Raw genomic sequence first — 72,089 nt, 5'->3', positions numbered from 1 at the left:
AATCCCTAAGGTTATGGGGCTGTCTCTACTCCTGCTAATGTACTACTATTCCTACGGCAGATAGTACTTCATTTAAGGATCCTTTAGATAGGAAAATTGATTCCTTTCTAAGAAAAGCTTACTTATGTTCAGGTAATCTTCTTAGACCTGCTATATTTTTAGCGGATGTTGCTGCAGCTTCAACTTTTTGGTTAGAAGCTTTAGCGCAACAAGTAACAGATCATAATTTTATAGCATTATTTTTATTCTATAACATGCTAATAATTTTATTGGTGATACCATCTTTTGATATCATTAGAGTTGATGTCAGGTATATGTCTCTAGCTATTTTAGCTAGAATAGCTTTATGGATTAAACTTGGAATGCTGACATGTCTTCTAAGTCAACTTTGCTTTCCCTTTCTTTCCAGGGTAAATAATCATTTTCGTTCCTTTCCTCACAAGGAACAAAAGCCTGATCCTTCATCCTCAGGAGCGGTATCAGTTTGGAAACTATTTCCAGTTTGGAATATATCCAAGCCTTATAGAAACCTATAGCCAGCTCCTAAGTACCTATGAAGGTGCGGCCCTTATTCCAGCTCAGCTGGTATGGGGCAGATTACGTTTTCTTCAAAGAAATTTGGATCAATTCCGTTCTTAATCTCTGGTTTCAGAAACATTGTTTCAGAAAGGTACAGAATTGGCTTCAAGTTAAGGCCTCCTGCTAAGAGATTCTTTTCTTTCCCGTGTCCCAGTTAACACAGCAAAGGCTCAGCATTTCTGAAATGTGTTTCAGATCTAGAGTTGGCTGGAGTATTTATGCCAGTTCCAGTTCTGGAACAGGGGCTGGGGTCTTATTTTATCTCTTCATTGTACCAAAGAAGGTCAATTCCTTCAGACCAGTTCCGGATCTATCATTATTGAATCATTATGTTAGGATACCAACATTCAAGATGGTTACTGTAGGACTATCCTGCCTTTTGTTTAGCAAGGGCATTATATGTCTACAATAGATTTACAGGATGTGTATCTGCATATTCCGATTCATCCAGATCACTTTTAGTGTCTGAGATTCTCTTTTTAGACAAGCATTACCAGTTTTGTGGCTCTACCATTTGGCTTAGCCTCAGTTCCAAGAATTTTTTTCAAAGGTTCTCGGTGCCCTTCTTTCTGTAATCAGAGAATAGGGTTTTGGTATTTCCTTATTTGGACGATATCTTGGTATTTGCTCAGTCTTCTCATTTTCGAAGAATCTCATACGAATCGACTTGTGTTGTTTCTTCAAGTTCATGGTTGGAGGATCAATTTACCAATCAGTTCATTGATTCCTCAGACAAGGGTAACCTTTTTAGGTTTCTAGATAAATTCAGTGTCTATGACTCTGTCCTTGTCAGACAAGAGAAGTTTAACATTGATATCAGCTTGTCAAAACCTTCAGTCACAATCATTCCCTTTGGTAGCCTTATGCATGGAAATGTTGGGTCTTAGGACTGCCGCATCAGATGCGATCTCCTTTGCTCGTTTTCACATGCGACCTCTTCAGCTCTGTATGCTGAACCAATGGTGCAGGGATTACTCAAAGATATCTCAATTAATATCTTTAAACCGATTTTACAACACTCTCTGACATGGTGGACAGATCACCATCGTTTAGTTCAGGGGGCTTCTTTGTTCTTGCGACCTGGACTATAATCTCAACAGATGCAAGTCTTACAGGTTGGGGAGCTGTGTGGGGGTATCTGACGGCACAAGGGGTTTGGGAATCTCAGGAGGTGAGATTTCCGATCAATATTTTTGAACTCCGTGCAATTTTCAGAGCTCTTCAGTCTTGGCCTCTTCTGAAGAGAGAGTTGTTCATTTGTTTTCAGATAGACAATGTCACAACTGTGGCATACATCAATCATCAAGGAGGGACTCACAGTCCTCTGGCTATGAAAGAAGTATCTCGAATTTTGGTTTGGGCGGAATCCAGCTCCTGTCTAATCTCTGCGGTTCATATCCCAGGTATGGACAATTGGAAAGCGGATTATCTCAGTCGTCAAACGTTGCATCCGGGCGAATGGTCTCTTCACCCAGAGGTATTTCTTCAGATTGTTCAAATGTAGGAACTTCCAGAAATAGATCTGATGGCTTCTCATCTAAACAAGAAACTTCCCAGGTATCTGTCCAGATCCCGGGATCCTCAGGCGGAGGCAGTGGATGCATTATCACTTCCTTGGAAGTATCATCCTCCCTATATCTTTCCGCCTCTAGTTCTTCTTCCAAGAGTAACCTCCAAGATTCTGAAGGAATGCTCGTTTGTTCTGCTGGTAGCTCCGGCATGGCCTTACAGGTTTTGGTATGCGGATCTTGTCCGGATGGCCTCTTGCCAACCGTGGACTCTTCCGTTAAGACCAGACCTTTTGTCTCAAGGTCCTTTTTTTCCATCAGGATCTGAAATCCTTAAATTTAAAGGTATGGCGATTGAACGCTTGATTCTTGGTCAAAGAGGTTTCTCTGACTCTGTGATTAATACTATGTTACAGGCTCGTACATCTGTATCCAGAGAGATATATTATAGAGTCTGGAAGACTTATATTTCTTGGTGTCTTTCTCATCATTTTTCTTGGCATTCTTTTAGAATACCGAGAATATTACAGTATTCTTCAGGATGGTTTAGATAAGGGTTTGTCCGCAAGTTCCTTGAAAGGTCAAATCTCTGCTCTTTCTGTTCTTTTTCACAGAAAGATTGCTATTCTTCCTGATATTCATTGTTTTGTACAAGCTTTGGTTCGTATAAAGCCTGTCATTAAGTCAATTTCTCCTCCTTGGAGTTTGAATTTGGTTCTGGGGGCTCTTCAAGCTCCTCCATTTGAACCTATGCATTCATTGGATATTAAATTACTTTCTTGGAAAGTTTTTTGTTCCTTTTGGCCATCTCTTCTGCCAGAAGAGTTTCTGAATTATCTGCTCTTTCTTGTGAGTCTCCTTTTCTGATTTTTCATCAGGATAAGGCGGTGTTGCGAACTTCTTTTGAATTTTTACCTAAAGTTGTGAATTCCAACAACATTAGTAGAGAAATTGTGGTTCCTTCATTATGTCCTAATCCTAAGAATTCTAAGGAGAAATCGTTGCATTCTTTGGATGTTGTTAGAGCTTTGAAATATTATGTTGAAGCTACGAAATCTTTTCGTAAGACTTCTAGTCTATTTGTTATTTTTTCCGGTTCTAGAAAAGGCCAGAAAGCTTCTGCCATTTCTTTGGCATCTTGGTTGAAATCTTTAATTCATCTTGCCTATGTTGAGTCGGGTAAAACTCCGCCTCAGAGAATTACAGCTCATTCTACTAGGTCAGTTTCTACTTCCTGGGCGTTTAGGAATGAAGCTTCGGTTGACCAGATCTGCAAAGCAGCGACTTGGTCCTCTTTGCATACTTTTACTAAATTCTACCATTTTGATGTATTTTCTTCTTCTGAAGCAGTTTTTGGTAGAAAAGTACTTCAGGCAGCGGTTTCAGTTTGAATCTTCTGCTTATGTTTTTCATTAAACTTTATTTTGGGTGTGGATTATTTTCAGCAGGAATTGGCTGTCTTTATTTTATCCCTCCCTCTCTAGTGACTCTTGTGTGGAAAGATCCACTTCTTGGGTAGTCATTATCCCATACGTCACTAGCTCATGGACTCTTGCTAATTACATGAAAGAAAACATAATTTATGTAAGAACTTACCTGATAAATTCATTTCTTTCATATTAGCAAGAGTCCATGAGGCCCGCCCTTTTTTTGTGGTGGTTATGATTTTGTATAAAGCACAATTATTCCAATTCCTTATTTTATATGCTTTCGCACTTTTTTCTTATCACCCCACTTCTTGGCTATTCGTTAAACTGAATTGTGGGTGTGGTGAGGGGTGTATTTATAGGCATTTTAAGGTTTGGGAAACTTTGCCCCTCCTGGTAGGAATGTATATCCCATACGTCACTAGCTCATGGACTCTTGCTAATATGAAAGAAATGAATTTATCAGGTAAGTTCTTACATAAATTATGTTTTTTTAAGCAGAACAGGTTTGTTCTGTTTTTTTTTTCTGGGGTCTAGCCGTAGTCCATGTCAGTCTCTTCAGTAGAGCAGTGGTGGCTTTTATAATCCCCACTGTGCCTCCCAAGTAATTGTTGCTGTCCTTCCTTGAAAGCCTGAGTAGGTTTACTCAGTCTTCTCTTTTTTCCACAGGTCCATGTGAGGGATGACACCTTTCAAACCTGAAGGTAAGTGCTATTTTTATTTCTGAAGGCAGAAAGTTTGGGGCTTGTGTGCAGGCTTTTGCATGGCAGTTTTGTGGGGCACTGTTAGAGGATTGAGGATATGTTTATTTCTCCTGTTAAGTGTGGTCAGTCCACGGGTCATCATTACTTCTGGGATATTAACTCCTCCCCAACAGGAAGTGCAAGAGGATCACCCAGCAGAGCTGCTATATAGCTCCTCCCCTCTACGTCACACCCAGTCATTCTCTTGCACCCAACTAATAGATAGGATGTGTGAGAGGACTGTGGTGATTATACTTAGTTTTATACCTTCAATCAAAAGTTTGTTATTTTAAAACAGCACCGGAGTGTGTTGTTCCTTCTCAGGTAGAATTTGAAGAAGAATCTACCTGAGTTTTTTGTATGATTTTAACCGGCGTAGTTAAGATCATCTTGCTGTTCTCGGCCATCTGAGGAGTGAGGTAAACTTCAGATCAGGGGACAGCGGGCAGGTTAACCTGCAAAGAGGTATGTAGCAGCATATTAGGAATTGACTGAGAAAATACTGCCATACCGATATAATGTAAACTCAGCCTTAAATGCAGTAGTAGCAACTGGTATCAGGCTGTCATGTATGTATATTTACACTTCAGCATTCTGGGGAATGGCACTTCACTGGGATAATACTGTATGCATAAGACTTTAGCCTAACTTGCAGTGGGAACGACTAGCAACAGGCTTTCTAATGACATTTCATTTATTGATGTTAAACGTTTTTGCTGGCATGTTAAATCGTTTAATTATCTGAGGTACTGGGTGAAAAATTGTTTGGGCACTGTTTTTTTCCACTTGGCGGTTGTTTTATTTAATTTAAGACAGTTTACTGATCTCCCTCACTGTTGTGTGTGAGGGGGAGGGGCCTATTTTGGCGCTTTTGCACGCATCAGAAAATTCAGTCACAAGTCTGTTTTCTTCCCTGTATGATCCGGTTCGTCTCTACAGAGCTCAGGGGTCTTCAAAAGTTAGTTTGAGGGAGGTAATCACTCACAGCAGACCTGTGAGATTGTGCTTTGACTGTGATAAAAAACGCTTATATTTTGTACATTTTTTCTGCTATTCAGGGTTAGTTATCCATTGCTAATGGGGGCAATCCTTTGCTAAAATTGTGTTTTACCGGAAAGAATTTGATGTTATAGTTTCTCCGGTTTATTATTACTCAACTGTCATAACTTTTTTTCTGTGCTTCTTAAAGGCACAGTACGTTTTTCATATTATTTGTAAATTGCTTTGAAAAGTATTTCCAAGTTGCTAGTTTAATTGCTAGTGTGTTAAACATGTCTGACTCAGAGGAATATCTCTGTGCTATATGTGCTAAAGCCAAAGTGGAGCCCAATAGAAATTTATGTACTAATTGCATTGATGCTACTTTAAATAAAAGTCAATCTGTACAAATTGAACATCATTCACCAAACAACGAGGGGAGAGTTATGTCGACTAACTCGCCTCACGTGTCAGTACCTGAATCTCCCGCTCGGGAGGTGCGTGATATTGTGGCGCCGAGTACATCAGGGCGGCCATTACAAATCACATTACAGGATATGGCTAATGTTATGACTGAAGTTTTGTCTAAATTACCAGAACTTAGAGGTAAGCGTGATCACTCTGGGGTGAGAACAGAGTGCGCTGTTAATAATAGGGCCATGTCTGATACTGCGTCACAGTATGCAGAACATGAGGACGGAGAGCTTCAATCTGCAGGTGACGGTTCTGATCCCAATAGAATGGACTCAGACCTTTCTAATTTTAAGTTTAAACTCGAAAACCTCCGTGTACTGTTAGGGGAGGTATTAGCAGCTCTGAATGATTGTAACACCGTTGCAATCCCAGAGAAATTATGTAGGCTGGATAGATACTATGCGGTACCGGCGAGTACTGACGTATTTCCTATACCTAAGAGGCTTACAGAGATAATTACTAAGGAGTGGGATAGGCCCGGTGTACCCTTTTCCCCCCCTCCTGTGTTTAGAAAAATGTTTCCAATAGACGCCACCACACGGGACTTATGGCAGACGGTCCCTAAGGTGGAGGGAGCGGTTTCTACTCTGGCTAAGCGTACCACTATCCCGGTGGAGGATAGCTGTGCCTTTTCAGATCCAATGGATAAAAAATTAGAGGGTTACCTTAAGAAAATGTTTGTTCAACAAGGTTTTATATTGCAACCCCTTGCATGTATTGCGTCTGTCTCGGCCGCGGCCGCTTTTTGGTCCGAGTCCCTGGAAGAGACTCTTGACTCAATAACTATAGATGAGATTTCAAGCAAGCTTAAAACACTTAAGCTGGCTAATTCATTTGTTTCAGATGCCGTAGTACATTTAACAAAACTTACGGCTAAGAATTCCGGATTCGCCATTCAGGCACGCAGAGCACTGTGGCTAAAATCCTGGTCAGCTGACGTTACTTCTAAATCTAAATTACTTAACATACCTTTCAAAGGGCAGACCTTATTTGGGCCCGGTTTGAAAGAAATTATCGCTGACATTACAGGAGGTAAAGGCCATGCCCTGCCTCAAGACAGAGCCAAACCTAAGGCTAGACAGTCTAATTTTCGTTCCTTTCGTAATTTCAAGGCAGGAGCAGCATCAACTTCCTCTGCTCCAAAACAGGAAGGAGCTGTTGCTCGCTACAGACAAGGCTGGAGACCTAACCAGTCCTGGAACAAGGGCAAGCAGGCCAGAAAACCTGCTGCTGCCCCTAAGACAGCATGAATCAAGGGCCCCCGATCCGGGAACGGATCTAGTGGGGGGCAGACTTTCTCTCTTCGCCCAGGCTTGGGCAAGAGATGTCCAGGATCCCTGGGCGTTAGAGATCATATCTCAGGGATATCTTCTGGACTTCAAATCCTCTCCCCCAAAAGGGAGATTTCATCTGTCAAGGTTGTCAACAAACCAAATAAAGAAAGAGGCGTTTCTACGCTGTGTACAAGATCTTTTACTAATGGGAGTGATCCATCCGGTTCCGCGGTCGGAACATGGACAGGGGTTTTACTCAAATCTGTTTGTGGTTCCCAAAAAAGAGGGAACCTTCAGGCCAATCTTGGATTTAAAGATCCTAAACAAATTCCTAAGAGTTCCATCGTTCAAAATGGAAACTATTCGGACAATCCTACCCATGATCCAAAGGGGTCAGTACATGACCACAGTGGATTTAAAGGATGCCTACCTTCATATACCGATTCACAAAGATCATTACCGGTATCTAAGGTTTGCCTTCCTAGACAGGCATTACCAGTTTGTAGCTCTTCCATTCGGATTGGCTACGGCTCCAAGAATCTTCACAAAGGTTCTGGGTGCTCTTCTGGCGGTACTAAGACCGCGAGGAATTTCGGTAGCTCCGTACCTAGACGACATTCTGATACAAGCTTCAAGCTTTCAAACTGCCAAGTCTCATACAGAGTTAGTACTGGCATTTCTAAGGTCGCATGGATGGAAGGTGAACGAAAAGAAGAGTTCTCTCTTTCCACTCACAAGAGTTCCCTTCTTAGGGACTCTTATAGATTCTGTAGAAATGAAGATCTTCCTGACAGAAGACAGGTTAACAAAGCTTCAAAATGCATGCCGTGTCCTTCATTCCATTCAACACCCGTCAGTAGCTCAATGCATGGAGGTGATCGGCTTAATGGTAGCGGCAATGGACATAGTACCCTTTGCACGCCTACATCTCAGACCGCTGCAATTGTGCATGCTAAGTCAGTGGAATGGGGATTACTCAGATTTGTCCCCTACTCTGAATCTGGATCAAGAGACCAGAAATTCTCTTCTATGGTGGCTTTCTCGGCCACATCTGTCCAGGGGGATGCCTTTCAGCAGGCCAGATTGGACAATTGTAACAACAGACGCCAGCCTACTAGGTTGGGGCGCTGTCTGGAATTCTCTGAAGGCTCAGGGATCATGGACTCAGGAGGAGAGTCTCCTGCCAATAAACATTCTGGAATTGAGAGCAGTTCTCAATGCCCTTCTGGCTTGGCCCCAGTTAACAACTCGGGGGTTCATCAGGTTTCAGTCGGACAACATCACGACTGTAGCTTACATCAACCATCAAGGAGGAACAAGAAGCTCCCTAGCGATGATGGAAGTATCAAAGATAATTCGCTGGGCAGAGTCTCACTCTTGCCACCTGTCAGCAATCCACATCCCGGGAGTGGAGAACTGGGAGGCGGATTTCCTAAGTCGTCAGACTTTTCATCCGGGGGAGTGGGAACTTCATCCGGAGGTCTTTGCCCAAATACTTCGACGTTGGGGCAAACCAGAGATAGATCTCATGGCGTCTCGACAGAACGCCAAGCTTCCTTGTTACGGGTCCAGATCCAGGGATCCGGGAGCAGTCCTGATAGATGCCTTGACAGCACCTTGGACCTTCGGGATGGCTTATGTGTTTCCGCCCTTCCCGATGCTTCCTCGATTGATTGCCAGGATCAAACAGGAGAGAGCATCAGTGATTCTAATAGCGCCTGCGTGGCCACGCAGGACTTGGTATGCAGATCTAGTGGACATGTCATCCTGTCCACCTTGGTCTCTGCCTCTGAGACAGGACCTTCTGGTCCAGGGTCCCTTCAAACATCAGAATCTAATTTCTCTGAAGCTGACTGCTTGGAAATTGAACGCTTGAACAGTAATTGATACCTTAATACAGGCTAGGAAGCCTGTTACCAGAAAGATTTACCATAAAATATGGCGTAAATACTCATATTGGTGCGAATCCAAAAGTTACTCATGGAGTAAGGTTAGGATTCCTAGGATATTGTCTTTTCTACAAGAAGGTTTAGAAAAGGGTTTATCCGCTAGTTCCTTAAAGGGACAGATTTCAGCTCTGTCCATTCTTTTACACAAACGTCTGTCAGAGGTTCCAGACGTTCAGGCTTTTTGTCAGGCTTTGGCCAGGATTAAGCCTGTGTTTAAAACTGTTGCTCCACCTTGGAGTTTGAACTTAGTTCTTAATGTTTTACAGGGTGTTCCATTTGAACCCCTTCATTCCATTTATATAAAATTGTTATCTTGGAAAGTTCTGTTTTTAATGGCTATTTCCTCGGCTCGAAGAGTCTCTGAGTTATCTGCCTTACATTGTGATTCTCCTTATCTGATTTTTCATTCAGACAAGGTAGTTCTGCGTACTATACCTGGGTTCTTACCTAAGGTGGTCACTAACAGGAATATCAATCAAGAGATTGTTGTTCCATCTTTGTGTCCTAATCCTTCTTCGAAGAAGGAAGTCTTCTACACAATCTAGATGTAGTCCGTGCCCTGAAATTTTATCTACAGGCAACTAAGGATTTTCGACAAACGTCTTCCCTGTTTGTCATTTATTCTGGTCAGAGGAGAGGTCAAAAAGCTTCTGCTACCTCTCTCTCTTTTTGGCTTCGTAGCATAATACGTTTAGCTTATGAGACTGCTGGACAGCAGCCTCCTGAAAGAATTACAGCTCATTCTACTAGAGCTGTGGCTTCCACTTGGGCCTTTAAGAATGAGGCTTCTGTTGAACAGATTTGCAAGGCTGCAACTTAGTCTTCTCTTCATACTTTTTCCAAATTTTACAAATTTGACACTTTTGCTTCTTCGGAGGCTGTTTTTGGGAGAAAGGTTCTTCAGGCAGTGGTTCCTTCCGTATAAAGAGCCTGCCTGTCCCTCCCGTCATCCGTGTACTTTAGCTTTGGTATTGGTATCCCAGAAGTAATGATGACCCGTGGACTGACCACACTTAACAGGAGAAAACAAAATTTATGCTTACCTGATAAATTCCTTTCTCCTGTAGTGTGGTCAGTCCACGGCCCGCCCTGTTTTTATGGCAGGTCTAAATTTTTAAATTATACTCCAGTCACCACTGCACCCTTTGGCTTCTCCTTTCTCGTTGGTTCTCGGTCGAATGACTGGGTGTGACGTAGAGGGGAGGAGCTATATAGCAGCTCTGCTGGGTGATCCTCTTGCACTTCCTGTTGGGGAGGAGTTAATATCCCAGAAGTAATGATGACCCGTGGACTGACCACACTACAGGAGAAAGGAATTTATCAGGTAAGCATAAATTTTGTTTTTTGGCTCATGTTTTATATTTAGACCAGATAAACATGTTAGTGTGCTGTTTCTCAGTAGGGTTCTTGTATTTGTCATTTGTGTGTTAATGACATGGAATCCTTTGCTGCAGTTTATTTTCTCTCCCGGCGGCTATTTGCTGCGTCAGCAGATGTGTATCTTGCCGGCCAGGAGGTTGTGTGTACGCCCGTGATGGGCGGGGTTTGTTTGGCGCGACTTTGTATTGCGCGCCTTTCTTTTTAGTTGCTTCCTAGTACCGGAAGTGTAAGATTGTCGGCTCTTTCTCTGGTGTGCTGTGAGAGACTGTGAGGTTGAATCCAGATTCATTTGCTGCAGTTTCCTCTGACTTCTGGAGGGCAGGTAGGCACCTCAGCAAGGCTTGCTGAGGTGTAGAGGTGCTAGTTAAGGGTTCAGGGTACTTTTTGAAATTTTTATTGCCTTAACGTTATGTTTTTAAAGAGACAGTGAGTTGTTTTATTTTTGGGATATTTTTTCTTGATATTTATTTGAATAAGGTTGTTTTTCCTTATTTTATTCATTGTGAAGAAAGATGGACCAAGAGGCCCTGCAGTCTCTTACTTGTTCAAAGGTGTATTTATCAGCGCTTGGATAGGCAACCAATAGCTCCTAAACGCAAAAAGGGTCCCAGCTGACCCTCAGGAAAAGCAAGTAGAGAATAAGAAATTGCCAAGGAGCGCCTAAGTGAATGTCTAGGCAAAGGTTGAAATTTAATATAACAATAATCAAACAATATAACAATAATATAGTGGATAAAATATACAGAATGGTAGTATTTCAATTAAAACATGGATCCATGTAGCAAATACAATCTCATAAAATAAAATAAAAGACTGCAATATTATAAAAAATACAGTAAAATCGTTAAGTCAGATATTTATGGTAAAATCGTTAAGTCAGATACTCATGGATATGTACAAAGGACGTGGTAATAAAAAATAATAATAGATAACCAATAATGTGATAGTTATAAGATCACATAAGAGTTCACAATCAAAATTGTAGTTCTATTAGATACTCTCTCTGATATTATGCAATAACCACTTTTGATTGCCTTACTTTCTGAACCACAGAGCATATATAATACTCCATTCTTAAAGGGACACTGTACCCAAATTTTTTCTTTCATGATTCAGATAGAGCATGCAAATTTAAGCAACTTTCTAATTTACTCCTATTATCAATTTTTCTTCGTTCTCTTGCTATCTTTATATAAAAAGATGGCATCTAAGCTTTTTTCTAGGTTCAGAACTCTGGACAGCAGTTTATGATTGGTGGATGCATTTATCCACCAATCAGCAAGGATAACCTAGGTTATTCACCAAAAATGGGCCGGCATCTAAACTTACATTCTTGCATTTCAAATGAAGATACCAAGAGAATAAAGAACATTTGAAAATAGGAATAAATTAGAAAGTTGCTTAAAATTGCATGCTCTATCTGAATCACAAAAGAAAAAATTTGGGTATAGTGTCCCTTTAAGTGACACTTCTAGAGTTAACAGACAGCATGTATCTTCATACTAGCTAGATTAGGTTAACATTAGTAGACACTTTATACTGAGTATTATCTGGGACTTATCACACAGTGCTCTTCACATCTATATCCCTGAGATTTGTATTGCAATTGAGATATTATGGCCTAGATTTGGAGTTTGGCGTTAGCCGTGAAAACCAGCGTTAGAGGCTCCTAACGCTGGTTTTAGGCTACCTCCGGTATTTGGAGTCACTCAAAAAAGGGTCTAACGCCCACTTTTCAGCCGCGACTTTTCCATACCGCAGATCCCCTTACGTCAATTGCGTATCCTATCTTTTCAATGGGATCTTTCTAACTCCGGTATTTAGAGTCGTGTCTGAAGTGAGCGTTAGAAATCTAACGACAAAACTCCAGCCGCAGGAAAAAGGTCAGTAGTTAAGAGCTTTCTGGGCTAACGCCGGTTTATAAAGCTCTTAACTACTGTACTCTAAAGTACACTAACACCCATAAACTACATATTTACCCCTAAACCGAGGTCCCCCCACATCGCCGCAACTCGATTAAAATTTTTTAACCCCTAATCTGCCGACCGCCAACTACGTTATCCTTATGTACCCCTAATCTGCTGCCCCTAACACCGCCGACACCTATATTATATTTATTAACCCCTAATCTGCCCCCCACAACGTCGCCGCCAGCTACCTACACTTATTAACCCCTAATCTGCCGACCGCAAAGCGCCGCCACCTACGTTATCCTTATGTACCCCTAATCTGCTGCCCCTAACACCGCCGACCCCTATATTATATTTATTAACCCCTAATCTGCCCCCCTCAACGTCGCCTCCACCTGCCTACACTTATTAACCCCTAATCTGACGAGCGGACCTGAGCGCTACTATAATAAAGTTATTAACCCCTAATCTGCCTCACTAACCCTATAATAAATAGTATTATCCCCTAATCTGCCCTCCCTAACATCGCCAACACCTAACTTCATTTATTAACCCCTAATCTGCCGACCAGAGCTCACCGCTATTCTAATAAATGTATTAACCCCTAAAGCAGAGTCTAACCCTAACACTAACACCCCCCTAAATTAAATATAATTTTAATCTAACGAAATTAATTAACTCTTATTAAATAAATTATTCCTATTTAAAGCTAAATACTTACCTGTAAAATAAATCCTAATATAGCTACAATATAAATTATAATTACATTGTAGCTATTTTAGGATTAATATTTATTTTACAGGCAACTTTGTAATTATTTTAACCATGTACAATAGCTATTAAATAGTTAAGAACTATTTAATAGTTACCTAGTTAAAATAATTACAACATTACCTGTAAAATAAATCCTAACCTAAGTTACAATTAAACCTAACACTATACTATCATTAAATTAATTAAATAAAATACATACAATTACCTACAATTAAACCTAACACTAGACTATCAATAAATTAATTAAATAAAATACCTACAATTACCTACAATTAAACCTAACACTACACTATCAACAAATTAATTAAATACAATATCTACAAATAACTACAATGAAATAAACTAACTAAAGTACAAAAAATAAAAAAGAACTAAGTTACAAAAAATAAAAAAATATCTACAAACATAAGAAAAATATTACAACAATTTTAAACTAATTACACCTACTCTAAGCCCCCTAATAAAACAACAAAGCCCCCAAAATAAAAAATGCCCTACCCTATTCTAAATTACTAAAGTTAAAAGCTCTTTTACCTTACCAGCCCTGAACAGGGCCCTTTGCGGGTCATGCCCCAAGAAGTTCAGCTTTTTTGCCTGTAAAAAAAACATACAATACCCCCCCCCAACATTACAACCCACCACCCACATACCCCTAATCTAACCCAAACCCCCCTTAAATAAACCTAACACTAAGCCCCTGAAGATCTTCCTACCTTATCTTCACCATACCAGGTTCACCGATCCATCCTGAAGAGCTCCTCCGATGTCCTGATCCAAGCCCAAGCGGGGGGCTGAAGATGTCCATGATCCGGTAGAAGTCTTCATCCAAGCGGGGCAGAAGAGGTCTTCCATCCGATTGAAGTCTTCATCCAAGCGGGGCAGAAGAGGTCTTCCATCCGATTGAAGTCTTCATCCAGGCGGCATCTTCTATCGACATCCATCTGGAGCGGAGCGGCAGCATCCTGAAGACCTCCGACGCGGAACATCCATCCTGGTCGACGACTGAACGACGAATGACGGTTCCTTTAAATGACGTCATCCAAGATGGCGTCCCTCGAATTCCGATTGGCTGATAGGATTCTATCAGCCAATCGGAATTAAGGTAGGAATATTCTGATTGGCTGATGGAATCAGCCAATCAGAATCAAGTTCAATCCGATTGGCTGATCCCCTCATTTGCAAGCGATGATTTGCACTCAATCCGTGACTCTCTTGATGCCGGTGTCAAAGAATTTATGCTTCTGTCAGGAGACTGGGGGGCGAGTCTGCGCAGTGCGCATGTGTTGCTTATAAAATAGTTTTAATGCGCATGCGGGCCACCATGATGTTTCTACCTAGGTAGAACATCATAACAGGCCCCATATAATGCTTAGAAAATGGGTTTGGCGCAGTACTAAGTTTCAAATTTAAATTACAAAAAAAAAGAAAGAAAACTTTACAAAGGTACCAATTGCAAATGTATTTATTATTTTAAGAAGTATTTAATAAGTAAAAAAAAAAATTTGGGTTTACTATCCCTTTAATATATATGTACTTTTAACCAGCTTTTAATAAAATTAGCATCTCATTATAGATACATTAGATCCTTTTTCTATTTCTTATGCTTCCCAATCAGTTGTTTTTATACTTAATGATATGCATATGTCTTTTATACTCAATTATATGCCCATTTTTATTTTAATATATTTCCTTTGACCTACATAGGCATGCTAGCTTATGTTATACTGTAATGACATAACTTTTATCTCAATGCTCCATAAGCATGTCGCCTCCGAGATCTAAATAATAACATTTTTCTTGTAAGGTGTATCCAGTCCACGGATCATCCATTACTTGTGGGATATTCTCCTTCCCAACAGGAAGCTGCAAGAGGATCACCCACAGCAGAGCTGTCTATATAGCTCCTCCCCTAACTGCCACCCCCAGTCATTCTCTTGCAGCTCTCGACAAGCATGGTAGCAGTTAGAAAGATGTGGTGTAATTTAGTTGTTTTTCTTCAATTCAAGAGTTTGTTATTTTCAAATGGTACCGGAGTTGTACTATTTTGGTCTCAGGCAGAAAATAGAAGAAGAATCTGCCTGTCGTCTCTAATGATTTTAGCAGGTTGTTACTAAGATCCATTGCTGTTCTCACACTTAACTGAAGAGAGAGGTAACTTCAGCTTGGGGAATGGCGTGCAGGGTATCCTGCTATGAGGTATGTGCAGTCTAAATTTTTCTAGAGAAATGTATATGCTAGAAAATGCTGTTGATACCGGATTTATTTAAGGTAAGCCTGATTACAGTGATTTAATAACGACTAGTATCATGCTTACTATTAGAGGTAACACTCTTATTATTTTTTCAAATTACTAAAATATTAAATGTTTGCTGGGAGTGCTTGGCTTAAAATTGCCTAGAGATAGTTTGTTAGGCCTCTCACTGTGTAGACAGGAAGTGGGAGGGGCCTAATTTTGCGCCTTATTGCGCATTAGCTTTTGCAGACTGAGACATCCAGTTTCCTTGAAGGAGTTTCCTGAATGCTATAGGACCTCTCTGAAGGGTTTTGGTGCTTTCTAAAGTCGTTTGTATGGCAAGGTAGGGCCACAGCAGAGCTGTGGCAGTTGTTGTGACTGTTAAAAAACGTCTATTTCGTTTTTTTGATCCGTTTTTGAAACTAAGGGGTTAATCATCCATTTGCAAGTGGGTGCAATGCTCTGTTAGCCTATTATACACACTGTAAAAATTTAGTTTGTTTTACTGCTTTTTTTCACTGTTTTTCAAATTCTGACCTTTTTTATTTTTCTTAAAGGCACAGTACCGGTTTTATTTTTTGCTTGTTAAAGTGAAGGTAAAGTTATCGTTTACTGAATCAAATATACCATTTCTCCCTATCACCTTATAATAGTCGCTAAGGAATTTATTTTTATTTTTCAAATATTTGTGTTAAAAAAGTAATTTCCAATTCCCTTCCGTTTATCGCCCGACTCCTCCCAAGCCCTACTTCCTCCTTAGGCATTCAGCGGTCCCACCCGCTCCCAAATGCGCGTGCACAACCCCAAATTCAATTGCGCATGCGCTAATCGCCGATGGTCCCATCCTATTACTTGACAATGCGCATACCAGGTGGATATCCCCACAGACTACGTCATCTCTCTTTACACACGCCTTCTATAACCTGTTTACACACGCCTTCTATAACCTGCTCAAGTTGTCAATGTGCCTTGTTACATGTCTGTACGATCAGAGACAGGAGCTGCATTTATTGCAACGTATTGAAACGTTTCTTAAAAACATCGATCTATTAACTTTGTTTGCCCAATGTACTATAGAATCTATATTACAATTGGGCAAACCGAGTTGACAGGTCAATGTTTTTAAGAAAGTTTCAACGATATCAATAAATGCAGCTCCTGTCTCTGATCGTACAGACAGGTAACAAGGCACATCGACAACTTGAGCAGGTTATAGAAGGCGCATGTAAACAGGTTATAGAAGGCGTTTGTAAAGAGTGATGACGTAGTCTGTGGGGATATCCACCTGGTAGTAGGAAGCACGCATGCGCGAAATGGGTGCGCGCAGGGTTGAGAAACCTATTAAAAAGTCATTAGCATATGCGGTGACGAGTAAAGGGGTGGATGACGTCGGTTGATGGCCGCCTAACGGCCGAAAAATCAGTTGGTTAAAAATAACACGTGATTGAAAGGAAAAAAAAAATATTTTTTACAGGTTGTATTTGGGAACGAATAGAAATCAAATTATAAAGGTAATATATTTAAATATAACGATTTATATCAAATATGATGAATGAAAGTCATATTATTTTTAAACATTTAATGATATTATAGATAGAGATGAGGTTAACTTTACCTTCACTTTAACTTTCTGTAAAGTGTTTTCCAAGCTTGCTGGTCTCATTGCTAGTCTGTTTAAACATGTCTGACATAGAGGAAACTTCTTGTTCATTATGTTTAGAAGCCATGGTGGAACCCCCTCTTAGAATGTGTACCAAATGTACTGATTTCACTTTAAGTTATAAAGACCATATTCTGTCTTTAAAATATTTATCACCAGAGGAATCTGACAAGGGGGAAGTTATGCCGACTAACTCGCCCCACGTGTCAGAGCCTTTGACTCCCACTCAAGGGACTCACGCTCAAGAGGCGCCAGGTACATCTAGCTCGCCCATGGCGTTTACTTTACAAGACATGGCGGCAGTCATGGATAATACACTGTCAGCGGTATTATCCAGACTACCTGGGTTACGAGGAAAGTGAGACAGCTCTGGGGTTAGAAGAAATACAGAGCACTCTGATGTTTTAGTAGCTATGTCTGATACCCCCTCACAATATGCAGAAGCTGAGGAAGGAGAGCTTCTTTCTGTGGGTGATGTTTCTGACTCAGGGAATATGATTCAACCTGATTCTGATATGGCAACGTTTAAATTTAAGCTTGAACACCTCCGCGTGTTGCTCAGGGAGGTTTTAGCTACTCCATTGCAGTGCCAGAGAAATTGTGCAGATTGGATAAATACTATGCAGTGCCTGTTTACACTGATGTTTTTCCAATACCTAAAAGGTTTTCAGAAATTATTACTAAGGAATGGGATAGACCAAGTGTACCATTCTCTCCCCCTCCTATTTTTAAAAAATTGTTTCCAATAGATGCCACCACACGGGATTTATGGCAAACGGTCCCTAAGGTGGAGGGAGCAGTGTCTACCCTAGCTAAGCGTACTACTATCCCCGTTGAGGACAGTTGTGCTTTCTTAGATCCAATCGATAAAAAGTTAGAGGGTTACCTTAAGAAAATGTTTATTCAACAAGGTTTTATTCTACAACCTCTTGCATGCATTGCCCCAGTCACTGCTGCGGCGGCCTTCTGGTTTGAGTCTCTGGAAGAGGCTTTACAGGTAGAGACCCCATTGGATGATATACTTGACAAGCTTAGAGCACTTAAGCTAGCCAATTCATTTGTTTCTGATGCCATTCTTCATTTGACTAAACTAACGGCTAAGAATTCTGGTTTTGCTATTCAGGCGCGTAGGGCGCTATGGCTTAAATCATGGTCAGCTGACGTTACTTCAAAGTCTAAGCTTCTTAATATTCCCTTCAAGGGGCAGACCCTATTCGGCCTGGTTTGAAGGAGATCATTTCTGATATCACGGGAGGAAAAGGTCATGCCCTCCCTCAGGACAGGTCTATTAAATCAAGGGTCAAACAAACTAATTTTCGTGCCTTTCGAAACTTTAAGGCGAGCGCTGCATCAACTTCCTCTAATACAAAACAAGAGGGAACTTTTGCCCAGTCCAAGTCGGTCTGGAGACCTAACCAGGCTTGGAACAAAGGTAAGCAGGCCAAAAAGCCTGCTGCTGCCTCTAAGACAGCATGAAGGATTGGCCCCCGATCCGGTAACGGATCTAGTAGGGGGCAGACTTTCTCTCTTCGCCCAGGCTTGGGCAAGAGATGTCCAGGATCCCTGGGCGTTGGAAATTGTATCCCAGGGATATCTTCTGGACTTCAAAGCTTCCCCTCCAAAAGGGAGATTTCACCTTTCACAATTATCTGCAAACCAGATAAAGAGAGAGGCATTCTTACATTGTGTTCAAGACCTCCAAGTTATGGGAGTGATCCACCCAGTTCCAAGGGAGGAACAGGGACAAGGCTTCTATTCAAATCTGTTTGTGGTTCCCAAAAAAGAGGGAACCTTCAGACCAATCTTAGATCTCAAGATCCTAAAAAAATTTCTCAGGGTCCCATCATTCAAGATGGAGACTATTCGTACCATCCTACCTATGATCCAGGAGGGTCAATACATGACTACAGTGGATTTAAAGGATGCTTATTTTCACATTCCGATACACAAAGATCATCATCGGTTTCTCAGGTTTGCCTTCCTGGACAGGCATTACCAGTTTGTAGCTCTTCCCTTTGGATTAGCTACAGCTCCAAGAATCTTTACGAAGGTTCTGGGGTCACTTCTGGCGGTCCTAAGGCCGCGGGGCATAGCAGTGGTCCCTTATTTAGACGACATTCTGATACAGGCATCAAATTTCCAAATTTCCAAGTCTCATACAGACATAGTTCTGGCATTTCTGAGGTCGCACGGGTGGAAAGTGAACGAAGAGAAGAGTTCTCTATCCCCTCTCACAAGAGTTTCATTTCTGGGAACTCTGATAGATTCTGTAGAAATGAGGATTTACCTGACAGAGACCAGGTTATCAAAACTTCTAAATTCTTGTTTATTATACTTCTCGCCCTTCGGTGGCTCAGTGTATGGAAGTAATCGGCTTAATGGTAGCGGCAATGGACATAGTGCCGTTTGCCCGCCTACATCTCAGACCGCTGCAACTCTGCATGCTCAGTCAGTGGAATGGGGATTACACAGATTTGTCCCCTCTACTAAATCTGGATCAAGAGACCAGGGATTCTCTTCTCTGGTGGCTATCTCGGGTCCATCTGTCCAAAGGTATGACCTTTTGCAGGCCAGATTGGACAATAGTAATGAAAGATGCCAGCCTTCTAGGCTGGGGGGCAGTCTGGAACTCCCTGAAGGCTCAGGGATCGTGGACTCAGGAGGAGACCCTCCTCCCAATAAACATTCTGGAACTAAGAGCGATATTCAATGCTCTTCAAGCTTGGCCTCAGCTAGTGACAATGAGGTTCATCAGATTTCAGTCGGACAACATCACGACTGTGGCTAACATCAACCATCAAGGGGGAACAAGGAGTTCCCTAGCGATGTTGGAAGTTTCAAAGATAATTCATTGGGCAGAGATTCACTCTTGGCACCTATCAGCTATCCATATCCCAGGTGTAGAGAACTGGGAGGCGGATTTTCTAAGTCGACAGACTTTTCATCCGGGGAGTGGGAACTCCATCCGGAGGTGTTTGCACAATTGGTTCAACGTTGGGGCGAACCAGAACTGGATCTCATGGCGTCTCTCCAGAACGCCAAACTTCCTTGTTACGGATCCAGGTCCAGGGATCCCAAGGCAACGCTGATGCTCTAGCAGCGCCTTGGTCCTTCAACCTGGCTTATGTGTTTCCACCATTTCCTCTGCTCCCTCGTCTGATTGCCAAGATCAAGCAGGAAAGAGCATCAGTGATTTTGATAGCACCTGCGTGGCCACGCAGGACTTGGTATGCAGATCTGGTGGACATGTCATCCCTTCCACCATGGACTCTGCCTCTGAGACAGGACCTTCTACTTCAGGGTCCTTTCAACCATCCAAATCTAATTTCTCTAAGACTGACTGCCTGGAGATTGAACGCTTGATTTTATCAAAGCGTGGCTTCTCCGAGTCAGTCATTGATACCTTAATTCAGGCACGAAAGCCTGTCACCAGGAAAATCTATCATAAGATATCGTTTAAATATCTTTATTGGTGTGAATCCAAAGGTTACTCATGGAGTAAAGTCAGGATTCCCAGGATATTATCTTTTCTCCAAGAAGGATTGGAAAAGGGATTGTCAGCTAGTTCCTTAAAGGGACAGATTTCTGCTCTGTCTATTCTTTTGCACAAGCGTCTGGCGGATGTTCCAGACGTTCAGGCGTTTTGTCAGGCTTTAGTTAGAATCAAGCCTGTGTTTAAACCAGTTGCTCCGCCATGGAGTTTAAATTTGGTTCTTAAAGTTCTTCAAGGGGTTCCGTTTGAACCTCTTCATTCCATAGATATCAAGCTTTTATCTTGGAAATTTCTGTTTTTGGTAGCTATTTCCTCGGCTCGTAGAGTTTCCGAGTTATCTGCCTTACAGTGTGATTCCCCTTATCTGATCTTCCATGCAGATAAGGTAGTTTTACGTACCAGTCCTGAGTTTTTACCTAAAGTGGTATCTAATAAGAATATCAATCAGGAGATTGTTGTTCCGTCATTGTGTCCTAATCCTTCTTCAAAGAAGGAACGTCTATTACACAATCTTGACGTGGTTCGTGCTTTAAAGTTTTATTTACAAGCTACCTAAGATTTTCGTCAAACATCTGCTTTGTTTGTTGTCTACTCTGGACAGAGGAGAGGCCAAAAGGCTTCAGCAACTTCTCTTTCATTTTGGCTAAGAAGTATAATACGCTTAGCTTATGAGACTGCTGGCCGGCAGCCTCCTGAAAGGATTACAGCTCATTCTACTAGAGCTGTGGCTTCCACATGGGCTTTTAAAAATGAAGCTTCTGTTGAACAGATTTGCAAGGCGGCGACTTGGTCTTCGCTGCATACATTTTCAAAGTTTTATAAATTTGATACTTTTGCTTCTTCGGAGGATATTTTTGGGAGAAAGGTTTTACAGGCAGTGGTACCTTCCGTTTAAGTTCCTGCCTTGTCCCTACCTTCATCCGTGTACTTTAGCTTTGGTATTGGTATCCCACAAGTAATGGATGATCCGTGGACTGGATACACCTTACAAGAGAAAACATAATTTATGCTTACCTGATAAATTTATTTCTCTTGTGGTGTATCCAGTCCACGGCCTGCCCTGTCATTTTAAGGCAGGTATATTTTATTTTTAAACTACAGTCACCACTGCACCCTATGGTCTCCTTTCTCTTGCTTGTCTTCGGTCGAATGACTGGAGGTGGTAGTTAGGGAAGGAGCTATATAGACAGCTCTGCTGTGTGTGATCCTCTTGCAGCTTCCTGTTGGGAAGGAGAATATTCCACAAGTAATGGATGATCCGTGGACTGGATACACAACAAGAGAAATACATTTATCAGGTAAGCATAAATTATGTTATTTTGCGCCTAACCCGAAACCAGAAGTTAGGTCATTTACAACTCCGGTATTCAAGTCTAACCCGAAACCGGAAGTTGGGTTATCTAAAACTCTGCAGGTATCCAAAGAGGAGTCGGGTCATTTCAAATCTAGAGTGGCACACTAGAAGTTCAATTTTATTACCATACAAGATAACATAAATATAAAAACACAATTTTAATCACATAATTATATAATCATATGATTTCAAACAAACAATTCAGTTCCAGTTTATATTAATCAATCCCGGTCTGTACTAACCACTTCCGGTTCAAAGGCAACAATTTTAGTGCCAAAAACATTACAATACGATTGGCTAACTTTAGATATTTAAGAAGCCTACACCATACCATACTATAGTCTTGAGAAAGGCCCATGTAAAGGGCCGAAACGCGTTGACTTCTTATGGTGAGCTTCATTTCAATTATTTTATGCTTATTTAAACTTTATTGCACTATGTTATTGTTCTTTACTTTTAGGTTATAAAGAATTATTTTTGGATCTTTTGGATAAGTCCGGATACTAATATACCATACAGCATTTGATTTTTATTTTGTCATACTTTTTTCACTGATGAATTAATTGAATAATTTTTTTCTGCAATCAATGTTACAATTTTTCTTTTTCACTGAACTTTGTTTGGATTAACACATTTTTTTATCACAGATATATATATATATATATATATATATATATACCATTTTGATTTTTTTGGACATTTCATATCACACATTTTTCACTTCATTTTTTTGATCACATTTTTAAACATTTTTCTGCACTCCGTTTTTCTTCTCACAGGATTATTCACTTGATGAACTTTCTCATACAATCTTGAACTCTTATGTGATCTTATAACTATCTCATTATTGGTTATCTATTATTATTTTTTATTACCACGTCCTTTGTACATATCCATGAGTATCTGACTTAACGATTTTACCATAAATATCTGACTTAACGATTTTACTGTATTTTTTATAATATTGCATTCTTTTATTTTATGTTATGAGATTGTATTTGTTACATGGATCCATGTTTTAATTGAAATACTACCATTCTGTATATTTTATCCACTATATTATTGTTATATTGTTTGATTATTGTTATATTAAATTTCAACCTTTGCCTAGACATTCACTTAGGCGCTCCTTGGCAATTTCTTAGTCTGTTACTTGTTCTCTATGTTTTGATTCAAATGTGGAACCTAACATTACATTACATTACAGGGATATAATTTTTGATTCTGAGCCTTCATTATTTAAAGCAGAGGTTGTTCAGGAATCTCCTGTTCAAGCTACACCGCAGCTTTCTCCTCAAACATCCCAATCATTGTCCTCTTCTAATGTAGTGCCCTGCGTTTCATCTCAGGTTGATTTTTTTTTTGCAGGGGAAGCGCAAAAGGAAGTATAAGGTTTCTGATTCTGTTGCAGTAATGTCTGTTTCTTCCTATAGGTCTGAGGAGGAAGATACTCTGAGGGTGAAATTTCAGATTCTGACAGTGTAATTCCTTCTTCTGATTCTGAGGTTGTTTCCTTCAGGATTAAGCTAGAGCACCTCCGTTTGTTACTTAAGGAGGTTTTGGCTACCTTGGATGACTCTGACGCGACAGTCATAGTTACTCCTAAGAAGTCTAGTAAGCTTAATACGTTTTTTTACTTCCTTCCGCGGTGGAAGTTTTTCCTGTTCCAGAAGGTGTTTCAGAGATCATTGCACAGGAGTGGGAGAAGCCTGGGATTCCTTTTTCCCTCTTCTCCAATTTTAGGAAAATGTTTCCAATTGCTGATTCTATCAAGGAATCTTGGCAGACGGTTCCCAAGGTGGAGGGAGCAATTTCCACCTTGGCTAAGAGAACCACTATTCCGATTGAGGACAGCTGTTCCTTTAAGGATTCTATGGATAAGAAGTTGGAGGCTTTGCTTAAAAGGATGTATGTTCACCAGGGGTTTCAATGGCAGCCTGCTTTGTGTATCACTACCATTACCAGTGCAGCAGAATATTGGTTTGATGCATTGTTTGATTCTATTCAGCAGGATACTCCTCTTGAGGAGAGTCAGGATAGAATTAAGGCTCTGAAGTTTGCCAATTCCTTTATTGCGGAGGCTTCTTTACAGGTCATCAAGTTGGTAGCAAAGATTCCTGGCTTTGCTGTTCTGGCGTGCAGAGCCTTATGGTTGAAGTCCTCTAAATCTAAGCTTTTGTCCATTCCTTACAAGGGTAAGAGCTTGTTCGGACCGGGTTTGGCTGAGATTATTTCTGATATTCAGAATATGAGAAATAAGCCTTCTTGGAAGTCCAATCAGTCCTGGAGGGGAAGCAATCTAAGAAGCCCGTTGCTGATTCAAAGTCAGCATGAAGGGTCTGCCCCTATCCAGGAGTGGGTCTTGTGGGTGCAGACTTTCTTTTTTCGCTCAAGCTTGGGTTTGAGATGTCCCAGATGCCTGGGAGGTAGACATTGTGTCCCAGTGATACAAACTAGAGTTCAAGACTTTTCCTCCCAGGGGCAGGTTTCTTCTCTCCAGATTATCTGTAGACCAGATAAAAGAGATGTGTTCTTATGTTGTGTTCAGGATCTTTCCGACATGGGAGTGATAGTTCCTGTTACAGTTCAGGAGCAGGGTCTGGGATTCTATTCCAATCTGTTTGTCGTTTCCAGAAGGAGGAAACTTTCAGACCTATTTTAGATCTCAAGAGTGTAAACAAGTTCCTCAGAGTTTTGTCTTTCAAGATGGAAACTATTTGTTCCATTCTTCCTTTGGTCAGGAGGGTTAGTTCATGACCACTGTGGATTTAAAAGATGTGTATCTACATATTCCTATCCACAAGGACCATCACAGGTTTCTGAGATTTGCTTTTCTAGACAAACATTTTCAGTTTGTGGCCCTTCCATTTGGTCTTGCAACAGCTCCCAGAATGGACGACATTCTGGTTCAGGCGCCATCTTTTCAACTAGCAAGCTCCCACACAGAGTTGTTGTTGTCTTTTCTGCACTCCCACGGTTGGAAGGTGAATTTAGGAAAAAGTTTCTTGATTCCAGCTACAAGGGTGGTATTATTGGGAACCATTATAGATTCTCTAGAGATGAAGATTTTTCTGACAGAAGCAAGAAGGACAAAGATCTTCAATTCGTGACTTGCTCTTCAGTCCTTTCTTCGGCTGTTAGTGGCCCAGTGTATGGAGGTTATTGGTCTGATGGTTTCAGTCATGGACATCATTCTGTTTGCTCGGTTCCATCTCAAGCCTCTGCAGTTATGCATGCTTAGACATTGGAACGGGGATTATGCGGATCTGTCTCCAAAGATTGTTCTGGATCAGGCGGCAAGAGATTCCCTTCCGTAGTGGTTGTCTCAGGATCTTCTATCTCAGGGAAACTGTTTTCGCAGACCTCCTTGGGTGATCGTGACCACGGACGCCAGTCTGCTTGGATGGGGAGCTGTCTGGGGTTTGTTAAGGGCTCAGGGTCCATGGACTCGTGAGGAATCAATTCTTCCCATAAATATCCTAGAGCTGAGGGCAAGTTTCAATGCTCTTTTGGCCTGGCCTCAGCTAGCTTCAGCCCAGTTTATCAGATTTCAGTTGGACAACATAACGTCAGGGGCTTACATCAATCATCAGGGAGGAACTCTGAGTTCCTTGGCCATGACAGAGGTAGCCAAGATTATTCAGTGGGCGGAGGCTCACAACTGCAGTCGGTCTGCGATCCACATTCCAGGGGTGGACAATTGGGAAACAGACTTTCTGAGCCAACAAACTTTTCATCCGGTGGAGTAGGAACTTCATCCGATGGTGTTTTCCAGCTTGATTCTCAGATGGGGGCAGCCGGCGTTGAATCTCATGGCATCCTGTCAAAATGCCAAGCTCCTGAGGTATGGGTTCAGATCAAGGGATCCTCAGGCAGTACTAATAGATGCTCTGGCAGTTCCTTGGAAGTTCAGTCTGGCATATGTGTTTCCTCCATTTGCTCTTCTTCCTCAGATCATTGCTCGGAAAAGACAAGAGAGGGTATCGGTGATTCTCATTGCACTGGCGTGGCCTCCCAGAATCTGGTATGCAGATCTAGTGGAGATGTCATCTTGTTCTCCTTGGAGTCTTCCGTTAAGGAAGGACCTTCTACTACAGTGGCCCTTCCTTCATCCAAATCGCTTGATACTGTCCAAGCGTGGTTTTTCTGAGTCGGTTATTGAGACTATGATTCAGGCACGAAAGCCTGTGACTAGAAAGATTTATTATAAAATATGGCGTAAATATCTGTATTGGTGTGAATCGAGGGGCTACTCTTGGAGTAGAGTTAGGATCCCTAGGATTTTGTTCTTTCTCCAGGAGGGTCTGGAGAAGGGTTTATCTGCAAGTACCCTGAAGGGTCAAATTTCTGCTTTATCTATTTTGTTGCACAAGCGTCTGGCGGACGTGCCAGATATTCAGTCTTTTTGTCAGGCCCTGGTTAGAATCTGGCCTTTGTTTAAGTTTGCTACTCCTCCTTGGAGTCTTAATTTGGTTCTTAGAGTTCTTCAACATGCTCCGTTTGAGCCTATGCATTCTTTGGATATTAAGTTGTTATCCTGGAAGGTTTTGTTTTTGGCTGCTATCTCTTCGGCTCGAAGAGTTTTGGAGCTTTCAGTGTTGCAGTTTGAATCTACTTTCCTTATTTTTCATTCTGATAAGGTAGTACTGCGTACTGCCCTAGGTTTCCTTCCCAAGGTTGTTTTGGATAAGAATAATAATCAAAAGATTGTTGTTCCTTCTTTGTGTCGTAATCCTTCTTCTCATCCACAACCTGGATGTGGTTCGTGCGTTGAAATATTATTTGCAGGCGACTAAGGATTTTTGCCAGTCTTCCTCTTTATTTGTTGTTGAAAACAAAATTAATGCTTACCTGATAAATGTATTTATTTCTTGGCACGGTGAGTCCACGGGCCGCCCTGTATTGTTCAGACAGTTTATTTTTCTATAATCCTCAGGCACCTTATATTACTTTCTTTCTCCTTTCCCTTTGGTCAAATGAGTGGGGATTGTGCGTAGGGGAGTGGTATTTAACATCTTTGCTGTGGTGCTCTTTGCCTCCTCCTGCTGGTCAGGAGTGATATTCCCAACAGTAATTATGATGTTCTGTGGATTCACTGTGTCAAGAAAGAAAGAAATTTATCAGGTAAGCATAAATTTTGTTATATATATGTTATTGAAATTTCCCCTTTAAAAATGACAATTTGTTTATTTTTAACCGTGTAATTTTTTTCACAAGCCTACTTTTTTTAAGCTTCAGCGTTTTCACGCACGTATTTAGAAGCATGATAGTTTTTGTGCACTTACCTTTTTTTATGCACGTTGACGTACGCCAGGCTTCGGGTCTGCGTGCATCGATGGGATAGTGTGCATACTTTTTGGTTCCCTTTTCTATTATATATGGCGTAAGTTTGGCGCGCACCTCACTTTACAAGTGTGCTGTCTGAATGCAAGATGTACTTGTCTTGTATTAGTGTTTTTTCAAATTGTAAGTTTTTATGAGTTTCTTTCTTCAAGAGCTTTTTTTAATGGGAATTTTATCATGTTTCCTGGACTTAACTATATTATTAGTTTTTCTGAAGTTATGGAGCCTTTTAATTATGTCCCTAAATCTGCCTTTGAAGCTGAGTCATTTGAACATTTTACTACCAGTATTAAAATGTTTATATTGTTATATGCTAAAGTATTTACTTCACCAATCTTATACAATAAATGTATTTATGTTTTAATACATTCTGCCCACTACTGCTAATGTTCTTGCTTCATTATTATTTATATTATTGCACCTTCTGTTTGTTCCTTAATGGAGGAATATTCTACTTTTTCTTCTGGGATCAATAATTTCATTGGATCAACAGTGCTGAAATGTTGGTGGCCATGCCTCTTTCAAGTAAGCATTTAAGGTCAGTTTAGAATTTACTTTCTTCTAGTTTTTAACCTGCCAAGGTTAGTGTTTCTAGTTAATCTTCCTCTGATCTTTTTACTGAAATATTCTTTTATTAAATTTTAAGGGAATTGTTGTCTTACTTTAGAAGTTAACGATCCTAAAGTAGATGTTGATATACTGGTTAAAGTGTTTAGATACTGCTTTTTAAACCCTTGTTTGAATTCCATAATTTGGGGTGGAGCCAGCCATCACCCAGTATAGCTGCTAAAAAGTGAAGCTCCGTAACTACACACACTTCCAGGCCACATTTCAGTCACCCACCGAGTGCAAACCAGACCGCATCCCGGAGAATCTGCTTCCAGACCACTCAGAGAAGACATGGGAACAACTCCTGCTTGATTAACGTCACAGACGTCAGAGTTACATCGAGCAAGGTGAGAGACCGACCCCTTTCACTACGCCTGACAAAGTGACGCATCTTAAATTAAGGCAGAACAGTGTTCACAACGGCACAAGCCAGGTGAAAAGAAAAATGTATGCAGCAGATAAATAAAGCGCAGAGGAATATAAACACTCTATAAATGCATTAAGAGCAGTAACAGCACTATTTCTTCAGGCATCAGCATTAGGGATTATAGCAAAAGAGTCTCCCAATGCAACCTGCAAATGTTTACAAAAACGCCAATGGGAGATGATATAAATACAAAATGTATAACTATACCCACCAAGCCTGATGTGTGTGAAAACGTTACCTTGCAACAGCAGTGCCAAACCACACAACTAAAGTGAAGCTAAAGCTACATTCTCAGATAAATGAGCTAGATTTGGCTATCACTTAAAGCTGCAGCACAGCCGCACAAAAGCTTCACATAAGCTAGTTGCCCCTCAAATATAACCCGCGCACGAATAGAGACAAAAACACGTTGGGGGGAGCTAAAACTAAAAGAACCCAGCAGCGGAGACACTAAAGGGGCACAAGATACATACATATAGCTACCCGCTCCAAAAGGTAGGAGACCAGTACTATATATTTGAATTGCAATGACCTCAAGAAGGTTATCTAAACAAGATAAACCAGCTAAGAGCCACACATCGTTGGCAACAAAACTCAATAATTTCTTCAAAGTACTTGAAACGCCAGACTCAGTACCACCCCTTTCTCAAGAATCAGACATCATACCTGTGGAGACGGAATCCACTACACAGAACCCACCAGTCAGTAGCCCACTTACAAGAGCAGACATCGACAACCTCCCTACAAAGGCAGACTTCACTTCTCTTATCTCTCAAGTAGGGAAAATGATCAAGGATGGCCTCACCAAAGTGAAAAAAGACCTCTCCGAATTAGGAGATAGAATGGCACACCTTTAAGAAGATATAGATCAAATACACAATGACACTGACCAGCGCAATAGAGCTCTGGATTTCAAGATTCTTTAATACAACAAATGCAGCTTCAACTAGAAGATCTAGACAATTGGGGGCACCAGAACAATATTAGGATACGGGGAGTATCCAAAAAAATAATCTCGACCCAAATACCTCAATACCTACAAAGCCTGTTCCAATTTCTGCTACAAGCCCATAGAAAGGGCTCATAGAGCCTTATGGCTGAAGCCACCGGAGGGTAAACCCCCCAGAGATATAGTTTTGAAGCTACAAATTTTTGCTGATAAAGAAAAATAATGGAGGCTTCCAGGAAAATGTGTCAAATCATGTATGAAGGTGACAGTATTCAGGTGTATGCTGACCTAAGCACCATCACCTTAAACAGAAGAAGAGAAGCAAGGTATTTAACCTTACACATCCAAGATCCGAAAATCCCATACAGATGGGGTTTCCCATTTTGCATTAAAGTCCTGCAAGGCTCACAACTCGCCACTTACAGAACCCAAGATGATTTGGAAAGTTTCTGCAAGCAACTCAGCATACCCCAACCCTCTCTGCCGTCACTGGACGGGCCAGCATCCCCGAAAACAACAAATACACCAAGTTTATACACCAGTTCCAGAGATTCTGACACTAACCCAGCCTGAGGCCCTCAGGCAGCTAAAAACATGTCCAATTTTTTTTTCTATGTATTCTTTCCCTAGTGAAGAGAATAGTCCATGTTGATACTCGCCTACTTAGGACTCTGGCAGTGAGTAGCATTGTTGTTTATATGCCCGACAGTGTTAGTATACTTAATCTCATAACTACAGATGTTTTGCAAGATAGCGTAAAATTATCTTAGATTTAGAATGTACATTAATAAAAGTCAATAGGAAGTAGCAGATACTCTCATGTTCATGACTCATTGTGAACAGGGAAGTGTCCCCTATATTTCCATGTATTGTATATGGATATATGCTATTGTTGTGTTTGTAATTTTTATTTTATTGTTTTTCACTCTTATAGTTGTTAATATTGAAACTGTAGCTACAAAAATTGAAGGTCTAACATTGTCCTTCAGATAGTCTGCAAGGTTCACTGTCTAAATTACTAAGCCAGCTATTATACTGTATAACAATGAGTTGATCAGACGACAGCATAAGTCCTCATGTCTGCCCAAATGAGTGCTAGAAACCTTAAAATATTGACGCAAAACACCAAAGGGCTGAACTCCCCGGCAAAAAGGTTGATCGCACTCAGTTGGTTTTCTAAGCATAAAAATGAAATTGTCTTTATCCAAGAAACCCATTTTAAGCATAATGCAGAACCCAAATTTTCATCTAAGCACTACCCAATTGGAAATTTTAGTTCCCACACACACAAAAAGAGAAATGGAGTAGGCATACTACTCCACAAATCTGTCCACATCCAAAATCTCACCATGTACTCTGATCCGGAAGGTAGATGCTTAATGCTAGTAGGAGACCTTTTTAATAGGCCAATTATACTAGCAAATGTATGTGCCCCAACTACAGGTCAAGAACGATTCTTTAAGAAAATCACAGGGAAACTGTTGGAAGTAGCAAAAGGAACCACGATACTAATAGGAGATTTTAACATTGCACTCAACCCTAAGCTTAACTGTTCATTGGCCAAAAGCTCACAGTCCTAGAGCACTATTAAAACAATAGCTCATTGCCTTAGCTCTGCCTCCCTATTAGATGTATGGAGAGTTCAACACCCGACCCAAAATTCGTACTCCTCATATCCTAATAAATTAGATTAGATTATATCTGCATAGACCAGCTGGGACTGACGTTGGCTATGGACTCCGATATTACATCAACTCCTTGGTCGGACCACTCCTCAGTGTTACTGACCTTTGAGTGGCCTGAAAGACTGATTACAGACTTTTGTTGGAGACTTGATAATACCCTTCTACTGTGACCCCAAATCTCAGATAAAATATCTAAAACATTGTTAGATTACTTTCAGCATAATCAGCCCCCCCCCAATCCTCTCCAGCAGTATTTTGGGAAGCGCACAAAGCTGTTGTTAGAGGGGAGTTTATCAAGCAAAAAGCTATCCTCAACAAGTCTTAAAACCTAGAATATGCCCAACTGTTGCTCCGACTCAATGATGCAGAACATGCACACATGTTAAATCCAACTTTAGCAGAAAAGGCCAGGAAAGATTTAAACAATCTTCTAACTAGAGAAGTACATAGGAAAGCATACTATCTAAAGAAACTATACTTTACAGAAGGGAACAGAGCAAGTCCACTACTTGCCAAAGCACTGAGAGAAAAAAACCCATATGCAAACTATATACACAAAATGATAGACACCACGAATAAAGACATTTTTGACTATAAAGATATTGCAAATACATTTAGCAACTATTACTGTTCCCTATACAACATCCCCACAGATGATAATTCACAAACCTACACTCACATTGACGGTTATATAAGAGAAGCTCACTTACCCACAGTGTCAGATTCTTTGGCCAAGTCCCTAGACGAACCAATCACAGAACAAAAGATAATCACAGCAATTAAAAGCTTTCCCACCCAATAAAGTCCAGGCCCAGATGGTTTATCCAACACATATTATAAACAATTCCTACAAATCCTAGTACCTCATTTAAGAAATGTGTTTAACTCCTTAGATGAGGGAGGCTGTTTGTCTCCACGGCTTATAGAAGCACACATTACTATCCTTCACAAAGAGGGTAAACCCATGACAAATCCCAGCAGTTACTGTCCGATCTCGCTGCTAAATGGCGATATAAAAAATCTTTGCAAATATATTGGTGAGAAGAATCAACTCTGACCTCTTGTCTATTGTCCATTTACACCAGGCGGGCTTTGTTCCGCACAGGGAAACGAGAGACAACACAATTAGAACCATGCACATAATGGAATATGTAACTTCACACAAAATTCCTACAGTCCTGGTCTCCACTGATGCAGAGAAAGCCTTCAACTTTGGCTTTGGTGATAACATGGTTAGTAGAATCCTTTCATCTTTACTCCTACCCCACAACAAGGTTAAAAGTCAATGGTGTATTGTCTCAAAGTTTTCCAATCTCAAACGGAATGAGGCAGGGATGCCCGTTGTCCCCTATACTATTTGTGCTCATTATGGAAGCACTTGTGCCACATATCCGGGCTAACTCGAACATAACGGGGGTAACTATAGGCCAAAATCATTACAAGGTGTAATTGTTCGCGAATGATGTTTTACTCACACTGACATCTCCTAATCAATCCTTGGCAGTACTCATGGAGGAATTTGACACTTTGGTCAACTATCTAAATTTTTAATTAATAAACAAAAATCGGAGATCCTAAATGTCTCGCTGCCCCCAAAAGAACTCCAATCTCTTAAGGCTATATGCCATTACAAACTACAGCACTCTCACCTAAGTTACTTGGTAATACTACTAACCCCTAAGATATCACAATTATTCAACACCAATAATAAAGCATTACAAACCCCTATACAGCATACCCTACAAACCTGGCAAGACAAGCCGTTATCATGGTGGGGTAGAATCCAAGCTATAAAAATGTTGATCCTTCCAAAAATACTTTACATATTCCAGACAATACCTGTCACACTACCAAAACTTTACCTTCAACAACTCAAAAAAAAAACATTAATTCATTCATCTGGGGTAGAATGAAACCGTGCATAAACGCAGCTACAATGTATCACAATGGGTGGCTAGGGGTACCAAAATTGGAAACTTATTACCACTTAATAGCCCTACAACACATATTAGACTGGCATAGCAAGAGGGATGCAAAGGCCTGGGTGTCAATAGACTCCTAAATTTTAAGAGCTCCGAAATCCGGTTAGATATGTTGGATTCCCAAAACCCTTAGACCACCCTTATGTCAAACATCGCCCCTTTATGGGCACATATTCGATACATGGGGCTATTAAGTTCAGAAATATCCAAAACTTTCTTCACCCCCACTCACTCTGATATCACCTAATATGGAGCTAACGGGTGGGTACGAGCCCTTGCGGAAAACTAGAGTTACAGGGGAACTACCTGACTAAGTACTAATTATCACACTACTGGACAAACGTACACTTAAATCACGTCAAAATAGGTCTAATATACTGAATGGAGCTTTCACGTCCTGGCTAAAACACTCACAATTAAGTAATTTCATACAAAGCAATCAATTTAAAGAGGATCTGGTTAGGTATCCTACTCCCTTTGAACAATTATGTCTGTTGGCAATACCCTTTAAAGGCGCCCTCTCACTCTCAAAAAAAGCACTCTAAAATGTAAAATCACCTACTCTCCCAGCATACTCAACACATTGGCAACATGAACTAAATTTCCAAATGGAAAAGAATATATAACACACGCAAATCATCTACTTCCACGCAAATTATTGAAATGAATTTCAAGATCCTTTTGTGCTGGTACTTAACCCCGCACAGACTACATAAAATCTACCCATCCTCATCCGCATTATGCTGGAGAGGTTGTGGTGAGGAAGGGACTATGTCTTACATGTGGTGGCCGTGTCCTAAAATCACCCCTTTTTTGGAAATTAGTAGAACAGACACTACAAATTATAATAGACTCAGGGTTCGTACCAGCTCCCGAAATAGCTTTGTTAAGTAAAAGCCCTGCTTGTAATTGTAAAATACGCTCCATTTTGATAAAGATATGCCTAAACGGTGCCAGGTCATTAATTTCACAGCATTGGAAATCTACACTAGTCCCCACAACCCAACAGTGGCTGTCAAGTGTCGTAGATACCATTCCTCTAGAGCAATATGGGTACTATAAACAAAATCAGTTTGCTATTTTCTTAGCTGTAAAATTCTACTGGGAATCACTACTAGACTCATCTAGATTTCTCCCCATGACCTGTATGAAACGAGAAACTAGCACAATTAGGCTAGTCAACTCTCCTCCACATACCCACCTACTGACTTGAGGTGTTGTTCGAGAGCCAATACCCTTGTGTACTAACAAAAATACCTACCCACATTATATACTGTAGGATGATGTACTAAATGTAGACTTTCACTTGCCACTATTTTATCTACATGTTTCTATTTATTATTGTTGTAAAAGTTAAATTGGTTTTCCATTTCCAATTAAAATGTTGTAAGTATTTTCCTTTACGTGGTATTCAATACATTCTAAAACAACGTGGTGTCTTTCGAAGGCTCCCCAACTGAGGAAAAGAACCAAAGACTGTTGAACCCAGATATTAATTCAAAATCAAAGACTGAATGATGTAATACCAAAAAGTTTTAAATGCCTCTGTGAAGTTTTGCCTATGAATCTGTCAACTTATGTATGGAAAATTAATAAAAAAACAATTATGTTTATTGTCCTTATTGCAGTTTCTGAGATTATATCCAGAAATTAGACTAAGCCAGGTATACCTTTTATTCCTTCTGCAAGGTTTAACAATTTGTATCCTTTTCTGGCTTCTATTATTGAGCTTTGTGAAAGTTTTCCCAAAGTGGTTGAGGCCATTTTTACTCTGGCTAAATATGCTAACATTCCTTTGGAAGATAGTTCTTCTTTTTTAGTCCCTTTAGATAGGAAGATAATCCTTCCTTAGGGGCAAGTTATATTTTCCATCTAGTAATATCTATTGCTGATTTGGCTGTTGCTTGATCTTTTGTATGTATAGTCTTTCTGAGCAGTTTTCTTATGATTATGCCAGTGAAGATTTAAAAAAATCATTTTATGTTGTTTAAGTGTGCAAATGCTCTCTCTTGTGATGTCTTTTTTGTCATCATACATTGATGCTAGCATATGTCTTTAGCTGTTCTTTCTAGATGAGCATTATAACTAGAATATTGGTTTGTTGACATGATTTCTATTTCCAGACTTTTATCTCTTTCTTTTCAGGGAAATATGTTTGGTTCTGGTTTGGATTCCATTATTTTTATGAGTTTTTCTTCCTCAGGACAAGAAGTCCAGGGGTATATATCCAAACTCAGTTTTGTGTTTTGTCCCTTTTGTTAGAACAGGACTCAGAAATTGGTTTCCTTCACCCATTATAAGAGATCCTCTGGTTCCGTCTGGAAATAAATAGAATTGAATTTGCAAATTGCTTCAGCACCTATAATTGATCCTGAGCATTAATTAATACCAGCCCAATCTGTATGCTTTGAAGAATGCTGACAGGGTCAGTGCCCATTAGTTTATCTGGAACAGGTCTAAGGCAGCAGTTCAAGAAATCTTCTCCCCCATCCAAATCTGCAAGAGGCTCTTGTAGGCGGTAGGTTACACCTTTTATAGTAAGCTGTTTTTTTGTCTGTTAATGTTCCTTGGGCTCTTATTTCAGTCTCAATTATATTGAATATGTTTCAGATCAATTCCTCCGAAAGGGAAGGCTTTTTCTGTCTAATGATTCTAGGATCCATGTAAAGGCTCAGGTAGATGGAGACTCCAACCTTTTTATTGTTTCAAAGAAGTTTTTCAAGTTGTTGGAAACTATTTGGTCAGTTTATATCCACAATAGATTTTAAGGATGCTTACTTTATGTTCTTATTTTTCTGAGGTTTGCTTTTTTTGGACAAGCTTTTTCAGTTTGTTGCTCTTTCATTTGTTCTGGCTATAGCTCTCAGAATATACTCCAAGGTTCTGGATACCCTCTTTATGGTAATCAGATCTTTGGGTATTGCAGTGTTTTCATACCTGGATGATATCTTGGTTCAAACTCTATATTTACATTTAGCAGTATTTCTCTCCTGCAGACTGTTGTTGTTTCTTCAACATCATGGTTGAAAAGTATTTTTTCCAAACCGTTTACTGGTTCCTCAGATATGGTTTCTTTTCTTGGGGTTTTAAATAGATTTAGTAAGTCTTTCTTTGACAGAGCAAAAACGGTTGAAGCTGGGGTTTGCCTGTTGGAGACTTCAGCCTCTATTTTTTTCCTTCAGTTGCTATTTGCATGGAGGTCTCATGTTAGCAGCTTTGGTTGCTATTTCATTTGCTTGCTTCAAATATGAGCCCTCTTCAGCTTTGTATATTTTACCAATGATACAGGGACCATACACTGTTTTCTCTGAGGACTCGCTTACATTCCAGAAAAAAATCTGTTTCTGTCTTGGTGGCTGGATTATTAGCTCATATGGAAAGGGCTTCTTTTTGTTCCTACTTCTTGGTCTGTAATATCTTCAGATGCCTGTTTTTTTCAAGATGGGGGGCCATCTTGGTATCTCAGAAGTTATAAGGAGTTTGGTCTCCTCAGGAGGCGCGGTTACCTATTAATGTTTTACAACTTTGTGCAATATTCAGGGCCCTTTAGGGTTGTCTTCTATTGAAAATGGAATCTTCTCTCCATTTTCAGTTAGACAATGTAACATCTGTAGCTTCAATCATCAGGGGGGAACTTACAGTTCCCTAGTTATTAAGATAGTAGCTTGAATTCTTTCCTGGGTATAAGTGTATTGCTGTCTTATTTTTGCTGTTCATATTCCAGGACTGGACAACTAGGAAGTAGTTTTTTCTCAGTCGTCAATCTTTCTGTCTGTAAGAGGTCTCTTCAGGTTATCAGATAATAGATCTTTGGGGTCGCCCATAGATTGATTCTGATGGCTTCTCGGTTGAATCTCAAATTTTTTAGGTAATGTGAAAGTGTCGGAACCATTAAATGTAATGGTTATAGGTTTGGTCCAGATTTAAGATGGGAGTAAAGGTTTTGTGACAGTGGGGTTAACTGCTACTGTAAGTGGCTATGGTTAACCCCTCTGTCTTAATTTAGCCAGACTTATTCAGTCAGAGTACACACCAGTGTAACTGTTGATGTATATGACCTGGCAAGAGGTTACAAAGGATTTCACAGGAAATCAACAATATAATTTGAGGACATGAAATGTAATTTGCTATTGAGTAAGAAGACAGGTTTTATCACCAGAGACTCTGAAAAGGTGTAAATAGTAACTAAGTTTCTGTAATATATTGCAACACAAATCAGCAGTGAAGCAACAGTGGTTCAAGCAAAAATAATATGTACACTTTGTATATTGCAGGTTTACTAGCTGAGGCTCATATGATATTCTAGCGTGAAAACAAGTGCAGCCTACTATTAACATCAGGAGAAGGAGAGGTGGCAGGCGAATAGTAACATATGCACTAACAATGCAGCGGTAAGATTAGACAGAAATCAGTGAAGGGTAAGAGCAGCATCAGTTCACAAAAGGAATAGGCACAACAGCTATTTGTATACAGCCTGGCTCAGTATGGGGCTGAGCGTGTGGCAAAGACGCTGGTTAGTTTGATCCGTAGGTCCGTTGTGAGTCGGATGTGGAGTGTAATTCTGAGACTGCTACGGGCGGTAGCTGATGACGTCAGGAATCACAGCAGATGAAGGTGAGTACAGTAAAGCTGAAATACAGCGGAGTAAGCTGTCCCAGTACAGCAATAGGACAAATAAGAACTGAGAGCCTGAGAAGTATTCAAGGCTGAAGTTTTAGCTAAGAGTAAACTCTGTGGTTAAGCTTCAATAATCCAGCATGGAGTGCCAGAAGGAGGAGCCTTATATACGATACTGAAAGGCTAGTGTGATCTTTAAGGTACAGACAGGCATGATGAAGAAGGATTGCCATAGGGAGACCCGACAGCAAGGTCCAGGGATCTTTGAATTCTGTTTGTGGATGATCTGGTAGTTCAATGGTCATTCTGGCTAGTCTATATTTTTTAACCTCTGGTCTTTTTTCCCAGGGTTATTGCAAATATTCGTCAGGAAGAGCTTTGGTGATTCTGATTGCTATAACACAAGAAGAGAAGAGACAGAGCGCAACCACCTCTGTACGTAAAACTGTTTATTACAGAGATCAGCTAAAACAACACATGTGCACAACAAACACGTACACAAAACAAATTAAATGCAGGCACAAAAAAGTCCCCACCGGTCAAGATCCTCTGTTAGTTCCCAGAGAGGGCTGTTCCTTCTCCTACTCCTCTGCTCATCTGCAATCCTATGGAGCGGGTAACGGGGAAACTCAGACGCCACCGGAAATGGTTCGGGTGAACACAACGTCACGGACTCATTGTCTGAAGCCGTCAATAACTACTCCACTGTAGCCGAATCCTGAGGTGCACTCTACGCGTTTCATCAGGTTGCGACCCGACTTTGTCAAGAGATAATTCCGTCGTAATAGATGATTCCTTTTAAAAGTGGCAGGTTTGACACAGGTTTGAGCAGTTCTGATTGGCTAATAATCGTAGCTCATAATAGAAATTGTCTGTGAAGTCTATCATGCAGCCCTAATACAAACAATGCTAATGCTAAAAAGACACAAATGGATACAAAAATCACACATTATAAATAACATGATAAAAGACCATACGATGTGAATAAGTATATAATTAATTTAAAACTCAGTGAGCTAGAATGAATTACAAAATTAAAATTTGTTATATCCTATACTCACAGATAACTTCATGAATAGATGTAAAATTCATAAATAGATAAGAAAATAAATTTAAAAAAAATAAAAAAGTAAAAAAATGCATAAATAGACAATGACATTCATGTACCTTATTTATAATTGAAATCAAATAATTTGGTATATAAGAACTTACTAAACATTCTATACCACAGGGAATCAAATAATATACTAGCCAAAAAAGCCTCCAAAGATAAGACATGCAATAAAGTCACACAACGAAGAACAAAGCATGGAAACAAATCAATGAAAACCTATCATAACCTAACATTCTGATTCTGATTGCTGCAGCTTGTTCCTGCAGAATTTGGTATGCAGATTTGGTTCTGATGTCCGGCTTCTCTCCTTGGCTGTGTCAGGGTGCCAGGAATCAGACTGATATAAGAAGTGCAAAAATAATCACACCTTTATTAATAGCAAAAAATAAAAAGTCCACAAGTCAAAACAAGCCAGGAATCAAAACCAGAGCTGGTAGTCATACGAGCCGAGTCAGGAGCCAAAGCGAGTAGTCAGAAGAAGCATACTGAACAAAGGCCCTTTAAATAATAAGTGATGACATCACAATTCTGAGACTGCATCCTGTCTCACACGGATGATGTACACCAGTCTGGACATAAAAGGAAGTGCAGGAAATGAGCAGCATCACACTGTATGCAGAGTCAGCAAGAGAGGTGAGTAAAATGGCTGCCATCAGCACATGGCAAACAAAACAGGGAAAAAACCCTGACAGGCTGTTTCCTTTGCATCCAGACCTTCTATTTCATGGTAATTTTTTTCTATCCAGATTCTAGATCTCTCGGCTTGAAGGCATAGAGATAATATCAGAAACTCTCTCTGTCTTTGAACTATTTGTTCAGTTATGAGTTTCTTAAACAGGCTCATAAGTTTGTGACTAGGGGAATTTTTTTATTTTAAAGCCTGGACAGCCTTTGGCCTAGATTTGGAGTTCGGCGGTAAAAGGGCTGTTAACGCTCCGCGGGCTTTTTTCTGGCCGCACCATAAATTTAACTCTGGTATCGAGAGTTAAAACAAATGCTGCGTTAGGCTCCAAAAAAGGAGCGTAGAGCATTTTTACCGCAAAAGCAACTCTCGATACCAGAGTTGCTTACGGACGCGGCCGGCCTCAAAAACGTGCTCGTGCACGATTCTCCCATAGGAAACAATGGGACTGTTTGAGCTGAAAAAAAACCTAACACCTGCAAAAAAGCAGCGTTCAGCTCCTAACGCAGCCCCATTGATTCCTATGGGGAAACACTTCCTACGTCTGCACCTAACACCCTAACATGTACCCCGAGTCTAAACACCCCTAATCTTACACTTATTAACCCCTAATCTGCCGCCCCCGCTATCGCTGACCCCTGCATATTTTTTTTAACCCCTAATCTGCCGCTCCGTAAAACGCCGCCACCTACGTTATCCCTATGTACCCCTAATCTGCTGCCCTAACATCGCCGACCCCTATGTTATATTTATTAACCCCTAATCTGCCCCCCACAACGTCGCCGACACCTACCTACACTTATTAACCCCTAATCTGCCGAGCGGACCTGAGCGCTACTATAATAAAGTTATTAACCCCTAATCCGCCTCACTAACCCTATCATAAATAGTATTAACCCCTAATCTGCCCTCCCTAACATCGCCGACACCTACCTTCAATTATTAACCCCTAAACTTCCGATCGGAGCTCACCGCTATTCTAATAAATGGATTAACCCCTAAAGCTAAGTCTAACCCTAACACTAACACCCCCCTAAGTTAAATATAATTTACATCTAACGAAATTAATTAACTCTTATTAAATAACTTATTCCTATTTAAAGCTAAATACTTACCTGTAAAATAAATCCTAATATAGCTACAATATAAATTATAATTATATTATAGCTATTTTAGGATTAATATTTATTTTACAGGCAACTTTGTAATTATTTTAACCAGGTACAATAGCTATTAAATAGTTATTAACTATTTAATAGTTACCTAGTTAAAATAATAACAAATTTACCTGTAAAATAAATCCTAACCTAAGTTATAATTAAACCTAACACTACCCTATCAATAAAATAATTAAATAAACTACCTACAATTACCTACAATTAACCTAACACTACACTATCAATAAATAAATTAAACACAATTGCTACAAATAAATACAATTAAATAAACTAGCTAAAGTACAAAAAATAAAAAAGAACTAAGTTACAGAAAATAAAAAAATATTTACAAACATAAGAAAAATATTACAACAATTTTAAACTAATTACACCTACTCTAAGCCCCCTAATAAAATAACAAAGCCCCCCAAAATAAAAAATTCCCTACCCTATTCTAAATTAAAAAAGTTACAAGCTCTTTTACCTTACCAGCCCTGAACAGGGCCCTTTGCGGGGCATGCCCCAAGAATTTCAGCTCTTTTGCCTGTAAAAGAATAAATACAATACCCCCCCCCCCAACATTACAACCCACCACCCACATACCCCTAATCTAACCCAAACCCCCCTTAAATAAACCTAACACTAAGCCCCTGAAGATCTTCCTACCTTGTCTTCACCATCCAGGTATCACCGATCCGTCCTGGCTCCAAGATCTTCATCCAACCCAAGCGGGGGTTGGCGATCCATAATCCGGTGCTCCAAAGTCTTCCTCCTATCCGGCAAGAAGAGGACATCCGGACCGGCAAACATCTTCTCCAAGCGGCATCTTCGATCTTCTTCCATCCGGTGCGGAGCGGGTCCATCTTGAAGCAGGCGACGCGGATCCATCCTCTTCTTCCGATGTCTCCCGACTAATGACGGTTCCTTTAAGGGACGTCATCCAAGATGGCGTCCCTCGAATTCCGATTGGCTGATAGGATTCTATCAGCCAATCGGAATTAAGGTAGGAATTTTCTGATTGGCTGATGGAATCAGCCAATCAGAATCAAGTTCAATCCGATTGGCCGATCCCATCAGCCAATCAGATTGAGCTCGCATTCTATTGGCTGATCGGAACAGCCAATAGAATGCGAGCTCAATCTGATTGGCTGATTGGATCAGCCAATCGGATTGAACTTGATTCTGATTGGCTGATTCCATCAGCCAATCAGAAAATTCCTACCTTAATTCCGATTGGCTGATAGAATCCTATCAGCCAATCGGAATTCGAGGGACGCCATCTTGGATGACGTCCCTTAAAGGAACCGTCATTAGTCGGGAGACATCGGAAGAAGAGGATGGATCCGCGTCGCCTGCTTCAAGATGGACCCGCTCCGCACCGGATGGAAGAAGATCGAAGATGCCGCTTGGAGAAGATGTTTGCCGGTCCGGATGTCCTCTTCTTGCCGGATAGGAGGAAGACTTTGGAGCCTCTTCTGGACCGGATTATGGATCGCCAACCCCCGCTTGGGTTGGATGAAGATCTTGGAGCCAGGACGGATCGGTGATACCTGGATGGTGAAGACAAGGTAGGAAGATCTTCAGGGGCTTAGTGTTAGGTTTATTTAAGGGGGGTTTGGGTTAGATTAGGGGTATGTGGGTGGTGGGTTGTAATGTTGGGGGGGGGGGGGGTATTGTATTTATTCTTTTACAGGCAAAAGAGCTGAAATTCTTGGGGCATGCCCCGCAAAGGGCCCTGTTCAGGGCTGGTAAGGTAAAAGAGCTTGTAACTTTTTTAATTTAGAATAGGGTAGGGAATTTTTTATTTTGGGGGGCTTTGTTATTTTATTAGGGGGCTTAGAGTAGGTGTAATTAGTTTAAAATTGTTGTAATATTTTTCTTATGTTTGTAAATATTTTTTTATTTTCTGTAACTTAGTTCTTTTTTATTTTTTGTACTTTAGCTAGTTTATTTAATTGTATTTATTTGTAGCAATTGTGTTTAATTAATGTATTGATAGTGTAGTGTTAGGTTAATTGTAGGTAATTGTAGGTAGTTTATTTAATTATTTTATTGATAGGGTAGTGTTAGGTTTAATTATAACTTAGGTTAGGATTTATTTTACAGGTAAATTTGTTATTATTTTAACTAGGTAACTATTAAATAGTTAATAACTATTTAATAGCTATTGTACCTGGTTAAAATAATTACAAAGTTGCCTGTAAAATAAATATTAATCCTAAAATAGCTATAATATAATTATAATTTATATTGTAGCTATATTAGGATTTATTTTACAGGTAAGTATTTAGATTTAAATAGGAATAATTTATTTAATAAGAGTTAATTAATTTCGTTAGATAAAAATTATATTTAACTTAGGGGGGTGTTAGTGTTAGGGTTAGACTTAGCTTTAGGGGTTAATCCATTTATTAGAATAGCGGTGAGCTCCGATCGGAAGTTTAGGGGTTAATAATTGAAGGTAGGTGTCGGCGATGTTAGGGAGGGCAGATTAGGGGTTAATACTATTTATGATCGGGTTAGTGAGGCGGATTAGGGGTTAATAACTTTATTATAGTAGCGCTCAGGTCCGCTCGGCAGATTAGGGGTTAATAAGTGTAGGCAGGTGTCGGCGACGTTGAGGGGGGCAGATTAGGGGTTAATAAATATAATATAGGGGTCGGCGGTGTTAGGGGCAGCAGATTAGGGGTACATAGGGATAACGTAGGTGGCGGCGATTTGCGGTCGGAAGATTAGGGGTTAATTATTGTAAGTAGCTGGCGGCGACGTTGTGGGGGGCAGGTTAGGGGTGAATAAATATAATACAGGGGTCGGCGGGGTTAGGGGCAGCAGATTAGGGGTACATAAGTATAACGTAGGTGGCGGTCGGCAGATTAGGGGTTAAAAATTTTAATCGAGTGGCGGCGGTGTGGGGGGAGCTCGGTTTAGGGGTACATAGGTAGTTTATGGGTGTTAGTGTACTTTAGGGTACAGTAGTTAAGAGCTTTATAAACCGGCGTTAGCCAGAAAGCTCTTAACTCCTGCTATTTTCAGGCGGCTGGAATCTTGTCGTTAGAGCTCTAACGCTCACTGCAGAAACGACTCTAAATACCAGCGTTAGAAAGATCCCATTGAAAAGATAGGCTACGCAAATGGCGTAGGGGGATCTGCGGTATGGAAAAGTCGCGGCTGAAAAGTGAGCGTTAGACCCTTTAATCACTGACTCCAAATACCAGCGGGCGCCCAAAACCAGCGTTAGGAGCCTCTAACGCTGGTTTTGACGGCTACCGCCGAACTCCAAATCTAGGCCTTTATTTCTTGGTGTTCAAATCAGGTTTTTGTCTTGGCATTCTTTTAGAATTCCTAGAATTCTTGCTGTTTTTACAGGATGGTTTAGGATAAGGGTTTATCCACCAGTTCTTTGAAAGGTCAGATGTCTCTCTTTTTTATTTTTTTTTTATTAAATGTTTTATTGGTTTTTACATTGATAATACAAAGCATGTTGAGTAACAAAAGTTTGTAATCAGACAAGAACAGAGAAAATAACAAAGATGATAAACTCCCCGTTTGACTGGAGGGAGTCAGATGGTTTCTTCTGGAGGTAAGTTCTTTGTTAATGTTCCAGAAGGGTATCACCCCAGTTAGGTAATTACTAAACTTAATTTAGAAACAGTTTTCAAACAACAAATTTAACAATAAAGAAAACCAGAAACTGAAAAAATATACTTTTCCTAGGTTCATTTACACATACGTGTATCCATACTACCTAAATAATATAGCGGTTTATCAGAACATTTTATGTCTGTACTTAGTCTTTATAGCAATTTTTTTTTGTTCCTAGATATATAGAACATCTAATATGAAGTCTTGCTTGCCTATGTAGGTGTAGTGCAATTTTTCTAAAGCTAGTACATGGTCCACTTCGTGTAGCCACATAGCAAATGAAGGAAGTTGATTTCCCCCCCCCCCCCCCCGACATTTAGCACTGTTTAACATACATTGGAGCAATGTCTTGCGGTATTGACAGGGGATAGGTGGGATGTCATTTAGTAGTAGTATAGTGTGTGATATATTGGCTGCTGCTCAGTGTAAGGTCTCATAGCATTCCTTATGTGCACTTGTTTAAGATTTTAGAGGTGAAAGGGTTAAAATTGTATATATATCCTTACTGCCCTCTTGTGGCGGTTGGGTATATAAGGGTGCTGTGTACCATTATGTTTTACTGCATGATTAAGGGCAGTTATTCCTGAAACATTGCTGTAATGTTTGTGTGCTAAAGAAATCCTGTTATCTCACTTCACTCTAGACACTTTCTTCAACTCTCTTTCCTTGTCTATAACCACTTTTCTGAGATACTCCTGCGATAACTGAGCAGTTTGCTCCCCACTCACCCTATAATTTAAGGTCCTTTTCTTCCACTCTACTCTACATTCCCCACTACATCAAGGAAGCTGGTCGGTCGACGTTTTCATTCAGAGCTTCTCAACTGTGGAATAACCTCCCGTACCAAATCCTCCAGCAACCTAAGATCCTTGTAAAGAAAATAAATATCTTTACAAACAAATCAATCTTGTAAAGACTGTAAATGATAAAGACATATTTTGTGTCTCTGTATAGCTAAAAATGTAAGTATTTGTACAACAGGTGGCGGACAGGTTAAGGAGCAGTGGTCTAATGACCACTAATTCTTAACTTAGACGAGCCTGAAATGATGCGTTACCGAAGCAGCATCCGCTACATAATAAATTGAGCCTGTAATGTATAGCTGGCATATCCCAGGACATATTTTAAAACAAATATAATCTCAATGTATTTTTGCCTGTTAAAACATTTTATAAATAAATCTTCCAGGATTCCTTATCTTCCAAGGTGGTACAAAAAAGTTATGTAAAGCAGATGTGCTGCCAATATTTAAAAAGACATCAAAATAGAATTGTAGAAATGACAGACCTGTGAGCTTAAAGGGACCTGATGTGCTCAGATAGCTCCCAGTAGTGGATTGCTGCTCCTTCATTGAAGTGTTCCAAGAGAGTTAAGCAATTTTGATAATAGCAGAAAATTGGAAAGTTGTTTAAAATTGTGTTTTCTGTCTGAATAATGAAATACAAATGTTGGATTTCATGTCCCTTTAACATCTGTGGTGGGGGAATTTTTTGATCAACAATATCATTAGGACTCAACATGGTTTTTTGAGGGACAGATTGTATCAATGTAATCTATGAAAAAGTCAGTAACATTATAGATCAGGGTGTTGCAGTGGATGTAATCTATTTAGAGTCTGCAAAAGCATTTGATATATATTTCTGCAGAAAATTATTGTAGAGATTGGTTTGGATACTTGTACTTGGATTGAAAAATGGCTTAACTCTTTTGCTTCCATGAATTTTAGTGAGAAACTTGCCCAGAGTACCAGAGAATATTTAGAATGTTTGCTATCACTTTTTTACACAGAAATAGAGACTATGGGGCCTATCTATCAAGCTCTGAAAGGAGCTTGACGGCCCGTGTTCCTGGCAAGTCTTCAGACTCGCCAGAAACAGCAGTTATGAAGCAGCGGTCTAAAGACCGCTGCTCCATAACCTGTCCGCCTGCTCTGAGCAGACGGACAGACATCGCCGCAATTCAACCCGATCGAGTACGATCGGGTTGATTGACACCCCCCTGCTGGCGGCCGATTGGCCGCGATTCTGCAGGGGGCCGCGTTGCACCAGCAGCTCTTGTGAGCTGCTGGTGCAATGTTGAATACGGAGAGCGTATTACTTCCGTATTCAACGAGGTCTGGCTCAGGTCCGCCAGACTTTAATTAATAGAGGCCTTTGTTTTTTTTATTTACCTATGATAAACTATTTTTTTGGGGGGGGAGGGGCATAAAAAGAGCTTTCAGTGGATGACAGTTTCAACTAGCTATTTATTCTCAGCATTAAGAAATTATTGTAAAATTATCCCAAAAGATTAAATTATCACATTCCACAAAAACCTTTAGGGCCAGATTACAAGTGTAGCACAAAATATGCACTGGTATTACAAGTTGAGTGCAATTCTTACTCGACCTCGTGTTCGCATTGCAGGGAAGCTTTGAGCTCACAAGAGAGGGCTTCCATAGGCTCCAATGGGATGCCGGGAGACACGGCTGAAAACCTAGCGCAGCAAATAGTAAATATATATGTATATAAGCATATACATATATATTTAAAGGGAACACACAGTCCCCATATACCGCTTTGTAAAGGAACTTTTCAGTGCCTTTTATTTTCTTTCTAACACCCCACCCCTAAAAACTGCTACATTTTTTTTTAATAAAAAAACACCACACATTTTGGGGGCTAACGGGCACATTTTGAAAATAAACCAGAGATCTGATCTCTGGTTAATTTTCAGAGCACTTATTGCTACCGCAAGCTCACAGTAGCAATAACCAGCCACTTGTAATGGCTTGTTATTTATTGTGCACCCGTAACCGGGGGTGCGATAAATTAGCACTCCACTTGTAATCTAGCCCTTCGTTTAATAACTGTAAAAAAAAAAAATCTCAACATTTGTTAATTGGCATCCTGTGATTCAGCTAAGACCAATCATGCATATATTTTTCGATTATTTTAATCTGCAGCTATATCTAAAATTATACAATTGGGTCATTTGGTATAGCAGAATTGCCTAAATTCTCAAGATTGACCACCAAAAGTATATGTATTTTTAAACTAGACAACCGAAGTTATTGATCTAGGCCCATTTTCGTATATTTCATGCAACCATTTGGCCTCCAAATGCCATCATATAAAAAAAATACTTTTTTTTTTACAAACTTTGGGTTTCAAAATAAATTATTTACACACAACTTCTGCAGTCATAAGACAAGTTATTGTAAAAGTTTCTCTAAGATCCCCTTTGCTCAGAAATGGCAGATATGCATGGCTTTGCCATTGATTTTTTGTAATTAGAAGCCTGCTAATTGCAGCTGCTGTGCACCACACCTCTGAAATTCCCAGTAGTGAAGAGGTTAGTCAGCTGGTAAGAGTAAAATGCATTGTTGAACAGTGCGTACCCTCCCACCTGACACCTAGCACCTCCTTGATCCCTCCCAAACATCTCTCTTCCCCATTCCTCCAACTGGTCACCATCATCTTCCACCGTCTTAGGTACTGTCTGGCAGCCAGTCTGCCCATATGCAGTTAGTTTTTTTTTTTCTTTCTTATTTATTTATATCCTCCTCATCCTCCCACCTCCCTTATCCCTCAGTAATAGCTCTCCCCCCCCCCCCCCCACACTGCATTGCATTTTGCCAGTGTGCATTTTGGGAGCATTGGATTATGTGTTGTTTTTTTAATGTATTTATTAATTTTTCTGTAGTGTAGTGATCCCCTCACCCTCCCCATCTCCCCCCTTCAAGTGGTCTCACTGTATGGCCTCATCCCCTCTAATATCCCCTTTCTTTCATGTAATTAGCAAGAGTCCATGAGCTAGTGACGTATGGGATATACATTCCTACCAGGAGGGGCAAAGTTTCCCAAACCTCAAAATGCCTACAAATACACCCCTCACCACACCCACAAATCGGTTTTACAAACTTTGCCTCCTATAGAGGTGGTGAAGTAAGTTTGTGCTAGATTCTACGTTGATATGCGCTCCGCAGCAGGTTGGAGCCCGGTTTTCCTCTCAGCATGCAGTGAATGTCAGAGGGATGTGAAGAGAGTATTGCCTATTTGAATTCAATGATCTCCTTCTACGGGGTCTATTTCATAGGTTCTCTGTTATCGGTCGTAGAGATTCATCTCTTACCTCCCTTTTCAGATCGACGATATACTCTTATATATATACCATTACCTCTGCTGATCTTCGTTTCAGTACTGGTTTGGCTTTCTACATGTAGATGAGTGTCCTGGGGTAAGTAAGTCTTATTTTCTGTGACACTCTAAGCTATGGTTGGGCACTTTTTTATAAAGTTTTAAATATATGTATTCAAACATCTATTTGCCTTGACTCAGGATGTTCAACATTCCTTATTTCAGACAGTCAGTTTCATATTTGGGATAATGCATTTGAATCAATCATTTTTTTCTTACCTTAAAATCTGACTTTTTCCCTGTGGGCTGTTAGGCTCGCGGGGGCTGAAAATGCTTCATTTTATTGCGTCATTCTTGGCGCAGACTTTTTTGGCGCAAAAATTTTTTTTTCTGTTTCCGGCGTCATACGTGTCGCCAGAAGTTGCGTCATTTTTTTGACGTTCTTTTGCGCCAAAAGTGTCGGTGTTCCGGATGTGGCGTCATTTTTTGCCGCCAAAAGCATTTAGGCGCCAAATAATGTGGGCTTCTTATTGGGCGCTAAAAAAATATGGGCGTCTCTTTTGTCTCCACATTATTTAAGTCTCATTATTTATTGCTTCTGGTTGCTAGAAGCTTGTTCACTGGCATTTTTTCCCATTCCTGAAAACTGTCATTTAAGGAATTTGATCAATTTTGCTTTATATGTTGTTTTTTCTTTTACATATTGCAAGATGTCCCACGTTGCAACTGAGTCAGAAGATACTTCTGGAAAATCGCTGCCTGGTGCTGGAGCTACCAAAGCTAAGTGTATCTGCTGTAAACTTTTGGTAGCTGTTCCTCCAGCTGTTGTTTGTATTGCATGTCATGACAAACTTATTAATGCAGATAATATTTCCTTTAGTAAAGTTCCATTACCTGTTGCTGTTCCGTCAACATCTAATACTCAGAGTGTTCCTGATAACATAAGAGATTTTGTTTCTAAATCCATTAAGAAGGCTATGTCTGTTATTCCTCCTTCTAGTATGCATAAAAAGTCTTTTAAAACTTCTCATTGTTCAGATGAATTTTTAAATGAACATCATCATTCTGATTCTGATAATGGTTCTTCTGGTTCAGAGGATTCTGTCTCAGAGGTTGATGCTGATAAATCTTCATATTTATTTAAAATGGAATTTATTCGTTCTTTACTTAAAGAAGTCCTAATTGCTTTAGAAATTGAGGATTCTGGTCCTCTTGATACTAAATCTAAACGTTTAGATAAGGTTTTTAAATCTCCTGTAGTTATTCCAGAAGTTTTTCCTGTTCCTGGTGCTATTTCTGAAGTAATTTCCAGAGAGTGGAATAATTTGGGTAATTGATTTACTCCTTCTAAACGTTTTAAGCAATTATATCCTGTGCCATCTGACAGATTAGAGTTTTGGGACAAAATCCCTAAGGTTGATGGGGCTGTCTCTACTCTTGCTAAGCGTACTACTATTCCTACGGCAGATGGTACTTCCTTTAAGGATCCTTTAGATAGGAAAATTGAATCCTTTCTAAGAAAAGCTTATTTGTGTTCAGGCAATCTTCTTAGACCTGCTATATTATTGGCTGATGTTGCTGCAGCTTCAACGTTTTGGTTGGAAGCTTTAGCGCAACAAGTAACAGATCATAATTCTCATAGCATTATTCTTCTTCTTCAATATGCTAATAATTTTATTTGTGATGCCATCTTTGATATCATTAGAGTTGATGTCAGGTATATGTCTCTAGCTATTTTAGCTAGAAGAGCTTTATGGCTTAAAACTTGGAATGCTGATATGTCTTCTAAGTCTACTCTGCTTTCCCTTTCTTTCCAGGGTAATAAATTATTTGGTTCTCAGTTGGACTCTATTATCTCAACTGTTACTGGAGGGACAGGAACTTTTTTACCACAGGATAAAAAATCTAAAGGTAAATTCAGGTCTAATAATCGTTTTCGTTCCTTTCGTCACAACAAGGAACAAAAGCCTGATCCTTCATCCTCAGGAGCGGTTTCAGTTTGGAAACCATCTCCAGTCTGGAATAAATCCAAGCCTTTTAGAAAATCAAAGCCAGCTCCTAAGTCCACATGAAGGTGCGGCCCTCATTCCGGCTCAGCTGGTAGGGGGCAGATTACGTTTTTTCAAAGAAATTTGGATCAATTCCGTTCACAATCTTTGGATTCAGAACATTATTTCAGAAGGGTACAGAATTGGTTTCAAGATAAGACCTCCTGCAAAGCGATTTTTTCTTTCCCGTGTCCCAGTAAATCCAGCGAAGGCTCAAGCATTTCTGAAATGTGTTTCAGATCTAGAGTTAGCTGGAGTAATTATGCCAGTTCCAGTTCTGGAACAGGGGATGGGGTTTTATTCAAATCTCTTCATTGTACCAAAGAAGGAGAATTCCTTCAGACCAGTTCTGGATCTAAAAATATTGAATCGTTATGTAAGGATACCAACATTCAAAATGGTAACTGTAAGGACTATCCTGCCTTTTGTTCAGCAAGGGCATTATATGTCTACAATAGATTTACAGGATGCATATCTGCATTTAAATTATTTTGGGTGTGGATTATTTTTCAGCGGAATTGGCTGTCTTTATTTTATCCCTCCCTCTCTAGTGACTCTTGCGTGGAAAGATCCACATCTTGGGTAGTCATTATCCCATACGTCACTAGCTCATGGACTCTTACTAATTACATGAAAGAAAACATAATTTATGTAAGAACTTACCTGATAAATTCCTTTCTTTCATATTAGCAAGAGTCCATGAGGCCCACCCTTTTTGTGGTGGTTATGATTTTTTTGTATAAAGCACAATTATTCCAATTCCTTATTTTTTATGCTTTCGCACTTTTTTCTTATCACCCCACTTCTTGGCTATTCGTTAAACTGATTTGTGGGTGTGGTGAGGGGTGTATTTGTAGGCATTTTGAGGTTTGGGAAACTTTGCCCCTCCTGGTAGGAATGTATATCCCATACGTCACTAGCTCATGGACTCTTGCTAATATGAAAGAAAGGAATTTATCAGGTAAGTTCTTACATAAATTATGTTTTTCCATAGTATGGGCACCCATCCCTCCCTCTCTTCCAAAAATATTTCCCCCATTTGGCGATGGACAACATTCTACTTTCAAAACGGAGACTATTCTGCTTACCTTCATGTTCCTATTCACAGGGAATATTATCAGTTTCTAAGGTTTGTTATTCTAGACAAGCACTTTCAGTTTGTTTCTCTACCATTTGGTCTGGCTACAGCTCCCAGAATATTTTCAAAAGTTTTGGGTACCTCTTTGTCTGTGATCAGACACAGTTTTGCATTTTTTTTCCTTACCTAGATGATATCTTGGTTCAAGCTCAATCTTTATGTTTAGCAGAATCTCACACCAACAGACCATTGATGTTCCTTCAACAACATGGTTGGACGATCAGTTTCCCAAAGAGTTTCCTGGTTCCTCAGACAAAAAATGTTTTTCTGGCGGTTTAGATAACAAAAGTTTAATGGTTGAAGCTAATGTCAGCTTGTCTAAGCTTTCAGTCTCTTTTTTTCCCTCAGTTGTTCTTTGCATGGAGGTGTTAGATCTTATAATTACTGCATCGGTTTCTGTTCCGTTTGCTTGTTTCCACATGAAGCCTCTTCAGCATTGTATGCTTCGGCTATGGTGCAGGGATCATACTCAGCTGTCTCAAAGGATTTATCTAGATCACAGAACAAGTCAGTTACTGTCTTGGCTGCTGAATCATCAGCTTATTAAGCAGGGGGCTTCTTTCGCTCATCCTACTTGTACTATGATCACTACAGATGCAAGTCTTTCAGGCTGGGGGGCGTTGACTGGGGGTTTCAGAGGGCACAAGGAGTTTAGTGTCCTCAGGAGGCAAGGTTACCAATTCATGTTCTAGAGCTCTGTGCAATTTTCAAAGCCTTTCAGAATTGGCCTCTACTGAAGGGAGTCTAATCTCCATTTTCAGACAGACAATGTCACAGCCGTGGACAACCTCAATCAACAAGGAGGAACTCTCAGTTCCCTAGCCATGAGGGAAGTGTCTCAAATTCTGCAGTTCATATTCCAGGAGTGAACAACTGGGAAGCAGGAGGAGTGGTCTCTTCATTTGGATGTTTACAATCAGATAGTGGATTTTTGGGGTCTCCCAGAGACAGATCTGATGGCCTCTCAGTTAAACAGCAAACTTCCCATGTTCTATGCGTGGTCCAGGGATCCTCAGGCGGAATTTGTGGATGACCCAGTAGCTCCATGGTCTTTTCGTCTAGCCTAAGTTTTTCCACCTCTGTTTCTTCTTCCCAGAGTGATTGCCAGAATCAAGCAAGAGGAGAGATTGCTCCGGCTTAGCCTCACAGGATTTGGTATGCATATCTGGTTCAGATGTCCAGTTGCCCACCATAGCCTCTTCCTCTACATGTTTTTCCATCCAGATCTTAAAGGGACAGTCAAGTCCAAAAAAAACGTTCATGATTCAAGTAGGGCATGTCATTTTAAACAACTTTACAATTTACTTTTATCACCAATTTTGCTTTGTTCTCTTGGTATTCTTAGTTGAAAGCTAAACATAGGTGTTTCATATGCTAATTTATTAGACTTTGAAGACCGCCTCTAATCTAAATGCATTTTGACAGTTTTTCACCACTACAGCGCGTTAGTTCATATGTTTCATATAGATAACATTGAGTTCATGCACGTGAATTTACTGAGGAGTGAGCACTAATTGGCTAAAATGCAAGTGTGACAAAAGAACTGAAATAAGGGGGCAGTCTGCAAAGGCTTAGATACAATGTAATTACATAGGTAAAATGTGTATTATTATAACTGTGTTGGTTATGCAATACTGGGGAATGGGTCACTAAGGATTATCTATCTTTTAAAACAACAACAATTCTGGTGTTGACTGTCTCTAAGCTTGATGGCATGAAGATTGTTGGTGCTTAGGCAGAGTTTTTTTCAGATTCTGTTTTTGAGACTTTAATTCAGGTCTGCAAGCCTGTGACTAGGAAAATGTATTATAAGGTCTGGAAGGTCCATTTGTCCTTGTGTGTAGATTATGTTTTTTCCTGGCATTCTTTTAAAATTCCTAGGTTTTTGCAGGATGGCTTAGACAAGGGGGCCTGTCTGTCAGCTTTTTGAAGGGTCAGATTTCCTGCTTACTTGATACATGTCTTTCTTTTATGGTTGAGAGTCCACGAGACCCCCACCCTGTTATTTTTCTGGTGATGGTTTGTTTCTTTTTGCATAATTTTTTTCCCTGCTCATATTTTTTGTTGTTATTGTTCTTGTTTATTATATGGCATGAATTTTGTTAAGATAGCCGGGATAGATGTCTCTAAGTCTGTGATGGTTAGCAGTAAGTCATCGGCGTACATGGCCAATTTACTTTCCTGTCCTGTCCAGATTGCCTTTATCATGGGATTGTGTCTAATATTACTAGCTAGTGCTTCATTTGTAATGGCAAATAATGCAGGTGATAAGGGACACCCCTGCCTAGTGATATTGAAAGTATCAGAAAGAATACTGTTAACCTTTATTTGTGCATTTGGTTGTGAATACAAGGCAAACACTGTCTTTAAATATTTGTCACCGAATCCAATTTTTTTCATAGTTTCTTGCAAAAAGGCCCAACCTACCCTGTCGAACACCACCTCCGCGTCTGTAGCCAATAGTTGAAAGATTTTTAGGGTATTATCCCTGGTCTCTCTACCAGTGACAAAGCCCACCTGGTCATTGGAAATTAACCATGGGAGATGTTTGTTGATTCAAGTTGCTAATGTTTTTGCCAAAATCTTAATATCACTATTAAGAAGGGAGATAGGTCTGTAGCTTTCCTGTTTATCTGGGGTCTTCCCAGGTTTGGGTAAGACTGTAATATATGCTGATAACATAGAGTGTGGAAGTGTGCCTGTTTCAGCTAGTTTGTTGAATATATTTTGTAGGTAGGGTAATAGTAGAGGGAGGAATAATTTATAATATTTGTTGCCTAGATGTCTGGTCCTGGACTTTTCCCATTCAGGAGGTCCTTGAGCACATCAACTATTTCTTTCTGGGTTAAGGAAGAGTCTAGGCTATCAGTATCTTCTTTTATTAGTGAGGGTAAATTTTTATGGGACAGGTAGTCTTGTATTTTCTGAGTGAGTGTGTCTCCTGATGTACCTTTGAGATTGTATAAAGTGTCATAGTAGGTGCGAAAAACTTTTGCTATGTTATAACTGTCCTGTTTAGATTTCCCCAGTTTGTCTTTAATAGAGTATATGTGTATTCTTAATTGTTTAATTTAATTGATCTTGACAGTAGTTTGCCTGCTTTATCCCCTCCCTCATAAAACCTTTGTCTGAGTTTTAGTGCTGTGCACTGGTTCTCTTCATGTAGAAGGGTCTTGAAATTAAGCCTAGATTGGATGAGGGTGGATTCTAGGTTAGAGTCTGTCGGATCCCTTTTATGTTTTTCTTCTAGTTTGTGAATAGTTTGGAGTATAGAATTATATTTTTCTCTATATTTTTAAACTAATTTGGATTTGTGTTTGATTAAAATTTCTTGAAGAACACATTTGTGTGCCTCCCAAACTGTGGTGGATAGAAGGTTATCCTGTGAGTTGATGATGAAATATTTAGTCAGGGAAGTTTCTATCTGCTTTTATTTCAGGGTTGTCTAGAAGTGTATCATCGTGTTTCCACAAAAATGGGGCATTGGATGAGTTCGGCCAGATGATATCACAGGAGACTGGGGTGTGGTCTGACCAGGTTATAGGGGTAATGGAGCTGCGTGTAATATATGAGATACTTTGTGAGTTAGTGAACAAGTAGTCTATTTGTGAGTACTTTTTGTGAGGATTGGAGTAGAAAGTGAAGTCCAATTCTGTGGGGTGTATGGTTCGCCAGATGTCAAGTGGGAAAAGGCTTTTAAGTGTTGTGTTCTGTTTCAATATATGGTGTGGGATGCTAGATACTCCATTAGAGGTGTCAGAGTGAGGTATTAAGGTCACCCCCCAATAACTACGCCTCTAGACACTTTCTGAAGTTTGTGGGATACGGTTTTAATAAAGCTATTTTGCTTTACGTTTGGGGCATATATGTTTTCTAAGGTAATTATTTTTCCATACAGGTATCCAACTATTATGATGTATCTGCCCTCCTTATCTTTCTCAATTTGTAAAAGTTGAAACGGGTGCTTGTGGTGAATAAGTATACCCACCCCATTTTGTTTGCATGGGCCAGAGGACAAGTTAGCAGCTGGGTACCTATGATTGTGCCATTAGGGTTCCATTGTTTTGATAAAATGTGTTTCTTGGAGGAACACGATGTCCCCTCTCATTCTTTGTTGTTCTCTATACACTTTGGAGCATTTCCCCAGGTTGTTAAGACCTTTAATATTCAATGTTATTAATTTGATCAGGTGTGTTTTGACTTTTTTGTGTGGTAATGCCATTCTGTTGTTATATGGTTTAACCCGGAGTGACCCAATGAGATATAAGCTGTAGTGTTGGATAGGGTGGGGGTAAGGTAGTTGAGGTAGAGAAATGTATGTGAGGTTTCCGGAACCTGTCCTAGTCAATACAAAATAACAATAAGTTGTACTTAGTCAAAAATTTATATTCGGAGCAAAGGAAATAAGCAGTTAATAAACAGCAATCTGCAACAATGTTGACTGTGTATGCTTTAAATACAATGAAAATGAGACTAGAGGGATGAGCCCTGCTAGGCCTGTAGAGCATATAAAGGAAAGAGCTTCATGTAACTGCTTTAACTTGGTAATATAATATAATATAAAGAAGAGTGTCACAGTGATCCCACTGCTCATCTCTCCAGTATCACTAGGATAGAATGAGAATCCAATTTTTGTTACATTTAGGAGGCAGAGAAATAACATTAACAAGAAAAATATAACTTTAAATAGTCTATACATCCTTGGACATAAGATGGTTCCTATATTTGTTAACTGTAAAAGAACAGTATTAACATGAAAAATATGATAACTTTAAATAGTCCGTACTTCCTTTGACATAGGGTGGATCCTATATTTGTTAATTCTAGCATACAATAAACATCAGTGGCATGAAAAGTATGATCATTTTAAATAGTCTGTATATCTTCGGACACATGCAAACCTGTTTGTTGGTCAGCACCAGACATGGGAGTCAGCTCTCTATTGTGTGTTGCTGCAACTGTTCTGTTCAGTAGATTAATTTACGGTCCCCTCTTCATGGGGAGATGCAGGAGGTAAAGGAGGTGTGAGTCCCAATATGTGACAAAAGGGGTCAAGATCTTCAAGCACTCTGTAGATTGCAGTTGAATCTCCATTTATAGCGATGATACTTGTGGGAAAGCCCCAGCGGTAGGTGATCTTGTGTTCCTGTAAGACGTTTGTAAGGAATTTCAGCTCTTGTCTTTTTTGCAGAGTAGCTGGACTTAAATCAGAGAAGACTTGCAGGCTTAGTCCAGCATGTGTGATTGGATGTTTATTCCTGCTATGCTTCAGAATTTCTTCCTTGTCTTTAAAATTTAAAATCTTAAGGATAACATCTCTTGGGGGTGCCTTTGCCGAGGGTCTAGGGTGGAGTGCCCTCTCTATTTCAATGGCAGTGGATGTTGGTGTGCCTTTAATGGTCCGAAACAGGTCCTGCAAATATCCTTGAAGTGCTGAAGGTTGTATGGATTCCGGGATCTCTCTAATACATAAATTATTCCGCCTACTGCAGTTGTCCAAATCTTCTACGCAGTCCATTAGGCTGTGTACCATATCAATGTTGTACTGTGCTCTGGAGGATGAGTCTTTGACTTTTTCTTGGATACTTTTGTGCGTTTGTTCAATGGTGGTAACTCTGTGTGAAAGTTCGTTGACATCTTTTCGGAGCTCACCGAATAAGTTTTTAACTTCCGCCATGATTCCTTTTATATCCTCTTTTGTGGAAAGTGTTTTGAGGTCTTATTTTGTGACATACTATGATGGCAACTCCGGTATTCCTTGTGTATGCGTAAGTCGCTTGTTTCAGATCTGTGTGTGGTGGAGTGATATCCTGATTGGTGGCATTAGGGGTTTTAAGGTGGTGATTCATATTTCGTGATTTGGAGTTCTTGTCTGTTGTAGTTTTCTTTTAGGGCATTCCAGAATATAAGTATGTTAGGGATATAATGCCCTATATCCCTTTATTTATTTTCCCCCTTTCCTCTGCCTGGGTAGTCAGTTATATAGAGTTTACTTTATAGACAAAAAAGACACAAGAAAAGAGTTGCACACTAATAAGTTAATTCACTAGAGAACAGGTGCTTCCTAGAAAAATACATATGAAACAACATAGAAAGGGAAGTGGGGATTTCACAATAAGAAATTCCCAAAAGTCTAGGTAAATCCAGCACAACTGTAAAATTAAATAAATACACAACAAAAGCTTGTATGTCAAAAAACGATATAAATATTTATTAACTAAATGCACAATACACACATTCACATTCATACAGTGGATCCCACACAAAACAGTGTTATAAAGTACTGGCCAAAATGTTATTATCTGGTGCACCAGGGGAAATAGACCAAAAACAGTCCGTTTAAGATTTGCAGATATTTGTAATCCAATAGGTGCAGCGTTAATGTAAGAAATGGATGCAGTTATACAGTCCCCGGTGTATAGAGACCAGTTACTTCAGACTTGAACCCCAATTGTTACTGAGTCAAATAGTGCTTTAAAGGCATAGCATAGGAGGAGCAATAGAAACACGCGTCTTTATTCACAGGTGCTGTTTTCTTTTAAGACAGTAGTATTCGGTGTACAGATGCGTATAACATATTCTACCTGTATTTGTTCACGCGGTCGCCCCTCCTAGCTGCCTCGTTCTTAGAGCGTCCAAACATCAGGGGTAAGTCAGGATGAGCAGGGGATCTGCTGTAAGGGCTGCCAAGCACGACGAGTCCAAACGCTTGTTTCGCTCCTTCAGTCAGTGCAGCATGGAGCTTCTTCCAGGTGCTAACGACACCTTGATTACCAGCCTTTTTATTGGATGCCGGTTTCCAGAATCTTTTTCATTTGATGAAGTTCATGTCAATCACAATTAGCCGCTGTTACAATGTCTTTGCAATTGTTACTTTTAAGTACAGCTAAATGCAGGGCTTCTCAAGTGACCAAGGTGAAGTATTCCATAGCAGAAATTGATTAGATACACTTCAATGTTTCAGATACTCACTCACACACACATCCGCAACAGTTCATATATACAAAATATACTAAAAAACAATTTTATTTTAATACACCATTGTGCAATATTTAAAAAGACAATACTTAATTATAATGTTATGTGTGTCAAATTACTCTAACAACAAATATGTGCGATTTAGCTCATCATAATAATATGTATTTACAATTTTGATTTATTTTGATCTTATTACTTTTGAGATCCCATATTCTATACATATATAGAAATAAATGGAGATGTGCAGACAAAGTAAGGTATAAGGAATTAGCCTAAAAAGGAAGCAAATTCCAATTTTTCATTTAAGCCATTGGGAGATAGTGTGTTCAGTTTGTACATCCATCTTGTTTCTTTTTGTAAAAGAATTCTATCAATGTCCCCCCCCCATACATGCTCAGTTTAACTGATTCTATTCCAATAAAACGAAGTTCATCAATTTTTGATTTGTGAAATTGAGCAAAATGTCTCGCCACTGGGCTATCAATATTGAAATCCTTTATATCGTCTCTATGTTCTGTAATGCGGGAGCGTAATTCTCTAAAAGTTTTACCCACATAAAAACATTTACACGAGCAATAGAGAAGATATATGACTCCTTTTGTGGAACAATTAATGAATGAGTTGATTTTATATGTGACTCCTGTATTCGTGCTAAAGGTCTTAGTTTTTTGCACGAATTGACAGCAGACACAGTGATTGCAGGGGGAACTACCGACTATTTTTTGGGCATTACGTTCTAACCAGTTACATGTAGGCACTTTGTTAAATTCGCTCTTGACAAGGAGATCTTTCAAATTGTTAGGTCTCCTTGCTGTCATTAGGGGATAATCCCCCACATGTTGGTGTAATGTAGAGTCATTAGTCAGCAAATGCCAGTTGTTGTTTCAAATACTTTTAACTTTACTCCAATGGGCATTATATTTAGTAATAAATCTGATTTTAGTGTCTTCCACATTCTCACTTTTGGTTTTCTTTTTATACAGCAGATCTTTTCTTTGATGCTGAGATGCTCTATAGAGTGCTCTTTTTACGCATCTTTTTGAATAGCCTCTCTCCAAAAAACGAGTCGCCATATCTTTTGCCTGTTGTTTAAAAGTTTGGTCTCTAGAGCAAATTCTGCGTAACCGCAGAAATTGCCCATAGGGGATACCCCTCTTAAGATTTTCAGGATGGTGACTCGTTCCCAAGAGAAGGCTATTAGTTGCAGTCGGCTTTCGGAACACTTCTGTTTCAATTTTACCTTCGTTCTTACTAATTTTTAAGTCCAAAAAATTAATAGTACTAGAATCATAACTACACGTTAAGAAGATATTTAGATTATTCTTATTCAGGAGGGAAACAAATTTAAGTAGATCCTCCTCACTGCCGTCCCATAGCAGGAGGATATCATCCACATATCTGATCCAGAGGGCTACATGCGCCTCAACTATGTCAGAATGCTCACCAAAGACAATTTGATCTTCCCATCCACCAAGATGTAAACAAGCATAAGTTGGGGCGCATGTAGCCCCCATTGCTGTCCCTTGTTTTTGTTTATAATATTTGCCATCAAATATGAAAATATTGTTTTCCAGAACAAATTTCAAAAGTTCACTTACAAATTTAGAATGTTTACTATAGCCCACTCCTCTTGAGTTGAGAAATTTTTCACAAGTTGCAATTCCAATAGAGTGGGGAATTGAAGAATATAAGGATTCAACATCCAACGAGACCAAAATGGTCTTGTCAGAGACATTGATCCCATCGAGTTTTTTAATCACATCTGTTGAATCTTGGACGAAGGTACGTAAGTCATTTACAAATGGCTGTAAAAACCTATCAATATAGTTACTTATTCCTTCAGTGGGGCCCCCCATCCCAGAAATGATGGGGCGTCCTGGTGGATTTTTAATGGATTTATGTAACTTTGGTATCCAGTAGAAGACAGGTGTTTTTGGTTTATGATTATACAAGAAACCAAACTCTTGGCTTGTAATCAAATTATTTCTACGTGCTTCATTTAATAGAAAAAGAAGTTCATTGTGAGATCTATGAAATTCCTCAAAAGAAGATTTGGCATATTGAGTTTCATCAAGTAATTGCAGCATTGCTTCTTTAATGTAGTATTCTTGAGTAAGAATGACAACATTACCCCCCTTGTCGGCCGGTTTTATGACCAATTCCTGATGATTAATCAGTTCTTTAAGGGCTCTTCGTTCAGATTTAGTAAGATTATCATTGACAATCTTTGTAGTTTGGACTTGTGTCAGCTCCTGAGAGACATTTTGAACAAAAACCGAAATATTTGGAATGGAGGAAAAAGAGGGCATGTAAGTGGATTTTTTCTTTAAATCTGTTTTTGGAAGGATATCTGTAATTTCATTACTCTGTTCATAGAGAAGAGTCTCTAGACAATCCAAAGTATCGCTCTCTTTTCTACAGGCCAGATCTACTTGTATTTTTGGCGTCATTATCTTTTTTAAAGCGAGTTTTCTCGCAAAAAGATGTAAATCCTTGGTGACTTCGAATAAATCTAGACTATTAGACGGGCAAAAACTAAGTCCCTTTTCAAGTACTTTTATATGTTCGCGATTTAGGGGGAATGAGGAAAGGTTGACAATACCCATTGTATGAGAGGGGGGCTGAGGGCCCAAAAGTGAATCACTTTCCTCTTCTAGTTGTATCTCATGCGATTTCTGGTCATCATATATTGGCCCTGATGTCGTCTGTTCCCCCTCCCTCTTCCTTCTCTCCTCTCTTGAGATTGCCCTCCCGTGCCTCCTCCTCCCACCTCGTCTAGTCCTACCCCTAAAGGGTGCATACGTTGGTTATTTGAGTCACTATTTTTATTTTCGCCATCAGAATCCATATCAGAATTATCTGTACCTGAATCATAATAATTTCTTGTGTTGATTCTATTCCTATATATATAGATTTTATTTCTCCTGTAGTCTTCTTGATCCCTTATTAATTTCCTCCTCTTGCGTGTTTTTAGTTCCCCTTGCAATTTTTCTATAAGTTTTTGTGTCTCTTTATTTAATTTCTCAAATGATGTGTCATTTTCAAATTTGTGCAAACATTCGTACACATCATCCACATCTTTTTTTACATTTTTCCAATTTTTTGCCATCCTCCTCTATTATTAATGCAATCAGATCAAGTGAGCATTTTGTTAATATTTCATTCCATTTAGCTATAAATTCATTATCCGCGTCTACACCTCGCAAATTAATGCCAGGGTCTAGGCGGATTCTCAGACCTCTAGGAATTATCTCCATCTTTAAATAGTTAGTAAGACTTTGATGTTCCCATTTAATTTTTATTTGTTTTGTCAATTTTTTCTTATACAGTTTGAATGCAGAAACAACATCATGTATGGCCTCATCTTCCCCCTCTATCTGCACATCTCCAGTCATTGTAAAGGCTTCATTAATATCAGTAGACCAACGTTCATCCGATAATTTAAATGCCATATCAAAAGAAATATATATATATATAGGGTCTCAAAATTTCGATTTGGCAACAAAGCTTTTAATCATTAAGATAATTTTAATAAAATTTAAAAAATGTTTTGTAATTAATATTTTAATATTTTTAGAAGGTGCAAGCTCAGAAACTCCAAGGTAGAAATTACTCTTATTCGGAGCTAATAAATTTAGTAGACAAAAAAGACACAAGAAAAGAGTTGCACACTAATAAGTTAATTCACTAGAGAACAGGTGCTTCCTAGAAAAATACATATGAAACAACATAGAAAAGGAAGTGGGGATTTCACAATAAGAAATTCCCAAAAGTCTAGGTAAATCCAGCACAACTGTAAAATTAAATAAATACACAACAAAAGCTTGTATGTCTGTTGTAGTTTTCTTTTAGGGCATTCCAGAATATAAGTATGTTAGGGATATAATGCCCTATATCCCTTTATTTATTTTCCCCCTTTCCTCTGCCTGGGTAGTCAGTTATATAGAGTTTACTTTATAGATAGTAGAGGTCTGCAGGGATTAGTAGGCGTTAAGAGGTGCAACGTGTAATGTCCCCTGTGTATCAATATATACGTTTATCTGCTTCAATAATTCCAGACTTGTCTTTTATTTTTCTTGCTTCCTCCTCTTGATTCAAGTTTGGAGAAAGAGTGTTATACCAGAAGATGAGCTGCACTTTTATATTAGTATGGGGATATTGTAGTAGTTATACGTTATGCACTTTTTTTTTTTTAAATTTATTTTTATTGAACAAAACTTGAAAATACATAACTTACCCGTCAAGGGAAAACAATACATTCAGAGTAAAGACAGTCTTCCAATTTTCCTTTTACCCATCCGGATCCCTCACCCCCCCCACACCCCCTTATATTATAGTAGAAGCTCAGTGCATATTTGTGTTCTATCAGTGAAGCGATGTTCCTATCAATATCTGTCATTTATACATTCATGATATTTCACATTTTTCTCCTTTCCCTCTCCCTCCTCTCTCCCCTCGGCTCCCACCATCCTATCTCCGTCCCCTCTCCCAGATGATCGAGTCTTTCCTTATATTATGAGAGCTTAAACATTTCGATATACCTTAACCATGAAGGTGGGAAAGAGGAAGAAAAAAAAAAAAAAAAAAAAAAAAGGGGAGGGGAGCAGGGGGATTTCCCCTCTTCTACCTCCCCCTCTCCAGCCATCCTATGTATGAACTACCATATTATATATTTATTCTTTATACACTATGGACCATTCACCTCTCAAATGAGCATTTAACATGTATTCTGTTTGTATAAAAGGGGATAGTATCTGTTTTTGTTTTTGTGCTTCTAAGGTTTTTATGTACCTTCCCCATTTTTTAAGGAATGCTGGTAAGCGTTGTGTTGTGTCCCACTGGGTGTCATACTGTTCTGTAAGTAACTGTGCCCACAATTTGTGGGTAAAGTGCCTCACCGTGGGACATTTTCTCTCTATCCACAAGGATAGAACACAGCTTCTAGCTAACAGGAAAACCAAGGGTAAGATGGGACACAATCTATTTAAACTACTGTCCCAGTCTAGGAAACAGATCATCTCCAAGCTAATGGTAATTTTAACATTGAAAGTTATTAATAGCCAGTGTTGTAGCCTGCCCCAGAAGTTCCTAATACCAGGGCAATGATAAAAGTAATGAGAGAGATCTGGGGCATGTAGTGAGCATTTGACACATTGATTAACGATTGATGTGTTCCAATGTGCAATACGTTTAGGAGTAAGATAATCTTGATGTAGCATACGAACTTGAGCTTCTCTCAACTGAGAGGACAAAGTGGCTTTTTTGGTCTTTTCCAAACTAGCTTTGAGAATAGGAGTGGTTATATTCCCAATCCTCAACTTCCACTTATCTAGGAGAGCCTCTTGCAGGCCTTGTGCTGTTTTTCGTAATAGAATTTGATAGAGTAATGTAATTGAATAATGTCCCCTTTTAAATGCAGCGTGTATGTCAGCAAAAGGTGAGGGGCTCCAAAAGTTCTTATTTTTTTCTTTGAGACTATTAATATAGTGTCTTACCTGTAAGTAAGCATAGAACTGAGTGCGTGGTATGTTAAATTGTTTACTCAGTTCCTGAAAAGATTTCACTGTATGAGTGGACTGGTCCAAGAGGTTCCCAACCATGTTTAGACCCTTGGTCTCCCATTCGCGAAAGGGCAGAGACTCTGTACCTGATGGAAAATCAGGATTTCCTATCAGAGGTATATATTTAGGATCAGGTTGTGAAATATTCAAATGTTTACAAGATAGGTTCCAAGCTCGTAGTGGGTCTTTGTATAAGATGTTATTTTTAACCCATAATGGTACTTTACCCCTATCCGTGTAGGGGAGAGATGATATATTAATATCCCCCAGTACTGCTTGTTCTAGATGTTTATGATAGAAATGTGCGTTATCCAACTGCCAATCAAGCACCAGCCTGAGAAGAATCGCCCAATTATAGAATCTAAAATCTGGTAGCCCCAGCCCTCCATCAGAGTAGAATAAACAGAGTTTTCCAGCGGCTATACATGGTTTTTTGTTTTTCCAAAGCAAACGTTTAATAGCTCGATTAAGTAATAAAAGATCTTCTCTGTGAATTAAGAAGGGCAGCATAAATAAAGTGTATAGGATTCGTGGTAGTGTAATCATCTTAATTAAATTAATGCGCCCTGATAAAGATAGCGGCAGGAGAGACCAGTTATCAAGCTGCTGCGACACCTGTGTACATTGTCTTTTGATATTAAGCTGATAAAGATGGTTGGGGTTCTGATGAAGGTGTATACCTAAGTAAGTTAAAGACGAGGTAGCAACTTTAAATGGGTATGTTGTTCTATTGTGCGGCCATTTCCTTAACCATAATATTTCAGATTTTGATATATTTATTTTATAGCCTGAGAACGTACCAAATTCTTCTATTATATTAAGAATTTTTGGAACAGACTTTTCAGGCTCGTCTACAAAAAGGAGCATATCATCTGCATATAGTGCTATGTGATGATGGGAGCCATTACTATTAATTCCTGTGTAAGCTTGACGTAGTTTATGCGCCAGTGGCTCTAATGCCAGATTAAAAAGAAGGGGCGAAAGTGGGCAACCTTGTCTGGTTCCTCTTTGTAGAGGAATATCATCTGAAAAAAAGCCGCTAGCCATTATTCTTGCCATCGGTGCAGAGTAAATATTGGACACTGCTTGTAAGAAAGAGCCCTGTATATTAAAAAGTCTCATGGTGTTCAAGAGGTGTTGCCATTCAACACGATCGAAGGCCTTCTCTGCATCCAAGGATAGCAGGAAGGCCTCCTTTAGCTGGCTATTTGAATCATTTCTACTGAGCCAGTAATGGTTGATTATATGTAAGACTCTACGCAGATTCACCACCGATGATCTACCTGTAACGAAGCCTGTCTGATCCGCATGTAAGATGTCTGGCAGGAGTGGTTGCAGCCTTGAGGCTAGAATCTTCATGTATATTTTATAATCCGCGTTGAGCAGAGATATCGGACGGTAAGATTCAGTTAATGTATGATCCTTATTTGTTTTAGGAATAAGCGTAATGTTAGCTGATGAGAAACGTGCAGAAGGGGTGGCTTTTTCTATGAAATATGTATTAAATAGTTTCAGTAAGAGTACCGCTATCTGTGGTTGTAGAATTTTGTAAAATTCAATTGGAATGCCATCCGGCCCAGGAGTTTTCCCCAGGGAAAGAGAGGATATTGTGTTGTTTAATTCTTCTAAAGTAATAGGAGAGTTCAGATTAGATAATTGTTCTTGTGATATATGAGGTAGTTTAATGTTTTCCCAGAAGGATGTAGTAATCGCAGAGTTAGTGTCTACCTGTCTAGTGTATAATTGTTTATAGTAGTGTTCGAAGCATGTAAGAATTTTTGTAAAAGTTTTCCCTTTATAAGAGATGGAAGCAATATTTTTTTTAGTGAATTTTTTGTTTACTAAGGAGGCCGTAAGTTTACCTGATTTATTTCCATAACGTAGGTATATAGAGTTTCTTTTGAGGAGGCCCTGAGCTGCCTGACGTTCCAAAAAAGTATCCAAAGATATCTTAGCAGCCACATAGAGATCGAAGTGGGAGGTCATTTTAGTTTCACAATACATCTGATATGTATCTGCCACTTCTCTGCTCAAAGAAATGAATTTCTTTTGTGCATTCCGACGAGCATGTGCTACATATGAAACTATATTACCTGTTAAAACCACTTTAGCCGTTTCCCAAAGCAGCTCCGGTGTAGAACTATGTTCTTTGTTGTCAGTAATGAAATCCGTCCATGCATGTAAGAGAAATTTACGGAAAGGATCTGACCTAAATAAATGAATAGGAAATCTAAGTGTGTTTCTATTCGAGACTGGGCCATCAAAAGCAAGGACCAGTTCAACCGGCGCATGATCTGATAGAAGAACACTGTGAATCTTATCTGAATATATATTAGGAATTAGAGCATCAGATACTAAGAACAAATCTATACGTGAACATGAGGCCTTAGCTTTTGTTACGCATGTGAAATCTTTGTCAGTAGGATGTCTTAGTCTCCAAATATCACTGACCGCTAGATCAGAAGAAAGCCCAGAGAAAACTGATTTTTCAAACTTACCCGTGGAACTGTTGCCAGGTCTTTGAGAACCTCCAGGACCAGTCATCCTGTCACACCGTGGGTTCGGAGTTAAATTAAAATCACCCCCTATAATTATATATGTATCCAAAAATGGCATCATTCTTTGAGTAAAATTATGCCAGAAACATTTATCTTTTTTATTTGGAGCATAAATGTTGCACAAAGTATATGTGCGTGTCTCTATCTTAACTTGCACAATTAAATATCTGCCCTCTGGGTCGCTTAGGGTCTGTAAAATTTCAACTGATTTTCTCCTCCCAAAAAGAATTGCTAAACCTCTACTGGCCCTGGTATAAGATAGATATTGGAGCTCGCTAACCCAGTCGCTTCTTAATTTTTCGTGCTCTCTATCATTAAGATGGGTTTCCTGTAGCATAGCTACATCTGCATTGAGTCTACGCATATGTGTCAAGATTGCTTTCCTTTTAATCGGGGAGTTAATTCCACCCACGTTCCACGAGCAGAATTTAAGTGTCATACCAGTTTAGACATAGCGTGAAAGACAACTAGCCCAGAGGGGGAGAGAAGGGGGGACAAAGGGAGTGGGAAGGGAGAGAAAAAAAAATGGGGGGGGGGGATTATATACACATTTAAAAAAACTAAGATTAACACTCAGATGGAGCATTCCGTTTCTAATTGTTAGAAATATATAAGGACTAGTCGTCCAATAACTGCATAAGTAAACCCACAGCTTTTTAATAAATTTTGCAGTCAAATCTAAACTCTTTATAAAGATACTTCAAGAACACACTTTTTAAATTCCAAACAATAATCCATATCAATAAACCTAAATTTGGGTTATCAGATACTAACATAAACATTTCAAGCCTTTGCGACAATTCTTAGCTATACCCCGTCCTAGAGGGGCTTAGTCAAATCAAGTACCATTCTAGCTATTAGACCCTATCTCCCTGATTCTGTCTGTGCAGCATGGCTAGGTGAGTGTCTAGGGGTTGCAGTAGATTTAATAAATTCTCTCACCTCCCCGGGTGAGTCAAAAAACCTAGGGCCTGCTGCTGTAAGTAGTTTCAGTTTTGCTGGGTAGAGCAAATACACCTTATGTCCCTCTTTGTTAAGAGCAGTACACAATGGAGAAAATTCTCTACGACGTTTCATTAGTTCTACCGAGTAATCTTGAAACAGAAGGATTTTAACGTTGTTATACATTACAGCAGGAATTAAGCGGTACGCTCTCAAAACAGATATTTTCGTCTGAAAGTGTAAAAATCTAACCATTACTTGGCGAGGGGGATTACCCCTCTCCACGAGCCTCTCTGGTCCAATTCTATGGGCCCTTTCAACACTACCCTTAAATAGAGAAGGCTCCATACCCAATAAAACAGGGAGAGTGTTCTCCACGAAGGTGAGGAGCTCATTGTTCTTCACGGTTTTTGGTAGACCTACTAGGCGCAAGTTGTTGCGTCTGGATCTGTTTTCAAGATCCTCTAGACATTGATGCAGTATAATATTTTGAAGATTTAAGTCTTCCAGCTTTTTAGAATTGGTAACAGAGCCATCCTCAAGTTCAGAGACCCTCTCCTCTACTTCAAGCATTCTTGCTGAGAATTGTTTAAGTTCACCAGAGATCCCTTTTGAAGACTTTCTATTTTTGGTAGAAAAAGTGAAGATATTTGTTGAACTATAATGTGCGTTTCATTCACATTTACATTCATACCTGGGGAAGCTGGTTGTGCAGCGATCTGTATTTCAGAGTTTTGTTTAGCCCTTCTATCACTCGTTTTACCTTTTGAGGTCATTTTGGATGAATCCAAATATTTATCAATACAGGCCACTGCACAATCCGTGCGACAACCCAGACAGAGGGAGAAAAAAAAAAAAAAAAGAAAATATAATTCTGCAGTTATCTGTGCCTCAACAGGCGCTTTAGCAATGATTTTATACTTTTTGCTTTTTGTCCTTTTGTCTAGCCATCATGACTGAGAGTGCGGTTGGGAGTGACCGTGAGAAGAAATAAAAAAAAAAAAATAAATAAATAAATAAATAAATAAATAGATAAATAAATAATTGATATCCGTATACTTGTGAATTTATGTGATAGTGAAGGTGAAAGAAGGGTGAGGGGAATTATCGAGCGATTCCTTAAGTGATTAGGAGGGGAGTGAGGGGAAGGAAAAAGGAAGTGAAGTGAGGTGGGGGAGGAGAGAAAAAAACAAAAAAACGCACAACCGTGAATTCAGTGAGCGAGGACAGTCATGACGTAGGCAAAAAAGAAAAACAGTTTTAATACGAAATTGTGTGTTTTTTGTCTCAAGTCGCCAGCCTTTTATCCCGTCAGATAATTATCTATTTAATTATTGTTCTGCTTGTATAGAAGGGTGAGAGTAAATTAATCTAAGGCCCTGATATACTTCCAATCTCCTTGTTAATAAGCAGTAAATAAATGGGCAAGTTGATCTTGTAAGATATTTATCTTCTATTAAGAACTGTGCAGACTATAAGCCTGTTTCGAATCTGGCTAATAAAAAAAAAAAAAAAAAAAAGACCTTTAAATATATATTTAGCTAGGATATAGAATCTCCTAATATAATGTTGATTTATAAATCTCTATGTCTATCAATTACAGTAATTACAATCTGCTACCCTTAGCTAAGAACTATTACTTATTGTGGTTAATGGCTAACAAATATTCAATTATATAAGTTTTGTAAGAGGACAAAAATGAAAAAACATTACATTCAAAACAAACTTATTCATAGCATATTTGTCTAAGAGTTTAGACACCACCTAGAATCACCATGTGCTTATATCTAACCAAGTTGAATTTGGTAATACATTTTTCAGTATAAGACTAACACAAATCACTATTACACTGCAGAACCATATTGTTCACTTCTTAACTAATACAGAAATAGTATTTTTCAACCTGCTATCTGCAGGTGCTACTAGCACAGATGAAATAGGCAGTTCCTGTAGTTAAAATAACTTAATGTCACTAGGCTCCTCTTCTCAGTTATCTTCCTTGCTGCCTGTGTCAAATAATAAAGAGAAAAAAAATATTGCAGTACCTTACAGTGAGTTCCTACCCTGTTCACTGTGATGAATATGCAGCTTCCATTCAAGACTTCTGTTCCCAGGAACTTGTGAGCAGGAACCTAGGGTATACCACTTTGTAATCAACCAGGCTGAAAGCTCAGCTTATCCCAGTAATGAATTCCTGCAGTACTGCTAGGGGAAGCCTAGTTTACGATAATTTTGCTTTCCAGTGGTAAAGGTTGCAATCCTATACTCCTTTCACACTGCTTCAGTAGGAGGGGGAACAAAAGAAAACAGTTCCAAGTCCCTAATTGAAAGCAGGCAGAAAAATAGTACAGAGAGGCTCCCCAGACATCGGTATCAGAGCCTTCCTATACGCTGAACAGGCTCCCTTACATTCCCGGTGATTAATGGCGAGGATATTTGAATCGTCAGTGAGTCACTCTTGATCCTGCTGTTGCCTAAGGTTCCCTCGTGCAGCACCAGTAGGGGGGAGAATCCTTAGGTATCCTTAGGTATGAGAAAACCTGCTGTCAAGCTTCAGCATGTATAAGGCCAGGTAGAGACTTCTGATGTTTCAGCCCGCTAAAGCCGCTCCAGGCAGGTAGTGTGCTCTTCTTCTTTACCGCTTATATCCTCAGGGGAGCTGATCCTTTCTCCTTTACAAGCAGAGCACACCGTCTCTATAGCAAGTGGCTTTTGAGCCTGAGTGTCCGTCACAATTAAGACCAGGAGAAGCCGACACAGAGCTGATGGTAGGAGCCCAGACAGGTCGTTATCCTTGTATTGAACTGCTAAATATTTGGCAGATTAGTGTTGTCAGGCTCCGATCCGATATTCCAAGAGCCTTCTGCAGCTCTCTATGTGGCGCTCATACCCCTCCGTATGGACACTAGTAGGCTGAGTCAAGTTAAGGTTGTTGCAGCCTCTTCTGTGTATTCCTCTACACCCTTCTGTTCTCAATGGCAATTTTCTGATGCCGCGCTCGTGAGTGTATAGCACAACGGCTATAGGTTTTATTCTCTGAGCTTCTACTCACAGCGGTCTTATTTCAGCACGGTACACCAAGGTTTGTATAGTCTATCCCCTCTCACGCAGCACCGGTGGGAGAGGGGAGACAACAGCAGAGCCAATCGCCTGTTTCTTTTTACATCCACACCTATGGCGGTCCTACAGTCCCACAAGGTTGCTTTTCAGTGCGATGTTAGCACTGCGGGTCCGTTGACTATCTTACGGTCTAACAGTCAGCTGCCCTGGTTCTAGGGTTTGGGCGCGAGCTCCTCCGCCAAGAGCTGATTTGGAGTTCACAGAGCTAGCGCTGCACACCTGCTGCACACTTGCGCATAGTCTCCACCCCCCGGACCACGTTATGCACTTTTATATGGTTTGTGCTAAGTGCTAAGGGAGCAATTCAGCGTAACCGGAGCAATGTTATTTATGTCTAGCCCCCTTTTGAATAATTAGTTGCACTGCCTATAAGAATATTGCCCTAGCCCTTTAAGTGGATCGGGCCAATTTATGCAGAGTGAAGGCGGGTAAGTCCCTTACACATCCGTTTTCTGGCTGGTGGTTGCGCTGTCGATGTCCGTTTAATGGTGATCCCCTAATGTGTCCTCCCGTAGTTGGTTACGGAACGGAATGCCAGTAAGCTGCGACAAGCAGCGTTCTGCCACTGGAGTTGTGTTGCGGCCTATGGATGTATACCGCATTGCGCAATTGATAAGTGACACCTGTTGGTGCTAGCCGATCAAGTTCAAATTTTCCCCAAGTGGTGTTAGGGTATTCCCCTATGTATTTAAGAAATACAAATCTAAGCAGCTCTAGAAACAATACCCTTATTTTGCCAAACTAAAAAATGTGCCCCTCAAATGCAGAAAATGTATGACACTATTAATTGTAATGTATAGTTGGCGCTCCAAAGAAATTTTTTAGAGCTAGGAAGGAAGAAAGGATGTAGTTTGTATATGTCTATATGTTAGTAAAATATATAGAAAAGCAATAATTGGTTATATAACCATACTATAAGAGAGTCACTGGTAAAACCAAATGAGTGAATAAGTGCATCCACTGTATGAGAATAAATGCTTGTTTATTTTTAAAACCTAAATGTAAGGTTTTATATTCAACTAAAAATAATAATGATAAACAATTTAAAATGATATAAAACCTTTTATAATAAAACAATTGCAACAAAAGGTATGATTGAGGCTGTTTCAGTATGTATATAAGAGGGACGTCTCCCTTAATATATTGCCTCAAGTATAAATGTACAATGGTGTTAGTAACACCTTGGTATAAAAACGTTATAAAATGCACCTTAAATCGATTACCTTAAGTGATAATGCCACATTGATTAAAAGCGTAACACGATTACAAATGCATTTTTTTAAAATAAGCATAAAAATAGTATAAATCTAAGCTGTATTTGATTCAACGTACATATATTTTTGATACAGCGTATTGATGATACAGGTCTGTGTTTTGCAGAGTTCAACGTTTGTATGTTGATACAATATATGCTTTTTGTAAACACAAGAGGGTCACGTGGTCTGAGTACTGGGACGTCATATTGGATTCTCTACTCACTTGACCTGGTTTGAATGGCCGTTGCAATGTTACCAGTGCACTGGTTGAAGCATGGTTTATGTTGCCATGGTGACCGCAAGGTTTAGCCATTGTTGAAATCCTAAATGCTTGTATTAGTGCTTTTCTGTAGATTATAGAAAACAAACTTAACTCCTCTTTTTCCTTAGGATAGTCCTTGGAGTTTTTTAGTTTGCAAACGGTGTG

This window comes from Bombina bombina, chromosome 3, assembly GCF_027579735.1.
Source record: "Bombina bombina isolate aBomBom1 chromosome 3, aBomBom1.pri, whole genome shotgun sequence".
NCBI classification, from domain to species: domain Eukaryota; kingdom Metazoa; phylum Chordata; class Amphibia; order Anura; family Bombinatoridae; genus Bombina; species Bombina bombina.
This window is presented reverse-complemented; position numbering follows the sequence as displayed.